This window comes from Pecten maximus, chromosome 6 (genome assembly GCF_902652985.1).
Source record: "Pecten maximus chromosome 6, xPecMax1.1, whole genome shotgun sequence".
NCBI classification, from domain to species: domain Eukaryota; kingdom Metazoa; phylum Mollusca; class Bivalvia; order Pectinida; family Pectinidae; genus Pecten; species Pecten maximus.
Genome location: NC_047020.1, coordinates 6424061 through 6496149, shown reverse-complemented (window position 1 = coordinate 6496149; position 72089 = coordinate 6424061). Strand labels below are relative to the sequence as shown.

At 36.8% G+C, this 72089-nt stretch overlaps 2 protein-coding genes across 2 annotated transcripts in view; one reads left to right on the top strand and one right to left on the bottom strand.

The window, feature by feature from the left end:
- Positions 1 to 18684, bottom strand: part of LOC117329967 (mucin-2-like) — a 44339-nt gene extending 25655 nt beyond the window's left edge. The window contains exon 1 of the mRNA XM_033888198.1: positions 18612 to 18684. Coding sequence (XP_033744089.1) covers positions 18612 to 18684 — 73 coding nt within the window. The remainder of the gene's footprint in view (positions 1 to 18611) is intronic.
- Positions 18685 to 26694: 8010 nt separating this feature from the next.
- LOC117328831 (protein inturned-like) lies at positions 26695 to 71262 on the top strand. The gene is given in 20 exon segments (XM_033886403.1): positions 26695 to 26869; positions 43134 to 43372; positions 52864 to 53594; positions 53932 to 54014; positions 54374 to 54613; positions 55766 to 55968; positions 56306 to 56383; positions 57014 to 57182; positions 57561 to 57614; positions 57834 to 57896; positions 58100 to 58318; positions 58503 to 58660; positions 59014 to 59129; positions 62479 to 62559; positions 64750 to 64841; positions 64843 to 64917; positions 65049 to 65149; positions 65395 to 65578; positions 65911 to 66056; positions 66283 to 71262. Coding segments are annotated over 19 exon segments (3015 nt in total). The 5' UTR covers positions 26695 to 26869; positions 43134 to 43250; the 3' UTR covers positions 66383 to 71262.
- Positions 71263 to 72089: the final 827 nt, after the last annotated feature.

The window sequence follows — 72089 nt, the reverse complement described above, 5'->3', positions numbered from 1 at the left end:
GAGGTATAAACAAGTTGTGATACAGGTTTGGTTCACAGACTAGGTATAAACAAGTTGTGATACAGACTTGGTTCACAGACTAGGTATACTGAAGTTATGATACAGGCCTGGTTCACAGACTAGGTATAAACAAGTTGTGATACAGGCCTGGTTCACAGACTAGGTATAAACAAGTTGTGATACAGACTTGGTTCACAGACTAGGTATAAACAAGTTGTGATACAGGTTTGGTTCACAGACGAGGTATAAACAAGTTGTGATACAGGTTTGGTTCACAGACGAGGTATAAACAAGTTGTGATACAGGTTTGGTTCACAGACTAGGTATAAACAAGTTGTGATACAGGTTTGGTTCACAGACTAGGTATAATGAAGTTATGATACAGGGTTGGTTCACAGACTAGGTATAAACAAGTTGTGATACAGGCCTGGTTCACAGACTAGGTATAAACAAGTTGTGATACAGACTTGGTTCACATACTAGGTGTAATGAAGTTATGATAATGGCTTGGTTCACAGACTTGGCCTGTGAGCAACAAAAGCCTGTTTATATAATTATAAAACGACGTTTAGGAAATTGCTATACACGAAGAATGTCCTCCTTGACACTCAGTGGTGACATGCAATATTACAATACTGAAGAATCACTGTCTCTCTGGTATTTCGTCTTTGGAAAACCTGGGTTTCTCAGGTATACAGGGTTCCCTCGTTATCAAGTACGGCTATCTATTGTTATAAGTAGGACAAATAATAGTAGAGGAAGTGACGTAGTCAAACACTAATGAGATGGTGGCACTAATAAACCTGGTCGGTTTTATCGTTTCCGATTCCTGACGCTAATATGATCTAATGTAAGAGTTTGATTTATTATAATCAGGACTAGGTGTTTAGATATGATTAATCATCTTCCGCACCTGGTCCAGGAATACCTGTAGAGTTATACAATCTAGCTGTTCTTTTTCAGCTCCAACTGGTAACGGTATATTTAATACCAAACAACTTAATCGGTATAATTTCATGTAAATGTATCTGTCTGGCTATAGCTTATTTATAAACTTTTGACAAATAGAAAGAAGCAATTACAATTCTTTAAACGTGATGCCTCATAATTGGTTAATTGAGATAATGAAGTGAAATATTTCGTGGAATGAAAAGTGTGTGAAATTGAAATCCGCGCTCGAGCTGAACCTCCTTGATCCGTTTTAACACGATATGGGGTACGATACAATACGGAGTGAGAAGTGTGGTAAGGGAGGAACGTAATCGGTTATAAACCATGTGCTACACAGTTCAGCAATTAATAAAATTGGTCCTAGTATAATATTATATCAGATTTCGTAATTCAGCTAACGATATTTAATTTTAGAAATGTTTAATGATTAGATAACTGATACGCGCTAACACCTGTGTTACTCTGGCGATTAAAGACATCAAACATTATCCCTCACACCTAACGTTCAGAAACCAAGTCATCGCCTATAGAGGTATAATTGATTTCGTAAGAAAATCGATTTTCGAGAGACTGATACCTTTTGTGACATTTTTTTTACAGTACAAATTAAGGTGTTGACTCGTCACAAGGATATTGTGTTGGCGATCTCACCTGATAGTATTAAGAGACCTACTGCATGGTATGCTCTAACATTTTGCGAGTAACTTGGACTAGTGAAATGTATTTATCAATACGAGTTCAAAGCATTGCTAACATAATGGTATCCTTCCTTTAATGGTTGGTTTGGAATACAGTACTGTTGTTTTGCATCATTTTGAATATCAAAGGCGAGCGAAATGTTTGATATACAAGGCTAACATCCGGGTGTTATGTATCAGGTTACGTCACACATCCAATCGTAGCGGAGGAGTGGTGCCATGTATTGCTAAACCATGAAACATGATTAAAGAACAATTTCTGTATCCAACTGATTCACTGATGAAATTGACACACTAGCAAGGTAAATATTTTATTATTGATATGCCTCATCTACAGATATTAACAAAACATACCACACTGTTGTCATATCATTTTATTCAAAGTTGTCACAAAAAGCTCCCAATATCGCGTTGTTGCTTGAAGCAGGTGCCCAAATTTTATTGCTTGCTTGGTCATCCCAATGCTTTGACATACTGAGACAAATTGTTTTCCAGTAGACTTTATTTAAGAATTGTTTTTCCTTCAAACGATTGTTTTGAAGACATAAATACGTTTGATTGTGCTTGTAGGACAGACAGATTGGAATGGCCATATTTACAATATGTTTATCAGATACATTATATATGTTCGGTTAATCTCTTAGACGCTATCTAACCTTCTCATCTCCACATATCACTCGGAATAGGACTACAGTTTATCATTGTCAAAGATATTAGGATGATACAGTAGACTTATATAAATGTTCAAAGGGACAATCAGGACTTAGAAATAATAAAACAGTGAAGCAACATAATTATGTTTCATCCGCAACATATTGGTAATATATGTCACATTCAAGCTTCAATTAACTGAAACCCTCATATCATCATATGATACAAGGGAAATATCTAAACATTTCACAAGTTGATCTTTATGTCGATCAGTTTTTATCAATTTGAATATCTCGAAACCGATCCTGCCATGAAATTGGTGCAAGCCTTTGTATATTGAATCAACTGCTACATTTCAACACCGTAGTCTGGGAGAGCGTGAATGCTACTATCGATAAATGGAGAGTTCACAATTCTGAATTACAAACATCGCACAACTTGGTGGAAGGCTGTCTCGGAAACGCAGTTTAAAACTGAACGTTGCTGGCTGACGGAGCAGATTCTTTATTGTCATTCTATTTTTTTTCTTTAATTAGACTTATTTTTTGTTTCTTAACAAACTAGAAATTAAAAAGAGTTCATCTTCATTCAATTTAAAAACAAAATGTAATACGGTGGCTGATTAGAGCACTTTTGGGTTTTCGCTTTTTTTGCGTCGAAAAGTGTTGTTAAACCTAGCTTTTTCGCCCCGATAAAGCGAAAATCGTCCTTTTATTTTCTTTGGCGGTGATTTTTGACCCGGAAAGGCGAAAAACAAATAGGCCATCACATTACGGAAGTATGACGTTCACGTATATTGTAAATATATCATTACAAAACTATAGGTAAATGTATATACAATGTACATATTTCTCAAAATAGCATGCAGTAATAAAACTCAATTCAAAGACTGAGTGACATCAACATGATACACTAAAACTTATTAGAGTGATCTGAGCATGTTTAATTACATTTTAGATATAACGTATCGTAATTAAACGGAAAACAATATTAAAGTCGTCTCTGTCAGATGCAATAGAGCATATATAATCCAAGGAAACACCTCAGTAAAAACGACATAAGTCTACAAGTTTATTACAAGTCGGTTAACACTGTGTATATATATCAGTCTATGTATGGTCACGTGATCAGAAAAAGTGAGCCGATAGACTAATTAAGTTGATATCGACTTAACATCGAGACAGAGACTGTCGTGTAACAAAAATAAGTCTTGACACGCGCTCCATGATTGTAATATTCGACCAGTGTGAACCTGTCTAACTTGTCTAGTATTTAATGATATACCAGTCGGCTGCATATAAACGTGTAGTGTACCTCTTTCTTTTTTCAAATTCCCTGGGCCTAATTTGACGTTTGTTGTTATTCTGAAATGAAAAAAAAACAATGTATGTAATACGGATATATTGTACACTCATCGACAGGTTGTTGGCAATCTAATTAAATACATGTTAATTAGCGACGGGAAGCAGAAAGAATTTTTAATACTAGAAGACTATAGTCAGTAAAGTGGATAGGTTTTTAATGTTTTACCCGTGTGAAATTCTAATTGGACAAGAGATGGCGCCTTTAAAAACTCCAGAAATATAGACATGGTGTAATATTGATATGAACGTTTAATATGAGGGACATATGCTCTAGTAATATCTCTATCAAAGGAAAGCCAAGATGTAGTCCTATGTGATGTAGGAGATAATCTGTTATCGTCTCACTTTATGTTCCAATGAAAGGTATCTTCTCAGGATAATGATATTATCGTGTATGATGAAGATGGATTGTGATCTGAATCTAAGTTATTACATTTGTAAAGCAGAATGACTTCTACCATACATATGACCGCCATTGTACTTATCTGGGGACGGCCCCATCATATAAGGACATTTAAGGATTAACTGGAATTTATTTTTGTTATGGAGCTTCATAAAAAAAAAACACGCTCTGATAATGAGAGTATAGTCCATTATGGCTCCATAACATAAATATATCCATGTTCATCCTTATAATTTACTTTGTACAATCCCTGTGATATCATCCACTTAGATTGACGAACTCTTTTCACTTATAAATCATTACGCCACTGTTTCAGCCAATCAAAAGCGACGTTACAAACGGCGGTCTCATTATTTGTATGTTATGGTCGGAACACATATTTTCTTAGCGAGCAAGACTGAATGCTTTTCATGAAACCCAAAACAAAGAAAGCAAAATTACAAAATATCAGAACAAGAAAATTACTAGCTTACCATACAGTTTACCCTGAATGTAACCCAGGTAATTACTAGAGATATTCTCTTTAGCTCAATCAGTTGAGCGTAAGGCTAGTAGCCAGAGGTCCGGGTTAGATCCCTAAAAGAAGCAGTGATTTAAATTTACTTAATCATGTGCTCCGTTACATGAACATGAGTCTATGTTACCGGCTACAGTTTATCCTGATCATGAGGTTAGATTATCCTACAATTTATCCTGAATATCTAGTTAGCTTACACAATAGTTTATCCTGAACATGCGGTTAACTTACACAATAGTTTATCCTGAATATCTAGTTAGCTTACACAATAGTTTATCCTGAACATGTGGTTAGCTTATCCTCCAGTTTATCCTGAATATCTAGTTAGCTTACACAATAGTTTATTCTGAACATGTGGTTAGCTTATCCTACAATTTATCCTGAATATCTAGTTAGCTTACACAATAGTTTATTCTGAACATGTGGTTAGCTTATCCTACAATTTATCCTGAATATCTAGTTAGCTTACACAATAGTTTATTCTGAACATGTGGTTAGCTTATCCTACAATTTATCCTGAATATCTAGTTAGCTTACACAATAGTTTATTCTGAACATGTGGTTAGCTTATCCTACAATTTATCCTGAATATCTAGTTAGCTTACACAATAGTTTATCCTGAACATGTGGTTAGCTTATCCTACAATTTATCCTGAATATCTAGTTAGCTTACACAATAGTTTATTCTGAACATGTGGTTAGCTTATCCTACAATTTATCCTGAATATCTAGTTAGCTTACACAATAGTTTATTCTGAACATGTGGTTAGCTTATCCTACAATTTATCCTGAATATCTAGTTAGCTTACACAATAGTTTATTCTGAACATGTGGTTAGCTTATCCTGCAGTTTATCCTGAATATCTAGTTAGCTTACACAATAGTTTATCCTGAATATCTAGTTAGCTTACACAATAGTTTATTCTGAACATGAGGTTAGCTTATCCTCCAGTTTATTCTGAATATCTAGTTAGCTTACACAATAGTTTATTCTGAATATCTAGTTAGCTTACACAATAGTTTATTCTGAATATCTAGTTAGCTTACACAATAGTTTATTCTGAATATCTAGTTAGCTTACACAATAGTTTATTCTGAATATCTAGTTAGCTTATCCTCCAGTTTATCCTGAATATCTAGTTAGCTTACACAATAGTTTATTCTGAACATGTGGTTAGCTTATCCTGCAGTTTATCCTGAATATCTAGTTAGCTTACACAATAGTTTATCCTGAACATGTGGTTAGCTTATCCTCCAGTTTATCCTGAATATCTAGTTAGCTTACACAATAGTTTATTCTGAACATGTGGTTAGCTTATCCTCCAGTTTATCCTGAATATCTAGTTAGCTTACACAATAGTTTATTCTGAACATGTGGTTAGCTTATCCTCCAGTTTATCCTGAATATCTAGTTAGCTTACACAATAGTTTATTCTGAACATGTGGTTAGCTTATCCTGCAATTTATCCTGAACATATGGTTAGCTTATGCTACAGTTTATCCTGAACATGTGGTTAGCTTATCCTACAATTTATCCTGAACATATGGTTAGCTTATCCTGCAGTTTATCCTGAACATGTGGTTAGCTTACACAATAGTTTATCCTGATCATGTGGTTAGCTTATCCTAGTTTATCCTGAACATGCGGTTAAATTACCCTTTAGTTTATCCTGAACATGCGGTTGAATTACCCTTTAGTTTACCCTGATCATGTGGTTAGCCGTGAGTTAATGTGAGCAGCATACGATAAAACGGATATGGTTATAACTATATATTGATTATAACATTATTAGTACGGTCATCAATCGCTTGTGTGACGCAATGCGGAAGTTCAAAGGTCACTTTCCATTCAATGACATCGTGTGCGCTACCATCTTGATTAGTTCTGTGGATTAATAAAACTTTGACATTCGCAAAATGTTATGTTTATGTCTTAATATCTCGCCATTTCAATAAATGTTATGACAACACATTTCAATGAAAGTTAAACAAAGAACAGAAAAGAAGTGGTGATTTCCCATCTCTTGCAGTTTTCTCAGTCTGACTTTGTCCTTTTGTCAGTCTGACATTATCCTTTTGTCAGTCTGACCTTGTCCTTTTGTCAGTCTGTCCTTGTCCTTTTGTCAGTCTGACCTTGTCCTTTTGTCAGTCTGACATTGTCCTTTTGTCAGTCTGCCCTTGTCCTTTTGTCAGTCTGCCCTTGCCCTTTTGACAGTCTGTCCTTGCCTTTTTGTCAGTCTGCCCTTGTCTTTTTGTCAGTCTGACCTTGTCCTTTTGTCAGTCTGACCTTGCCCTTTTGTCAGTCTGCCCTTGCCTTTTTGTCAGTCTGTCCTTGCCTTTTGACAGTCTGTCCTTGCCTTTTTGTCAGTCTGCCCCTGTCTTTTTGTCAGTCTGACCTTGTCCTTTTGTCAGTCTGCCCTTGCCCTTTTGTCAGTCTGCCCTTGCCTTTTTGTCAGTCGGACGTTGTCCTTTTGTCAGTCTGTCCTTGCCTTTTTGTCAGTCTTACCTTGTCCTTTTGTCAGTCTGTCCTTGCCCTTTTGTCAGTCTGCCCTTTCCTTTTTGTCAGTCTGACCTTGCCCTTGTCAATCTGACCTTGTCCTTTTTGTCAGTCTGACCTGGTCGATTTGTCAGTCTGACCTTGTCGATTTGTCAGTCTGACCTTGCATCTTTTAGTCTGTCCTATTCGTGCAGAACACGTTTGAGGATGTGCCTGGAGATAAGACATCTAGTAAGTATATCCTGGTCTATAAACACTATTACATTTTCTGTTTACAGAATTAACTAGACTTGCTTGACAACCAGGGTAACCATACCATATTGTGACTGTATTTTACCTAGATTTACACGTAAGGTGTTGTCGATGAAGCAGAAGACGCTTGTCCTTCCGAAGAACCTGGTCTTATTATTCTCCTCTTTCAGGAGTCTGAATGAAAATATATATTGTCGTTTATAAGTTTTCATCGTTTAATCGATTTCGACTTTGAAGTATGGTTTCGGTATTAAATTGGTAACACTGGTGTCCTAATGTCTGTGATTACGACTTTAGCACTAGTAAAATTAAATCTCTAAAGTTACATCTAACCGTGTACTCTTACAGCCATTCTACCCTACACGGCCCAGTTAAGTCCCGTTCTCAAATGTTCGCAAACGGCCCATGTAAGGGCTCACAATTGAGAAACACTGTATTAAAGAGGAACGTAATGAAGCAGAGCCGATCATTGAGTGAGATCTCGCTGTACTGAATACCCCTCTTACATTTCTATATAAATATTTAGCTACATATGGTGTATCGGAGAAAGCGGGTCGGCAGTGAAGAGCGAACATTTAACTCTGAGTGGAGCTGTTCACAACTAGAGCAGGTGTGTTAAATCTACTCACCATTTCACGTCGGTGACAGTGTACAACATGGTGTAACGTTCTGGCATATAGACACTTATACATCAATTCGAGTTTCAAGCGACGTATTTGAATATTGCTGTCCTTTTTCTGGATTAAAAGAAAGAAGAATATTTGCAACATTTATACACTACCGATAACCAATAACGAGCGGACACCTGTAGGTACCACGTGGAGTACCGATACCCCTTAGTGGAGGAGGATGTGATCACGGCGTCCAAACTCACTGGGTAAGTATATTGTCATAAAATACATCTGCATTGATAGTGAGTACTTTGACAACTTTGATAGCATAAGACGTATGGTCTGTGGATGTGGTAAGACGTTTAGCTCCCCTAAACATCGGAAGGGAACAGCTCATAATAGAGTTGTCAATTGACATCTATACGGGAACTTAAATCATATATATTTCTAAAAAAGATCATTATATTTTTAGGCAAAGAAAAGTATATTTGATTAAATTTCATTAAATGTGCACTTTTTGAATAAAGCTATGGAATTATAGGGACAATGAGAAACGTTCTATGGCCGCCCATATATCTGTAAACGCTGACAGCAATATAATGAGATTTGCTATTTTGAAATTTAATTACTGTTTAATATAGTGGTGAGCGGTGCTAGCTTGAGGTCACTGGTGTATACTTTATCGGGTGTGGAATCAAATCGGTCACATTATCTAATTATTATGTAGTTCTGTAGTTATACTTTATATTTTAAACTTAGGCAAAAATTACATATTGAGAAGAAATTTATTAAATTTTACCTCACGGCAGGGTAGGTAATAACAAACGACAATACAATCTATACATAACTGATCACGATATGGATTATTGTCCTCAGTTACTAAAACATAAACTGTATCTATACCCTTAGTGAGATTTCCAGGTATTTTATTACCACGATGATCTTCATCTATTTAACTACAATATCCGTGTATTGCATTTCCCCGAGACAAAATAAGAAAAGAAAACAATTAGTTACACAGGACAACAAACCTCTAGTATCACGTGTAAAGTCACAACGTCAATTATCACAGCGTATATTAAATGTAGACACTTAGAATTTTACAGCATTTGAAGTAGAGAAGGGGCTTAACTTAAGGTATTTACAGCAGAGACTGGTGAATTTACAGCATTTACAGCAGAGATTGGAGGAGTGTTACAGTATGTACAACAGGAACAAGGGACGTTTACAACGATAATACAAATGTAGTAGAAACTGGGGGAGTTTTACAGGATTTACGGTAGAAAATGGGTGAGAATTACAACATTTACAATATATAATGGGTGAGTTTTAAAGAATTTGCAGTAGAAACCAGGCGAGTTTAGGAACAATTACAGCAAGACTGAGTGAGTTTTACAAGAATTAAAGTAGAGACTAGGTGTGTTTTAGAACAATTACAGTAGAGACTAGGTGTGTTTTAGAACAATTACAGTAGAGACGGGGTGAGTTTTACAACAATAACATTAGAGAATGGACGATACTTACAGCATGTTATTTACAAGGGAGATTTTACGGTATTTATAGTAAAAGACTTGGAGATTCTTACAACATTTACAGCAGATACTGGTTGAGATTTACAAAATTTACAGTAGGAACTGGGGAGTCTTACAGCTTGTACAGTTGGACAATTAATAGATTAAATAGGGAATTTCTAATTGATCTTATAAGGACGTTTTCCTAATTTGGGGGAAAAAATAAGGTAAGGATTTCTCAGTGAAGTTTCATATCAGATACAAATGTTATATAATAGCACGTTACTTGAAACCCGTTTCCTCTATTTACTTGACATCAAAACTCGCCAATAATATAGATTACCGGATCTTATAATGTAAACACGCGTCACACCGGAATCCAAAACTAACCGATAAACACCCGCATTTCACCAGACTATAAAACTAACCGATAAACACCCGCATCTCACCAGACTATAAACCTAACCGATAAAACAGACACACATCTCACCTGACTATAAAAATAACCGATAAAACAGACACATATCTCACCAGACTATAAAACTAACCGATAAAACAGACACACACCTTACAGACTATAAAACTAACCGATAAAACAGACACACACCTTACCAGACTATAAAACTAACCGATAAAACAGACACATATCTCACCAGACTATAAAACTAACCGATAAAACAGACACACATATCACTAGACTATAAAACTAACCGATAAAACAGACACACACCTCATCATACTATAAAACTAACCAATAAAACAGACACACATCTCACCAGACTATAAAACTAACCGATAACACAGACACACACCTTACCAGACTATAAAACTAACCGATAAAACAGACACATATTTCACCAGACTATAAAACTAACCGATAAAACAGACACACATCTCACCAGACTATAAAACTAACCGATAAAATACACACACATTTTACCATACTATAAAACTAACCGATAACACAGACACACATCTCACCAGACTACAAAACTAACCGATAAAACAGACACACATCTCACCAGACTATAAAACTAACCGATAAAACAGACACACACCTCACCAGACTATAGTACTAACCGATAAAACAGACACACAACCCACCAGACTATAAAACTAACCGATAATCGGAAACACATCTCACCGGACTTCAAATTTAACCGATAATACAGACACACATCTCACCTGCTGAACTCACCAATAATACAAACACATATTACGATGTCTCATCACATATCAAATCTTACCAATAACACAAACATATTTCTTTTCTTTAAAAAAACCCGAGAGAAAACTCGTTGTGATTACAGTATGAAGGGTCTCCGTGTCACCACATTAGTATATACCCTGGTCTACCGTGTGTGGTATACTCAGACCCCAAAGTGCCAAACATCGTACTTATTTGTAGTAAAATGAAGTAGTACAAAGAAAGTAATGAGTTGATGGTACGGTTCATTAGCCTGTTAACGCAATACGTGAACTGATCCCTGACAATCAGACGTGTACGTTTACAAACAATATGGTCCTATATAAATATTTACCGAGTATCCTATACTTTATTACGGATATACTCCAACAAATGGTATCTGACATTAACAAAACCCAATTACGTTTCAATGTCTAATATTTATCTCCATTTATTGTCGTATTGAAGCTTATTTTCGCACATTTATTAAAGCCGGGGACATTCATAATCGTATAAATGACGTTCCAGAATTGGTCGAAAACTTTCATTATATGTACCTGTGTGTCAACTGAAAAATGTGGTGTCATGATATTGCGTTTCGCGATTAATACACTAATTTTATAGGTGAAATGAATGACTAAATAATGTTTATTTTCAATACTTGTTACATTCAAAAGAACGGCATTCTTTGTCTATTAAGAATAGATAGGTAGATTCAAGGAAACTTCCATTCTCATCGCAGATAAATAATCGCTAAAAAGTAAATTTTCAATAAAAATGCTCAATCCAATTCACAAAATTTGACTTGAATTTAAAATTCAAAACATTGTTGATTTATTAAGCGTTCCATGGCCCCTCATACTATCACTGAACTATTTATATGGCAAGCGAAGTGTTTCCCATGGTAGATCTACAGCTGTGCTTCATATAGCAAAAGAGAAACAATTTTCGAGCAAAGCTTGTGCACTTAGTGCACAAATGGTTCTTTAAATGTCAAAAAGTAAAATGATTTCCCCAACAAAATGAGAATTTACGACCATAAGTTATAAATGACGCTAGCATTGACGATTATTTGGCGATTCGGTCCGTACATGTATTATCCAGGGAGGATATATATACCGATGTAAAGGTCGCCTGACGTCTTTTTAATCATGCGTTTATATATTAACTCTGTATCAGGGGTCATTCGTCCAATAACACATTCCCACAGAATAATCACACATCTTTCGAAAGCAATCAACTTTTAATTCGCCGTCTGTCAGTTAGACTTCATGACTAGGTTTTCTGTGGTGTTTCCGGATAAGGTGTATAGAGCTTGGAATTCCCAATATAGCACTGAAATGTTTAATACTGGGTACCACATAAAGTGTAATACAGGGTTCCACATAAGGGTACCACATACTGTGTAATACAGGGTACCACATAATGTGTAATACAGAGTACCACATAGTGTATAATACAGGGTACCACATAATGTGTAATAAAGAGTACCACATAGTGTGTAATACAGGGTACCACATAGTGTGTAATACAGGGTACCACATAGTGTGTAATACAGGGTACCACATAGTGTGTAATACAGGGTACCACATAGTGTGTAATACAGGGTACCACATAAGGGTACCACATAATGTGTAATACAGGGTACCACATAATGTGTAATACAGAGTACCACATAAGGGTACCACATAATGTGTAATACAGAGTACCACATAGTGTGTAATACAGAGTACCACATAGTGTGTAATACAGGGTACCACATAGTGTGTAATACAGGGTACCACATAGTGTGTAATACAGGGTACCACATAGTGTGTAATACAAGGTACCACATAGTGTGTAATACAGGGTACCACATAGTGTGTAATACAGGGTACCACATAATGTGTTATACAGAGTACCACATAATGTGTAATACAGGGTATCACATAATGTGTAATACAGGGTACCACATAATGTGTAATACATACCACATAGTGTGTAATACAGGGTACCACATAAGGGTACCACATAATGTGTAATACAGGGTACCACATAATGTGTAATAATGGGTACCACATAGTGTGTAATACAGGGTACCACATAGTGTGTAATACAGGGTACCACATAGTGTGTAATACAGGGTACCACATAGTGTGTAATACAGGGTACCACATAAGGGTACCACATACTGTGTAATACAGGGTACCACATAAGGGTACCACATAATGTGTAATACAGAGTACCACATAGTGTGTAATACAGAGTACCACATAATGTGTAATAAAGAGTACCACATAGTGTGTGATACAGGGTACCACATAGTGTGTAATACAGGGTACCACATAGTGTGTAATACAGGGTACCACATAGTGTGTAATACATGGTACCACATAGTGTGTAATACAGAGTACCACATAGTGTGTAATACAGGGTACCACATATTGTGTAATACAGGGTACCACAATATGATGTACAAAGAGGAAGCTGGCCCTGCTTTTTAGCTCACCTGGTCCGAAGGACCAAGGTGAGCTTATGCCATACCGTGGCGTCCATCGTCCGTCCGTCCGGCCGTCCGTCCGTCCGTCAACAATTGACTTATTTGACATCTTCCTCATAACCTCTGATCGGAATTTCACCAAATTTAGTCAGAAGCATCCCTATGGGTAGGGGACTCAAAATTGTACAAATGATGAGGCTGACCCCCTGGGGGCCTATGGGGCGGGGCCAAAAGGGGTCAATTTAGCTATATTGATATAAACGACTTCTTCTCTGAAACCGAGCAATGGTTATTGCTCATATTTGCTTGGTAGCATCACATGGGGTGGGGATTCAAAATTGTACAAATGATGGGGCTGACCCCCCTGGGGACCTCTGGGGTGGGGCCAAATGAGGTAAATCGGGCTATATTGATTTAAACGACTTCTTCTCTGAAACCCAGCAATGGATATCGCTCATATTTGCCTGGTAGCATCACTATGGGGTGGAGACTCAAATATGTACAAATGGTGGGGCTAACGCCCTGGGGGTCTTAGGGTTAGATTATGCCTTAACGGCCGTCCTCGCACTCTCACTCCCTCGTGTAAGGAAGTCCGCTTATTTTCTGGAGGAGCATATATATAGGGATATGTAGTACGTTAGATATATATACGCGAGGGAGCGAGAGTGCGAGGACGGCCGTTAAAGCCTAATCTCGCGTTCTCGACCTTATGTGCCTTTGGTCGAAAGCGCGAGAACGCGACGGTGAGGGAGCGAAATCGCGACGGCAAAAGTTCGAGATGCGAGATAAATCTCGCGTTTTCGCCTTCGTGATTTCGTATTCTCGCCGTCGAGTTTTCGCATTCTCGCGTTTACGTACCCTCGTCGTCGCGTTTTCGCATTCTCGCATTTTCGACCTTAGGTCGAGAGAGCGAGAATGCAAAATTTGATATTTAGCCCTAACGAGCCACCATACTTTGAAGTTATTTTTTTCATTGTGTGTTTATATAACCCCGTAGTGGCCAGAATGGTGGAGTAGGTAGGGGGCTAGTTATTACCCTGACATCGACCTTAATACCCGGTCGGGCGACACCCGGTGAATCTCATTGATACTGATCATACGCCGAGTGTTGACATTACGTATTGGTAAGGACAAGTAGAGAGTCGGTCACCAACAGTTCCATAAGTGGCACCAATCACACTTAATATATCATACACATAAAGGTTTACTAGTTATGTGGTACAAATTAAATCAACATCCTGTGTGTCCGGGTGGTAAACAATGGGGGTAGGTACACAAATACCATGTTACCATATATAGACAGCAACTTCATACTTTTGTATAGGCATTTGTGAAAATAAACATATGACAGCTAACAATTGGTGTATATTGTAATGTGCGGTATTTATTTACCTGACACGTCTACTGAAGTTCCTTAAGAGCTAGTCGAGATATAGAAATAAATATCAAACCAATTGGATACAAAAAGGAGTTTCCGAATGGTCCAATGTGACCAGTGTGAAGTTCTTCACACGGCACTAAACACTGTGTACAAAACAACTTTATGATGAAAAGAAACAAAACGTGGAGTACATCAAGAACTTTTGTGGCATGTTGACCAGTAAATCGCAGGCGGACAATAAATATAAATCTGTTAAAAGAACTGTATCGTACAGAGGTCATGTCCTCACGTGACATTTATAAGTCGGTACTAGTGCATAGTTGAACATAATAATACAAACATGTTTTAATTTTAAAGATAAACATAACAAGCATGCATAAAATAAAACAGTTAGTTAGGACATAAAGTAAAACAGTTGGTTAGGACATAAAATAAAACAGTTAGTTAGTACATAAAGTAAAACAGCTGGTTAGGACATAAAATAAAACAGTTAGTTAGGACATAAAATAAAACAGTTGGTCAGTACATAAAATAAAACAGTTGGTTAGTACATAACAGGCGCGGATCCAGGATTTTCGAAAGGGAGGGGGGGGGGGGGGGGGGGGGGCGTCCAGTAATTTAGTGATAATGCGAGCGCCTTAGGCGCGAGGCGATTTTTTATGGCGAGGGGTCTGGGGGCCGCAGCGGGACCAGGGCAGCGCCCTGGTAGGAGATTCCAGGGGGACGAAGCCCCCCGGCGGAAAATGAATATAGCAAATTTGCAATCATTCGGGATCAGGCGCGGATCCAGGATTTTCGAAAGGGGGGTCCAGTAATTTGGTTATAATGCGATTTCATCATTTTGGCCCCTAGCATCACTGAAGAGTATAATAGTTAATATTCTATTTGTATTTTATGCACTAGCGGATCCAGGGGGTGGGGGTTGGGTCCTGACTCCCCAGGAACCCCACCCCCTTGATCCGCTAGTGCATAAAATACAAATAGAATATTAACTATTATACCCTTCAGTGATGCTAGGGGCCAAAATGTGGAAATCTAGAGGGGAGGTCGGATATCTCAATCTCTCCTCCAGTTAAAGGAATACTTCGTCCTCAGGGTAGGGTTTGTGTGTCCCTCCCGAGAGTATCTGTGTCACTCCCGAGAGTATACCCATAAACAGACGGTAGGGTTTGTGTGTCCCCCCGAGAGTATACCCATAAACAGACGGTAGGGTTTGTGTGGCCCCCGAGAGTATACCCATAAACAGACGGGTAGGGTTTGTGTGTCCCCCCCCCCCCCCCACCCCGAGAGTATACCCATAAACAGACGGTAGGGTTTGTGTGGCCCCCCGAGAGTATATATCCATAAACAGACGGTAGGGTTTGTGTGTCCCCCGAGAGTATACCCATAAACAGACGGTAGGGTTTGTGTGTCCCCCCGAGAGTATACCCATAAACAGACGGGTAGGGTTTGTGTGTCCCCCCCCCCCCCCCCCCCCGAGAGTATACCCATAAACAGACGGTAGGGTTTGTGTGTCACTCCCAAGCGTATACCCATAAACAGACGGTAGGGTTTGTGTGTCCCCCCGAGAGTATACCCATAAACAGACGGTAGGGTTTGTGTGTCCCCCCGAGAGTATACCCATAAACAGACGGGTAGGGTTTGTGTGTCCCCCCGAGAGTATACCCATAAACAGACGGTAGGGTTTGTGTGTCCCCCCGAGAGTATACCCATAAACAGACGGTAGGGTTTGTGTGTCCCCCCGAGAGTATACCCATAAACAGACGGTAGGGTTTGTGTGTCCCCCCGAGAGTATACCCATAAACAGACGGTAGGGTTTGTGTGTCCCCCCGAGAGTATACCCATAAACAGACGGTAGGGTTTGTGTGTCCCCCCGAGAGTATACCCATAAACAGACGGTAGGGTTTGTGTGTCCCCCCGAGAGTATACCCATAAACAGACGGTAGGGTTTGTGTGTCCCCCCGAGAGTATACCCATAAACAGACGGTAGGGTTTGTGTGTCCCCCCCGAGAGTATACCCATAAACAGACGGTAGGGTTTGTGTGTCACTCCCGAGAGTATACCCATAAACAGACGGGTAGGGTTTGTGTGTCACTCCCGAGAGTATCTGTGTCCCCCCGAGAGTATACCCATAAACAGAGACAAAAGAATGACATCTCTAAAACAACACGATATGTTTTTTTTAAAATTGAAGTTCTTGGTCTGGTGAAAATCATGATAAAATACCATACAATGCTGATAACTATAAGGTATTGGTAAAATGGATAAAACTAATACTCTTCTGTTGTGTGGTTACATCAGAGAAGTCTCAACGAGCTCGCAACTCGCATTTTGCAACTCGAATTTTGTAACTCGCAACTCATTTTGTAACTCGGAACTCGCACTTTGTAACTCCCAACTCGCATTTTGCAACTCGCAACTCGCATTTTGTAATTCGCAACTCGCAACTCGAAGAAAAGAAACCCTCAGTCTCAACACGGCCTGCGATTCTTGAATATCTACCCTCGGCTCGAAGTAATCCTTGTATTAGACCATAAAGACACTCCTATCGCTGGCGAAACTTTCTATATGTCCTCGCATCGTATTGGCAACTTAGGACCCTCCAAAGCTAAGACCCATCATTCTCACCCCAAAAAAAGGCGAAGGAGCCTCTGGTTTTGACTCGGTTGAGTTCGCCGTGTTGATTATTCTTCCTTATCGATATTTGACTTTGTTCACACTGATCTTCACTATTAAACTAACATCCATTTGTTGGTCATGAAATAACCGAGTGGGTTCTCTCGTGAAGGTATATTGAACCATCAATACAAACCTAGCAATAAATCGTTCACTGTACAAGTTTAATTAACTGACTTTAGATTCCGCGTGGTAAACATGATCCTTACCGTGATAAAACACAACATTTTCAATTCTAAACAAGTTACTTACAGCTGACCTCGATAAAATAAACATTAAACATAGTCTAACCTCCGGAGATAATGAAACCCTTTCATGTTGACTTCCAGCTTTAGTGTTTTAAATAACCTTCGATTGGTGTCTTCCTATATAGCCTGGTTTATGGATTGATATGCGTGTAGGCTGATAGTGGATATGTGTGAACATCCTTTTACCCACATTAAAACACTCATGATATATCGAATATGTTCATTGCCTGTCAAATCTAAAACAACAAACATTTTAACCCGATACCTGATCTAGAAAGCGTCGTAGAACGTTTGGAATGGATAGTAATTTCAACCTTGGACTGCACAAAAACGAGAGGTCACGGTTTAGTAGCTAGAAAACGTTAGGTATCGGATATCCCGCCAAACGTTGCGGGTACACCCATACCGAGGACTGTTGGTAAACGTTCCATTAGCTTTATCATTACATCAAAGAGGTTTGTTTGCCGAAGTCTTCCCCATAATCGCTAGATCAATGGTCCGAGTGTAGTGTGTTATTTATTTTTTCTTCACTCCGTTTCACATTTTATTATCTTGCAAACATTTAGCGAAAAATATATGAAAATGACCAAGGCTTTTATAGATCAAGCCAGGTGATCTATGGATGTGTGGATACCTGTTCTCCGTGTTATGTGAGTTACGGTACATCATTACCCTTCTCTAGGTACAATTCTTGTATTGTGTCCTAGGAATGCCGTACTTATTTTCAAATTTATATTTCACATTAGTCGTTATGATTATTACAAAAACATCGCATAATGAACACAAAGGGAAATCAGGCCATTTTCTCTGACATTACCCAATGGAATCATAAAATATGATAAATCGCATAATGAAAGAACGGAATTCTTTCTGAATGTTTTTTACTTCACGATACAGTGTGTTTATTTGTATTATTTGAACAATATCTAGGAGTCCGATTCATTGCCGAGATAAATCGTTGTTGATATGAGAATAATGATTGTTTATGATACAGCTATTGTTCACGCACCTGCTCATGACGAAACAACATTTATCATCGCTGTATATAAACTTTTTAACAATACATTAATGTTTATTGTCGGAAAGGGAACTGAGTTCGTGTAAGTGTTGAATAGATAGGTTTCACTTTCTCTGTCTAAATTTTAACAAAAATTAATGTGGTACAGTAAAGGATGAGCCTACTTACTCATACATATAAATTCTGAAGTCTCACGAGTGTCAGTCCTGTCCAAATAATTGTCACTGGTACATATAGACATGTCGTCAATATTGGGTGGTTAGGAGATAGTATCAAACGGTTGATCCAGGACAGAGGGGACGTTTTTAATTGGAACATATCGCATAGAAACAAGAATATCACATTGTATTGAGATGAAAGAGCGAATATGTGACATGCGCCTTTGATACTAATGTTTGCAAAACGTTAAATAAATGTTGACGTTTTGTATGCAGTGTTCTTGACTTTTTGCTTTTAAACAACTGTAAAGACCCCATGGAAGATCTTTATGAAAGTAAATTATATAGATTAGACAAAAAGTAAGAGTGTGTCTGAATCGGCAGCCCTGCCCTTCGGAACTTATCTAAAGGTTCCCCACAGAGTGAAGGCGTCCATGTTTGTTAGTAAATAAAACTCATATAAAATAATGTCACTTGTGCAAATAAAACGCCTTTGACTTCTACCGTTAGGCACAGCGAGTACGGGGAGCGACTGTAATAAACAGTACAGGTCGATGGAGAAGCTTTGTCCACAAAAACTCTCAATGTTATCACACAATGATACGTTCACTTCATTACCTCCAGTCTAATGACTTTGTAGCTAATTTTAACTTTCACCTCTTTTTAAAACCATTACCAGCAAATACGGGCGACGGCGTTAATCTTAGGAACGCTTACATTTGCTATAGGTACATCCTGTATGACAGGGCCTATGTATACACACCCTGACGCAACTCTGGCCTGAAATACATTTCATGGATTTTCATGGAATGGATTTCTTTTAAAATATGTAAATTATGATATTTAACGAGGGAAATTATCATTAGGGGTCATATCAGCCAGGAAGAGCTCACATCGTCGTGGTCAAGTGAACCACACCGTCGTGGTCAAGGTGAATCACACCGTCGTGGAGAGTAAACCACACCGTCCTGGTCAGAGTAAATCACACCGTCGTGGTCAGAGTGGATCACACCGTCGTGGTCAGAGTAAATCACACCGTCGTGGTCAGAGTAAATCACACCGTCGTGGTCAGTCAGAGTGAATCACACCGTCATGGTCAGAGTAAATCACACCGTCGTGGTCAGTCAGAGTGAATCACACCGTCGTGGTCAGAGTGAATGACACCGTCGTGGTCAGAGTGAATCACACCGTCATGGTCAGAGTAAATCACACCGTCGTGGTCAGAGTAAATCACACCGTCGTGGTCAGAGTGAATGACACCGTCGTGGTCAGAGTGAATGACACCGTCGTGGTCAGAGTGAATCACAACGTCGTGGTCAGAGTAAATCACACCGTCGTGGTCAGAGTGAAGCACACCGTCGTGGTCAGTCAGAGTGAATCACACCGTCATGGTCAGAGTAAATCACACCGTCGTGGTCAGAGTAAATCACACCGTCGTGGTCAGAGTAAATCACACCGTCGTGGTCAGAGTGAATGACACCGTCGTGGTCAGAGTGAATCACAACGTCGTGGTCAGAGTAAATCACAACGTCGTGGTCAGAGTAAATCACACCGTCGTGGTCAGAGTGAATCACACCGTCGTGGTCAGTCAGAGTGAATCACACCGTCATGGTCAGAGTGAATCACACCGTCGTGGTCAGAGTAAATCACACCGTCGTGGTCAGAGTAAATCACACCGTCGTGGTCAGAGTGAATCACACCGTCGTGGTCAGAGTGAATCACACCGTCGTGGTCAGAGTGGATCACACCGTCGTGGTCAGAGTGGATCACACCGTCGTGGTCAGAGTGAATCACACCGTCGTGGTCAGAGTAAATCACACCATCGTGGTCAGAGTGAATCACACCGTCGTGGTCAGAGTGAATCACACCGTCGTGGTCAGAGTGAATCACACCGTCGTGGTCAGAGTGAATCACACCGTCGTGGTCAGAGTGGATCACACCGTCGTGGTCAGAGTGAATCACACCGTCGTGGTCAGAGTGAATCACAACGTCGTGGTCAGAGTAAATCACACCGTCGTGGTCAGAGTGAATCACACCGTCGTGGTCAGAGTGAATCACACCATCGTGGTAAGAGTGGATCACACCGTCGTGGTCAGTAAATGTGATACTCGCGTGACATCTTATAAACAATCAATCTACCTCGATACGTGACAGTAAATGTGACAATCAATCTACCTCGATACGTGACAGTAAATGTGACAATCAATCTACCTCGATACGTGACAGTAAATGTGACAATACGCACGCGACATCGTGCCTATAAACAATCATTACGGAATCTTTGAAGCATTTCACAACAACGTAATTTTAGAAGCGTCGCTGGCTTTGACATCCGTGCCAATTACTGCCTTTATCTCGTTAATATTGCACACCTATGAAAGCTTCAGCAGTAAAACAAGAGTAGCTTTTCTCCCACTGACATGTCTTACGAGTCACACGTATGATAAACTATCAGTTTAAGTCTCCCTGTGGAATTATAGTGATATACTGGTTTATTAATTCTATGACAACCGTTTGATTGATACAGTGTCAATGCACTAGGCATCACTTTATTAATATAATACATCGATAAATCTGTCAAAGCATGTTGTTAATTATGTTTTAAACAGTTTATATCATATGAGACCTTTAGGCAGATCGCAGACATATGTAGTATGGCCGTACGTCTGTTATAATGTACAATATGTTGTACGTGAACAAGATTAGAGTTATACGCTCATCGCTTCCAACACGTGTTTCCTTTGATATTATCGTCACTTCCAACACGTGTTTCCTTTGATATTATCGTCACTGTTTCCTTTGATATTATCGTCACTTCCAACACGTGTTTCCTTTGATATTATCGTCACTTCCAACACGTGTTTCTTTTGATATTATCGTCACTTCCAACACGTGTTTCCTTTGATATTATCGTCACTTCCAACACGTGTTTCCTTTGATATTATCGTCACTTCCAACACGTGTTTCCTTTGATATTATCGTCACTTCCAACACGTGTTTCTTTTGATATTATCGTCACTTCCAACACGTGTTTCCTTTGATATTATCGTCACTTCCAACACGTGTTTCCTTTGATATTATCGTCACTTCCAACACGTGTTTCCTTTGATATTATCGTCACTTCCACCACGTGTTTCCTTTGATATTATCGTCACTTCCAACACGTGTTTCTTTTGATATTATCGAAGCTTGAAAATGTAAATGTTGGCCAATGAAAGCCGCTCCAGTAGACTTTGGCTGTGACATTATCAATCACTACACCGCCGAGACAGGCAGTAGAATTACCATTCGGAGCTGACCTTTTTTAATACGTATATAACTACATACCCTTTCTGTTGCATAACACAAAGAGAGGGGTTGTTGTATCAGAAATGTTCCTCCAAGGACAGATTTTCAGATAGCACAATCAACGTTTATCAATGACGAAGTCGTTCTTGTCAATGGATTACTGTTTGATAAGCTATTATGTCAAGTTTTTTTCACGCTGAGCATGTTAAAAGCTGTGTTCATATAGATAATATATTTTTGTCTTGGTGTCATAGATGTATAGAATGGCTTAATTATCTGTACTAGAGAATAGGCAAGTACATGGAAATTAAGTGGTAACCTTCGCCAAACAAGAGCCGATCGAGGTACAAATTAGAAAGGAAGAGTACATGGTATTTATATCAATCTTGCGTTAATCCACAGTATCATTGGTGTAGATTTCCATCGTATCTGATGACAGTAGCGACTTAAGTTCCGGATATGACGTAATTTCAGTGCCTACAACGTTATGTTCCGTTAGGTTATCGAAGGCACAGGCGCTTGCATAGAAAATATGACTTTCAATTTTTTTTTGATATGACAGTGGTATGTGTAATCTGTTAAGTACAAGTTCAGCTTAACAGATTACACATACCACTGTCAAAAAAAAAATGAAAATAACATTTTCTATGCAAGCGCCTGTGATCGAAGGTTCTTTGTCTCTCTTCACGTCCAATAGTTCACTGTCGAGGGCTTTCAATACAGCACTTGTACGACTATTTTTGTACCCACTTTAGATTCTATGTTGTAGTTTTTAAGACGTTAAGTAGTGTATTATTGTTGTATGTTAGTAACTGCCTGGTATCAGCCTGAAATTGATACATCTTTTTTCTGACCGTTTATAGGATTTTTAAAAAAATAAGCAAACGCATTTATTTCGGAAATAGCTCATAAACGACACGGCTTCGAAACCTTATGAGTGAAAAAGACTTTAGTCACACAACAAAAAAACTATATTGGAAAGTCGTGATTGGAGAAATGACATTTAAATGCGCTATAAACTACGTGTGACCACTGGACCTAGTCAATTACACAATGCCCTACTCTCTGTCGGCGTTGTTTTCGACATTTACTGACAAACGAGGCTGTTTACGCATTAAAATGCCATGTACCCCCTATGAATTTTCTACTATTGATTTCAATTCAAATGAAATGGGATCTAGTTTTTTGTGTGGATGTTATTTGGGGTATTCCTCGGTCTACTATATACCAGTTGTATCGATACAATGTAAGTAGTAGTAGTATTAAGTCCGAGTCTAATTACTCTTTGATGAGGTCTGTGAACCTATACCTGTAATCCGTGTCGCTGACGTGGTCATATAACGCATGTCCATTATAACACACATGACCGTGTATCCAACACACACCAGAATATCTTAGACAGCAGCAGACATGTGACATCATGGTATTCCGTATCACGACTGGGCAATTCATCATTATGCATCTCCCGCTTTTTTGACGCTGCACAGAAAAGATACAGTAGTTTTCTACACAGAAGTCCTTTCCAGCAAATACGGCTATAGTTACTCATATCTAATATCTATTTACTGTTTTGTATATAATTATAAAAAATTAAAATCATATTGATATAAACTTTGATAATGAATATTTCATATTAACTATATGTTACTAATGTAAAGTTTGATATTCCATCATTTGTCTCGCTATTGAATATAAACATAAGGTATAGATACATTTATATAGATAAGGAATTATCAAAAATCGCAGCGTTGGCCTTGACATAATAGAAAATAAATCTAGTTTCTATTTTTCTTCAACATAAAAGTATTGGTGTACTAAAGATCGGGTTAAAGTTTGTTCTGGGATTAAGGATACTTTCCGTGCACGTGGTGGTGTCCTTTACACAAACAATGAATTCCCTCTGTTCCAAAAAATACAGTTAATGTATAATGATGTACACACAGACAAACGACGTATAGTCGTGTTTTACTTTTAACTGGAATCTCTAGGGCTAGGTAGTGTAAACATATCACGGTCTGTCGTAATAAATGTTGTAATGTATCCTAACCCAAACGCCCTCTCGCGGATTCCTGCCGATTTCACCAGATTTATTGGGATCTCTTCGCTAAATTCAAGTGTTTTACCGGTCCCTATTAACATTGGAGACCACCTCTTCAGATAAACCGTGCTACAACGACAGATACTTAGTTATTTGCACGAAGTTGAGCGTCTCCATGTTGACATACACGAACCAATTATGTTATTTCAACAGTTTACAAGGGGTTTGACTTTTCAAAATATTATATTTCTGTAACATACTGAATTGATCAATAAATCAATATTTTCATTACCGACAATAAAGTTCACGACATCAATATAAGATGTATAGGTATCTACTGTACCTACTGTATCTGGTGGGACACATGAGATGTAGGAAGACGACGGAAGTCTCATTGTGTGTATACGACAGTAATACCGAAGGTATCTACTGTTATTCAATGTAGTAAGTGGTAATAAGTAATGCTATTCAATGTGGGAAGCGTTAGAAATTAATGTTATTTAATTAGTAAGCGGTAAAATGTGTTTAGTGTAGTAAGCGGTAGTAATTTATGTTATTCAATGTAGTAATTAGTCGTAATTTATGATTTTCAATGTAGTAAGTGGTATTAGTTAATGATTTTCAATGTCGAAAGCGATATTTATTTATGTTATTTAATGTAGTAAGCCGTAGTAATTTATTTCATTCAATGAAGTAAGCGGTAGTAATTTATGTTATTCAATGTACATGTAGCAAGCGGTGGTAATTATGTTATTCAATTAAGTAAGCGGTAGTGATTTATGTTATTCAATTAAGTAAGCGGTAGTTATTTGTTATTCAATGTAGTAAGCGGTAGTAATTTGTTATTCAATGTAATAATAAATATTGTTCAATGTGGTAAGCGAAAGTAATTGATATTTTAATTAGTAAGCGGTAATAATGTTTTTAGTGTAGTAAGCGGTAGTAGTTTATGTTATTCAATGTAGTTATTGATAGTTATTTATGATTTTCAATGTAGTAAGCGGTATTAGTTTATGATTTTCAATATCGTAAGCGGTATTAATTTATGTTATTCAATGTAGTAAGCGGTAGTAATTTATTTCATTCAATGTTGTAAGCGGAAGTAATTAATTTGATTCAATGTAGTAAGCGGTAGTAATTAGTGCTATTCAATGTTGTAAGCGGTAGTAATTAGTGCTATTCAATGTTGTGAGCGGTAGTAATTAGTTATTTTCAATGTAGTTAGTGGCAGTAAATAATGTTTTTCAATGTAGTAAGCGGTTTAGTTTATGCTATTCAAGGTAGTAAGCGGTAGTAATTTATGTTTCCCAATGTTGTAAGCGGTAGTAATTAATGTTATTCATTGTAATAAGCGGTGGTATTTAAGGTCGTTAAATAAGTTATACAACATATGTAACGATAATCAATGAAAATAAATGATATAAATTAAAACAATTTAATGAAAGTAAACGTTAGTAGATAATGCTATCAGTAAAACCATTACGAAAGACAATACTGTATCTAAAAGTTAGTACATATAAGTTAGTATCATACATGTAAGTAGCCGATGCTAGTTAATATTGATGAATGAAATATTCTGATATACAGATGTAGTATTATCTTATGGTGATACAGTACACATTGTGTACGACAGTTGTTCAATGAAGGGTGTGACGGAAACTAATACTGCATGTAAGAACACGAAGAAAAGCTAAAATAGAAAACAGGAACAAAACAGAAGCTTATATTGAATACAGGAACAAGACAGAAACTTTTATTGAATACAGGAACAAGACAGAAACTTTTATTGAATTCAGGTAAAGTTATAACAGGTGATATGGAGAGTAGGTTTATGGCAAAAATAGTATGAAAAATTTTGATTCTGAAAGTGTGAATACTGTACATTCTTATAATAACGAATAAAATATCATTCAATTTTGCAATTGGTGATAATAAGGCTTATAAAAACTATATTGGAAAATGTTTTGAATTGTATCGCTATTTTACGTTTCATACGAGCACAATGTATGTGGTAGGTTCCATTATTCAGTCATTCAATCGGCTATTACCTCGTCGTTACACTGATGTAAATTACAACATGTAGGTAAGGTGTTATCGACCATGCTATTTACATGGACACCCCTGTATATCATGTTCAGTGTCTGCCCCAACTCACACCTGTCTTATATACTCTCCTTCAAGTCGTCAACCTATTGGATTCGTCACGTCAAAACACGTGTGAATCTTTTTCTCGTTTTTCTGACTGTCGTTTTCACCGTCTGGCCCATATTTCTGATAAGGCACAAGATAGGGTAATCCACCTCACAAAAAACAACTTCACAAGTGTGGCCTTTTAAGTTTTCATTGGTTAAAATTACCGAAACTGTTAAAAAGTGAATCGTGGTATTTCCTTTAGAATTGTGGCCCAATTTCACTTACCGTAGAGAAACTAACGGGTGAACACTAGCGGGCGCTACACCAGATCGGATTAGTAGCTATACCCATGTGGGTTTGGATCCCCACCACAAATATTTGGATATTTGACCTACTCGGAGGCACTTTCAAACGTAGATATTGCGAGCAAAAATCTGAACCGTTGTTGACACATTGACAAGATATAGAAGTTAAGCTTCAATATTTACGATTAACGATTGTGCTATACACTTAGTGTGTGTTAAATAACAGCTAATTATTCCGATCATGTGGTGCTCTCGGTACCACGAACCCGTCTAACGCCACTCACCACCACCACACCAATACCTACACATGGTGAGGTACTGGTTTGATTTGTTTTAATTACTGTGTGGTATGTTACCTATTGTCCTTATGTAGCCTCATGTGACTTGTTCATTACCACGGCCACCAGCTGATACGTATTACACCTGTGGTTTACAATGATATGGAGACAAAGTGTCAGCAGAAAAGTGTGATTAAGACCTCTTCTCAAAACTCATTATCACTTGGTAAGTTATCATTGATTTTTCTAAACGTCTTTCTTTGACATTTGTTTGATGTCAAGTGTGGATATGGAATAGGTGGCGTAATGCATGTAGATATAAAAACCTGAATGTGATAGCCTACATTTTTATTTGCAGAAATGTTTTTTTCTTTATATATAGATTTACATATGATTGTTGTGTACATATTGTATATCACATTCCTTGCGAGGTTTACGGTATATTACAACTATAAAATGATATGTTTGGAGATAACTATACTCTCGGTAACAAATAGGGAAAACATTCATTGTCAACTATATCCCTACTGTTTTATGTAAATGTGCCGTTTATATGACAGATATTTTGTTTTACCTGCATTATTTATTTTACCTGAATCATTTATTTTTACCTGCATTGTTTATTCTACCCCTATTGTTTATTTATTTGTATTGTTATTCCTATAAGGTAGTAACTGTATTATAGACATTGGATTAGAAATGATAGATGATGCGTGTTATCGATAAATTAACACTAGTGATAGATTGAAGGATGACTAGGGATGTTAGCATCACATTTGTTTATTCGGTTATATTGGTGTCAGTGTCAGGTATTGAGATAATCTCCTCCATGTATTTATATTACTTAACACATAAGCAGGGTCGTGCCTCATAAATATTTCAAATGTGGCTGATCCCGGGGTGATAGCAGTAACCATTACCCTTATTGATATAGGTAGGATAGTGGAACGTTGATTCTATTTTAAATCCTTTATAATCGACTTTTTCAGGTTCTTTATCCCATTGTCATATCAGGACGTGATTTGAATGGGATTAGTTTTGATAAAGTGTATCACTATTTAAAATGTGTATATCAAAATAAGATTATCGGCATTTTGATTGATCCAGGTGAGTTACAAGCTCGCCAGCTCGGGTCTGACTAGGATTGTAAACACGATGAATCGGCTAGAAATGATAATGTACAGGAGGTAATGTTAACGTTATAAATATGTCGTCGGAGAAGTTTTAAGTAAACTTCTGTTATCGACACTTATTGTCAAAATTTAACAGGCTTTGATCTGTTGTTGATATAGCCCTGAATTGCTGGCATGGCGACTTCGGTTTTCTATTATTCTATTATAGACATCTCTTCTTCTTGTCTATAACAATAATGCTTCCAACATATCTTTGTCACTATTTTGAGGAAGATTATATCATTGTCACTATTTTGAGGAAGGTGGTATCTTTGTCACTATTTTGAGGAAGGTGGTATCTTTGTCACTATTTTGAGGAAGGTGGTATCTTTGTCACTATTTTGAGGAAAGTGGTATCTTTGTCACTATTTTGAGGAAGGTGGTATCTTTGTCATTATTTGGAGGAAGGTGGTATCTTTGTCACTGTTTTGAGGAAGGTGGTATCTTTGTCACTATTTTTTAATCAAAAGCGTACGACCAGTGAAATCGCTTTTATATTAATTCGTTTATATGTCTGTCGTCGATGAAACAGAAGACCTTATCCTTCCGGATCACATGGTCCTATTTTCGGAATGGGTGTTCGTGTAAATCCTCCCCATCTTATCAAGTTTGTGTTTCGGTATGCTCTTATTAAATAAGTTGTTTGAAAATAACCCTACACATCCTCTGCTCTTTTTCATTGATATCATTATTTAAAGGTTTCTTGAATATGATATTGATATTATGAAAGCAAAAATTGAAACTTGTTCCAAGCTCTAGATTATATGCAGTGAATGAAGTAAGACTTGTAACCAGAACAGCGATGGTCATACCTCAGACATAGGTATAGTCCGTAGCACGTTAGCGACGCGAGGGAGTGTCGGGTCTTTGTTTTCCATTAATTACCACGTGTCGATACGTGGATGATGTGTGGTATTAACCCATCACTTTGTCAGTACACTGTTGACCTCGCTGTCGATTCCAGATAATCCAGCCATTCTCCCCACTCACTTACCTCCATTAATCTTTTGTTGATGTCGGGAATTAATGTGTTGTATCAAACTATAATCTAGCGGTTTCAAAACTTTCGGTTTGATGGATAGACAAGTAAATAAGAATTGAGAAACCGAATCAGTCGTAACGCCCCTCTCGTTCCTACTGTACACAATCAGGCCCTATTGATCCGCCACCAACTCTGGGACGTGTGTAAATACTGACTTGTGACAGGTGATGGGGGCCATATCTCCTGTACTTCTCCCATCTACTGGACGTTAACGGACACCACGGACTGGTAAGTTGATGCTATTATAAATCATGTTATTAATGGATATTGGCATTCCTCTACGTTAATTAGACTCGTATTTCAAGACTTGTTACTCTGTTAGTGATAGTGAAAATATGTAGCTAAGATTATACGTTTTGCGATGTGAAAAGGGTTGTAATACTTCAATGCTCGACAAATCTGAATAATCTAGTAGAGTCTACTTCTGAAATTACAACTTTAATGAAATAAAATGTTTTAAAACGGATACGGTATCCTAGATGCGACATGATAACCCTTGTCTGGTCCATATGTTTGACGTGTTTATAGCAGTATACATCCTCACGTTCTCAGGCAGGTGATTGACTCCTGATTTAGCATAACTTTTCCTAATTCATACAAATTGTATACTACATACACTATCAGTCTTATTCAGGAATTTGGTACCAAATTATAAATCTTAGATTTCTTCTTCAGTTTTTCATTGTTCATGTAGTTTATGCTAATTTATTAAAATAAAGGGGAAAAGAAAAAAAGATAATACATTGCATATTAAAAATGCACGAATTTCCAATAACAATGTTTTCCATACTACGAATCCACATAAGAATCTCATTCAGAAAACGTGCTGGGATTGAAAACTACTTATACGTATGTTAATACAATTGGAAACGACATGTGTTTTCTTTGTCGATAGATATTAGTTTGTCCATATTTTATCTATAACACATGTGGTATTGGAATGTTTACAGCTATTTCCTTTCTTCGGTAGAAGTATTCCAACACTCCCTACTTATTCCCTACATCTCTTTCAAATGATCCTTCATTCCAATTTTCAGTTTCATAATGAGTCGTGTCAACTTCATAGGTAGACGGTGAACTCTTTCACTTCGATAACGGTTGATCTTGTTACGTGTAATTGTTGAGTCACATTTTAACGCCGGTGAAGTCTGTAGGTTTTTCGGTATTTTAACTTATCTTTTAATGTTGACCAGCAAATTAATGATGAATATGTTTTATCTGTTGGCAAATAATTTAAGTGGTTATGATGCTCTCCCTGTTGGCAAACAAATCAAGTGTTCGTGGTACTCTCCTGTTTACAAAGTAAGCAGTCAGGAATTTCTCCTTGCGTGGTTCGTTAAATGTTATAACAGGTTGTCAGCATGCCTAGTTTCAGAAGCTGAGATTACACTGGTATTTTTTTTTTACATAATTTAATCAGTAATCTTGATACTTTTTTTTACCTTTATAGTCTCGTTCGGTTGTTGTTTTCTGTTCGTTCTGTTTATCTTAGGGGTCGGATCTTTATAGATATTTGTAATAAATGTCTCTGTCTCGCATAAGCAATATACTAAATATAAATGTGAGTGTAATTATAGAAGAAATAGTGGCGGTTATGGCAATTGGCCGACCATTTTCCTGTCCGTGGTGTACGTATTTAGCAGATATGGTACTATTAAAGTACAGAAGATAAACAGAAGGTTACTTGTACTGCTTACTTTGGGTTGATGTTGCCTTCTTTAGTACGGACAAGAGTAACGACCCGGCATATCTTCCTTGCCTTCTTTATTACGGACAAGACTAACGATCGGGCATTGCTTCCTTACCATATTTGGTATGGTCAAGACTAATGACCAGACATAGCTTCCTGCCATATTTGGTATGGGCAAGAGTAACGACCCGGCATATCTTACTTGCCATGTTTGGTATAAACAAGACTAAAGATCAGGCATTGCTTCCTCGCCTTCTTTAATACGGACAAGACTAATGATCAGGCATTGCTTCCTTGCCTTCTTTAGTACGGACAAGACTTATGATCAGGCATTGCTTCCTCGCCTTCTTTAATACGGACAAGACTTATGATCAGGCATTGCTTCCTCGCCTTCTTTAATACGGACAAGACTTATGATCAGGCATTGCTTCCTCGCCTTCTTTAATACGGACAAGACTAATGATCAGGCATTGCTTCGTTGCAATAAAATAATTCATCAATCAAAATGGAAGCTTTACCTGAAAACCTTGTAGTTGAAATAATAATCAAAGCGTTACAATAGCCCGTATCAATGTGTATTATTATGACTGGTGTTTATAATTGTCTATTTGATGCTAAACTCGACTAATGTGTACTTTGTTACCCTATACATAGGTATCAATTTCTCTATGTATTCTAACTTATCGATACTTTTGTTTACCTTTACTTTGTCAAATTACTGATGTTGTGGATAGATATTGGTGGTTTGGTTCCTGAAACTACATCATGTTTGAGTTCATTAAACAGAAAACAATTTTACTATTTATATAGGTTTTGGTTATTTAAATAAGACAATTGCTATATAATGTTTACCGTTGTATAACGACAGGTAGAGTTTATAACGGTATAGGGTAGACTCTCTATATATTTGTGGTGTTATTAGATGTGACCATGGTATAACCCATTGTTGACAGGCGTAGGTGACCATCTATTAATGTCGGTATCGATCATTGTCATACAGATTTACGATCACGTGAGGGACAGTACAAACACTCAATGATCGATATACGGTGACAGCAACGGGCATTACTCCGACAGGTGTGGTAGTGATGTATATTGTATATGATGCGCGTCCACTAGGAATGGTAGTGATGTATATTGTATATGATGCGCGTCCACTAGGAATGGTAGTGATGTATATTGTATATAATGCGCGTCCACTAGGAATGGTAGTGATGTATATTGTATATAATGCGCGTCAACTAGGAATGGTAGTGATGTACATTGTATATGATGCGCGTCCACTAGGAATGGTAGTGATGTACATTGTATATGATGCGCGTCCACTAGGAATGGTAGTGATGTACATTGTATATGATGCGCGTCCACTAGGAATGGTAGTGATGTACATTGTATATGATGCGCGTCCACTAGGAATGGTAGTGATGTACATTGTATATGATGCGCGTCCACTAGGAATGGTAGTGATGTACATTGTATATGATGCGCGTCCACTAGGAATGGTAGTGATGTATATTGTATATGATGCGCGTCCACTAGGAATGGAAATGATGTATATTGTATATAATGCGCGTCCACTAGGAATGGTAGTGATGTATATTGTATATAATGCGCGTCCACTAGGAATGGTAGTGATGTATATTGTATATAATGCGCGTCCACTAGGAATGGTAGTGATGTAAATTTTATATGATGCGCGTCCACTAGGAATGGTAGTGATGTAAATTTTATATGATGCGCGTCCACTAGGAATGGTAGTGATGTATATTGTATATAATGCGCGTCCACTAGGAATGGTAGTGATGTAAATTTTTAGCCCACCATCATCAGATGGTGGGCTATTCAAATCGCCCTGCGTCCGTGGTCCGTCGTCCGTCCGTCCGTCCGTCCCTCCGTCCGTCCGTCCGTCCGTCCGTCCGTCCCTCCCTCCGTCCCTCCCTCCGTCCGTCCGTCCGTCCGTCCGTCCGTAAACAATTCTTGTTATCGCTAATCCTCAGAAAGTACTGAAGGGATCTTTCTCAAATTTCATATGTAGGTTCCCCTTGGTGCCTAGTTATGCATATTGCATTTTGGGACCGATCGGAAAACAATATGGCCGACAGGCAGCCATCTTGGATTTTGACCATTGAAGTTTGTTATCGCTATTTCTGAGAAAGAGCTGAAGGGATCTTTCTCAAATTTCATATGTTGGTTTCCCTTGGTGCCTAGTTATGCATATTGCATTTTGGGACCGATCGGAAAACAACATGGCTGACAGGCAGCCATCTTGGATTTTGACAATTGAAGTTTGTTATCGCTATTTCTAAGAAAGTACTGAAGGGATCTTTCTCAAATTTGATATGTGGGTTTCCCTTGGTGCCTAGTTATGCATATTGCATTTTGGGACCGATCGGAAAACAACATGGCCGACGGGCAGCCATCTTGGATTTTGACCATTGAAGTTTGTTATCGCTATTTCTAAGAAAGTACTGAAGGGATCTTTCTCAAATTTCATATGTAGGTTCCCCTTGGTGCCTAGTTATGCATATTGCATTTTGAGACCAATCGGAAAACAACATGGCCGACAGGCAGCCATCTTGGATTTTGACAATTGAAGATTGTTATCGCTATTTCTCAAAAAACACAGAAGGGATCTTTCTCAAATTTCATATGTAGGTTCCCCTTAGTGCTTAGTTATGCATATTGCATTTTGAGACCGATCTGAAAACAACATGGCCGACAGGCAGCCATCTTGGATTTTGACAATTGAAGTTTGTTTTCGCTATTTCTGTGAAAGTACTAAAGGGATCTTTTTCATAATTGTTATGTAGGTTCCCCTTGGTGCTTAGTTATGCATATAGCATTTTGAGACCATTCGGAAAACAACATGGCCGACAGGCAGCCATCTTAGATTTTGACCATTAAAGTTTGTTATTGCCATTTCTGAGAAAGTACTGAAGGGATCTTTTTCAAATTTCATATGTAGGTTCCCCTTGGTGCCTGGTAATGCATATCGCATTTTGGGACTGATGGGAAAACAACATGGCCGACAGGCAGCCATCTTGGATTTTGACCATAGAAGTTTGTTATCGCTATTTCTGAGAAAGTTCTGATTGGATCTTTCTCCAATTTCATATGTAGGTTCCCCTTGGTGCCTAGTTATGCATATTGCATTTTGAGACCAATCAGAAAACAACATGGCCGACAGGCAGCCATCTTGGATTTCGAAAATTGAAACTGGTTATCACTATTACTAAGAAACTAATGAAGGGATCTTCCTGAAATTTCATATGTAGGTTCCCCCAGGCGCCTAGTTATGCATATTGCATTTTGAGACCAATCGGAAAACAACATGGCCGACAAGCAGCCATCTTGGATTTTGACAATTGAAGTTTGTTATCACTATTTCTCAGAAAGCACTGAAGGAATCTTTCTCAAATTCCATATATATAGGTTCCCCTTGGTGCCTAAATCTTAAATTTTATATATAGGTTTCCCTTGTTTAAAAAGTACTAGAGGTTTCTTCTGAGTTTACACAGATTAGTAAGACTTAGAAGAAGAGAAAAGTAGAGAAAAGATCAATCTGACATGGAACCTATAAAGAACATTCAATGGTGGGCGCCAAGATCCCTCTGGGATCTCTTGTATATGATGCGCGTCCACTAGGAATGGTAGTGATGTATATTGTATATCAAGCGCGTCCACTAAGAATGGTAGTGATGTATATTGTATATGATGCGCGTCCACTAGGAATGGTAGTGATGTACATTGTATATCAAGCGCGTCCACTAGGAATGGTAGTGATGTACATTTTATGTGATGCGCGTCCACTAGGAATGGTAGTGATGTATATTGTATATGATGCGCGTCCACTTACTTCAACGGTTGTACTGCTAATAACTTTTTTTTTCGCTAGAATTTAAAACTAAAAAAGCGGAGCAAATTCAAGACATATGACATGTTTGATATTTGTGAATTAGATAACTCATTTATTTTGTCACTCAGCAATAAAACACAACACTGTTCTTACAAATGAAGTATGTCTATGTATTTGAATTATGAATATATGTATTTGCACGAGAGACAATTCCTAGAGATACTGAAGTGAGGAAATAAATGACACCCTTTTCTTTCTATAGTAAAACTTTAATACATTACCTGATGTTACGCTGAAGGTATGTAGATAGAATCAATCATTTTTATATTTCTCGAATAATCCTAAAAATGATGCAAAAACAAAGAACATCGACATAATAACGAAACGACAGTTCAAAGTCGAAATCAATAAAATGAAAAACGATATTAAATTGAGGCAAAGCTATAAATTTGCATAGAGATTCCTTAAAGGTGCAAAGAGGATACGACCAGGTACACCGATGGAGTAAGCGCCATCTGGTTCATCTATGACATCCGTCATAAATATCAAGGTCAAATCAAAGTCACAATCTCAACTGAGAGTTAGGGAGGTGACAACGGAACCACTAGACATGTCAACATACATCATACACGTCGACCATAAAGCCTTCTCGTGGTCTATATAAGGAAATTGATAGAATTTTCGTTTCGATTTTTTTACGGCATGTACGGAAAATCACATCGACACTTGATATATGATTCGTTGCTACATAATTTTTTAAAGTATTCTATCAATATATTTTGAAACACCTTAGATAATATTCAGTAATTATCACAGTTCGGAGAGTATCAGTCAATGACAAACTATATGAGTCTGTCCTGATTGTAATATATTTTGGTCACATACAAACAGGTGGTATCTATAGAATATCGAGAAAACTTAACACTCTCACAAAGCCAGATCACTTCTGTTGTTTAGCCAGATAACGAAACATGAATATTTCATATAAATAACTTACCAAATCCCCACAGCTGTATTTTGCCGACAGAGGATATGTCTGTAGGTAGATGAATGGTAATTATTTAACTTGTATGTCTATTGTCAACCGCCACTACTGCATATTAAAGGACATTTTTCCTGGTGAAAAATTGAATTTAACACTGGCTAGAATGGCCATACATTTTGTTTTGCAACATAAACAGATCAAATGCGAGAATCATATTCAAATAGGGTCGTTAACAAGTGAAACGTAACGGTTTAGTATAAATCCCATAGGGCAGTCAATGGTTTCCTACTGTATATACTGTCAATAAAACATGTTACTGATAAACTAGAATACTGATATCAATAAAATATGTTACTGGTAAACTAGAATACTGATATCAATAAAACATGTTACTGGTAACTAGAATACTGATATCAATAAAACATGTAACTGGTAAACTAGAATACTGATATCAATAAAACATGTTAATGGTAAACTAGAATACTGATATCAATAAAATATGTTACTGGTAAACTAGAATACTGATATCAATAAAACATGTTACTGATAAACTAGAATACTTATATCAATAAAATATGTTATTAGTAAACTAGAATACTGATATCAATAAAACATGTAACTGGTAACTAGAATACTGATATCAATAAAACATGTTACTGGTAAACTAGAATACTGATATCAATAAAACATGTTACTGGTAACTAGAATACTGTCAATAAAATATGTTACTTGTAAACTAGAATACTGATATCAATAAAACATGTTACTGATAAACTAGAATACTGATATCAATAACATATGTTACTGGTAAACTAGAATACTGATATCAATAAAACATGTTACTGGTAACTAGAATACTGATATCAATAAAACATGTAACTGGTAAACTAGAATACTGATATCAATAAAATATGTTACTGGTAAACCAGAACACTGACTAAAATACTGTTGTTTCAAACATGTTTGAGGATGAACCTTCTTAAAGTCTGAAAATTATTCGCTTATATTTGATAAAAACGTTCAGAATCTGGGTTTGACGTATATTTACATAGTTTAGGTCGTGGATAAACAAGATCTGCTTATCATTTCGGAACACATGGTCCTATTCAATCATATAATATTTTATTCCTATTTCTCCTCTTTTTTTTTCGATTTTAAGTTAGCGATACGATTTCATGTTTCTTTGATTTCGATTTGTATTCTTTGTTTGGTTTGCAATTGTCTAAATTAGTCTAGAAATTTAATCAAAAGAGGCATCTTATTCGTTTTATCCGCTTCATTTTCCTACGAACAGAAAATCAAAATCTTGATCAAATTGATAGAATCCAAGATCTCCATGTCAAAAATATGATAAATTATACCGAGTATACGGATGGCGTTCACTGATAACGTTGAAAAGTGTATCTTGTTACACATCAGATTCATATAGCATGTTTCTATCTACTTTTGTATTTAATCGTTTACAACCTAGGAATCAATAAACCCCGATTGTGACAATGACTAGATGAAAATGTCTTCTTTAGTCTATAATGACGCACATCTGTTGATCGACCCCCTGCAGTCCCCTTATCTAACATGCGTGTACACACGTCACAGGATAAAGGGCACTGCCAGCGATTGGTTTGATAGTTTACTTCATTAATACCTTGATTATCTATCATCATATGCTTCCTTAATCAAATCTGTAATTCTACTTCAAAGTTCCGTGTAATTTCGTTATCATATTTCCCTCAATTAATCAAGTGTCGTCTAAAAGCAGCTTATCAATGAATCGCATTTTTTGGGACATTTTGAAATAACAAGTAACGTTCTTTGTTTGATATATAAGTCAAGTGCTCCCAGTATTAATTTATACGCATATTGAACTTGATCGTAAGTCGAAAGTCTACAGTGTACAATAATGGTACTCAGGACTACTAAATGGCCGATGAATTCGGATATGGATTTAATTCTGTGCAAACGTAAGTTTAATACTGACTGAGTGCAAGTGAGAAATGTGATCTATATCGTAGAGTTGAATGTGTGTAGTATCATATCATTGTATATAGATATCAGAAGGTCAGCGTTACTTGGTGCATTGGAGTCATAAAGGGTGCATCACCGAGCAGTTCTAGTAAAAGTGCGATACCCGGTGCACTTAGTGCATATGAACATAAGTACATACCACTTACCGACATATCTAGTCACACAGATAAAGGGCGTGTAAGTAAACGAAGGAAGCTCTATATAATGTATTATACAACTTAAGGGCTTCAGAACATAACTGGCACTTCATTATACATAATTGCTAGCCAACGAGTGTCAACTTTATATATGAACAAGCATAAGATGACTGTCATCTCATATTGTACGTTTTGCACGTTGGCATGAGAACATTTTATTGCATATATAGTTTATATACATGGGTATAATAAAAGTGAATGCATTTCGGTGTGTTACATATATGTAATAAAAGTGAATTGCATGTCGGTGTTTACACATACGTAATAAAAATGTATTGCCAGTTCAGTGAATAAGTTATTGGACAAATTATTATTTTAAGATACAATAACCAATAAGTGTCAGTAAGGCAAAGCGGCAACATCTTTTTAAAATGTAATCATTTTCAGTTATACACTTTAAGAAAGCGAATTGAAATTTATATCTTCTGCATTCGGGAAATTGTTTAAAGTTATATATAGTGTTACTACTGGTGTGGGAAAAAAAGAAAACAGAAAAGAATACCGACATAGCAACGAAGTCATATTTCAAATTCAAAATCAACTACATGTATTTATAAATTTATAGATTTGTGTGGAGATCCTGAAAAACAGTACAAGGAGAAGTTTATACAGTTGTACTCTCATTTGTATTAAAGTCTAATTTGTTTTTACTGTTACAATATCTCAAAATAATTACATCATAAATTCAGTATCCTATCTTTTACTCCAATAAGTGCCAAATATTTTTCATGCTATGATAACATTCTTCAATGTATTTAACAACTTAATTAATAGTTAAATATAATCAGTTCCTTCTATTCATTAAGCACTTTATTAAAATAATTGCGAACATTTTAATTTCCCAATTACTTAATTTATTGTCTTTTTGTAATCTTATATTGCTTCTTTATTTTTGAAAATGATTGATATGTTGACATGTAATTGAATATTTGAGATATTTTGAAAAGCTTCGTTGTAGCTGCATATGATTTATATCAATTTAAGCTTTGATAGATACACCTAAAAATGTTAACAATTTTAATTGAATTTAAGCACTTTCTAACTTTGCAGTGATTAACATGGTATTGACATGTACCTCGGTGAGTTCAGGGGTGATATTATGAAGGCAATTAAATATATAAAGAGGGAATTGTTAACGTGTGTAGCTAGGTGAGTCTGACCTCGGAATGTTTGGAGGTACCCGTGGACGTATCGGGTCTCAGTAGGCCCCTTGGGGAGCGATGTTATCGAGCGATGTCGTGATACCCATCATTAGGTCTACTTATGAACTTATCACATGCATCGACCATTAATGTTTTCTACAATTACTTCACTTTTCTTACTAATACGTTATTATAACTTACACTTAATGTTATAAATATTACGGGGTTAGAGGACTTGCGACCACATTAGCACGTCTATATGATAGTTAATTGTTTCATTTCCCAATCCCGGTGAATTATGTATGTTGATCCATCTAACTATCACGTGTAACGATGTGTGCGGTGCGCTGTGATTGAATTATAACATGTCAAACATGTATATCCTAACGAGATTTACAAATGTGTCCCATAAAGAATGACGACAAGTGTGTAGAGTTTGATATAATATTATATATAGTATGTGTATTATATTTATAAATACATTACCCTTGTGATTTGACAGCTCACTTTTTGTTACGTACGACTATGATTGCAGAGCTAAATATATTGTTTAAATTTCACCATGAATATATCCAGTCCGCGATTATTGATCCAATTCTGGTTGTCATTGATTCCGTACACTGACTCAGACTGTCTATCATGACCTGTGATTAACGATGCTATCATTGCACTTTGATATAGACTCTACTGGGTTGTCATTTACAGAAACACCAATTTCCGTTACAAACTTTTGATTTGCATAGGTCCTTTGATGGCAGAAAAGTGTCATGTCCTTTTTATGTAGAAACGTAATGACTGGAAGATTGAACAACTGGGCATCAGCTTTCTCTGGCATTATCTTCTACGTCAAGCGTATCACATGGATTTCACCCGGCAGTAGGCTGGGCCAACAATAGTGTCAGCTGTATTCTGTTTTAGTAATGAGGAATTAAGATACAGAAGTAGTCATGATACTATTTGGATATTTCTCCTCTGTAGCTTACATCGCATGAAGTAGGATATCTTTCAGAGTTCGGATAATATTTCGTATTACACATGCAAAGTATCTAGTTTATTGAATATTCGTACTATAAAGACAGTTTAAATTATTTGTAAATATGACGATAAACAGTTTTCATATAATAAATTGCCAATGAAAACAGTCTTTAACTAAATCTAAATTGACATTCAAGCCATATTGTTGAGACCAACCATCATACAAGTACCTCATTCCATCCAGCATTGCATCATTGCATCGAGACACAGATTTGAAATTGTCATTAATATTATATAACCCTATCAAAGACAGTTTAATAACATCACATATAGAACAGTTCTCCTAAGCTGTTTTACTAATTGGATTTTACATATGCACGTAGGACAATTTGAATTCCGCCATACTTTGCACTCTCTCCCCTGCTAATCGCCTTATATCGTGCTAACTACACAACAAACGCCCTGGTGCAACACCTCACACTTTTGTTGAGAAATACCAGCTTTTCAACACTTACATATTAAGGTAACGATATGCATCGTTTCGAATTGATTTAAAGTAAAAACGAAAACAAATGCCGCAACTGTATATATGGTCAAAGGTTAGCTCCGCCCTGTTATTAACCTCGTGGTACACAATATTACCTGACGACAGGGAGTGAACATGCTGCACAATGTGCACCTATTTAGTGTTACCGACAGGCCAATAATAGTTACGCTACAAGGGGTCAATATCAACCAGGAAAATGTCAAAATTGAACTTTGGTCTCCATTGATATTATGTGATTTGTTTCTTTCCTTTTATGAAATAGTCATCGTTGATTGACATTCCTATTGTTGTAATAGACGTGATGGTTACACACTGGCTAACTCTATAGCATTTTGTTGACGTAAGAAATGTTCATTCTTCACGAATGGGTTGTTAAATGTTCTAATTTTGACTGGGTACAGTTATACGATGTACTATTAGTATCAATATATATGGCTTATATGTGCAGTGCATTTGTTTTCCGCAAACCTTCCAATCGTATTATCCCTTCCATTGTAACCAAGCGCACGTCTTTGTCCCGAATTATAATTACATATTACTGTTTGTTACTGTTGATGTCTAGACCTCTATTTTTGTTTTCAGTAGAACATACATTTTGATGACTGTATTGATACGGACATTATATCGCCGGAATTTGTAGAGTGTCCCTTCAGTCCCCGTGTACACATTCATTGTTGAAACTTCAGTAATCACTGCCACAACCCTGGTTTATTATTCATACGAAACACTTTCCTTTAAATATGTATTCTAAAGAAATCCTTTCTGCCAGTTGTGGCAATCGCTAAACTCCAGAAATACCAAAACAATCACAAGCTATACTTTCTGTAGTTAATTAGCGCGGACAAACATAACTCGGGAGTTATTTGTCAAAGGAAACCAAAACCCTGGCGGTTTTTACGATAATCAACTTGGTGATATTGGAGCGTGATAGGGTATTTATACGTTTGTTGTGAACACAAACAAACTCGTTCTTGCCTCCAACTATGTACAAATTATCTCCTTCAGACAAAGATTAGTGTCAAAACGGATCGGGCTTGTCGCAGCAATACACCTTAAAACGAAAAATAAACAAAGAGATTCTTTTATTTTATTGTCGTGCAAAGGAGAGAGAGTTTTTACCTAAGACAATTGACACTTTCAATTCCAAGGACTGCGTGAGACATCCGAATCTCATATTGCTCCCCCTTGGCATTGCTTTTTTGTATATCGGTATACATTGCATTGCCAACTTTTAAAGTGAAAGTTACAAACGGTTTACTCTGTGAATACAGTATCCGAGGTGTCAAACTGTCGAATACCATCCTGACAGTCACATGGATGTGTTAACTGCCATCAGCTATTGTAAATGGTTATTATGTTGTGTGATGTAACGCCAGGATACTCAGCTTAATAATGGTAAACTTTTTTTATTATCACTAATATGTTGCCAGTTATATGATAACTTAAAGTCTAACATAAAATGAATTCTATAATGTGTAAGCACTACCCTAATGACAGATTTAAGATAAATAACACGAACATACATATTCTGTTTGTAAACAGGCGATAGCCTAAGATAGCATATTAAGAATACAATGTATTTTCAAACATCAGAAACCTCCAAAACGGTTAAAGAATACTTATGTGTTACCGAAACTGTCATTTTAACTGAAAATGAAATTAACGAGAGAAAATTACGAGCAACAGAAAATACAGGGAAAACAAGACCAGGTCCTTCGAAGGATAAGCGTCCTCTGTTTCTTGTCTATTCTCGGCTAGAACTAGACTGTAATACCATAATTGTACCATACAATCTTATTATACTACCACCATTGTAGAGTAAAACCTTATTATTCATTTGTATACTGTCGTCATTTTTTTAATTAAACTTTATTTCAGCTGTGCAATATTTTGGACTTGAAAACTTATTTGAGGACACATCTAGGGAATGTTGCAAAGGGGGAAAGGGTCTTCAAATAAGTAAACCGTGAACATTATATCAAGGTTAACCTTCGGTAAATGACAAGTTGTCTACATTATATCATGATAATGATTTATAGTGTTAAATAGTATCTGGATATCTGAATAAAATCTACGATATAATCTCGACAGAATCACCAAACACAAATAGTCATCCATCATAACAAAATGTGTGTTTTATGAGCACGGCTTTCTACTGTGGCGTCCGTCTTTACTCCAAACATCGCCTCTGGTACAAGGCTCAGCATGACAGCCTTTCGTTTTTGTTGCAGCTGTTTAAAGGTCTTTGTTGGTTCCTGTTGATTCCCTAGTCCTTTCCAAATAACCGAGCCCTTATCATTGTGTAATTCATACAGTTACAAAAGGGGTATTATCACTGGTGTCACCTGGGTTAGATAGCCCCAACAATGTCGCATATTTGTCCAAACAGAAAATGATTCCATAACATAAATAACGTTGACAAATTTATGAATGAAACTTAATGCGACCTATCATATTTCACAAAAATAAACAAACGTGTATTCATAGTAGACGAAATCGCCCGTGTATCATTGGTTTGTGGTTTGAGGAAACATCGTCCTGTTCCGGAGCAGTGTAAGGGGATGGGAGTAGGAAGGGAACTGTGAAGTAGTCCTTTGTATTATAGTATACACGGCGATCCGGCCAGGCGTTAGTAAATCCAGACGATCATTGGCCTAGCGTAATTACCTGTTTGATAGTCGGGTAGGTAAGAGAAGCCACGAAACATCGCGTGCTGATAGTGTAGCAGTTCCACACACTACACATCTACCCAATCAGGAGATTTGACGGCCAAAATTACCCCCAAAGTGGCAAAACAAATTAGAAAAAAAGTAATGTGTCGTGTTTCGTATCAAAGAACAATATCTCTTTTCTTTTCAGAGGAAAATGTCACAATGGTATGAGGAAAGGTGTGTAATCGACGTCGTTATTAGATCAGCCACTGGTGGAACAAGCAGACGACTTCCCGTGTCTTCAGAGGACGGAATACACGTCTAGATGGCACCCAATAGGACTCCTTTCAGACGCAGCATGTTTGGTCTGAAAACCCCTATCTCCAGATACAGGAGACGGTCCAATTTGGATGATTTTGATGGAATTCGTAGCATTCTCTCTAGAAGGTAAGGAACTCTATATACTATATTTACTCCTTTGTGGTTAGTCTTACAACAATGGAGAGGCACAAAACAAGACAAATATTAGTATAGCATATTCTTGTCATGTTTATTCACATGAATAATTCATCAGGCTACTGCTACCAATGATAGTCAGGAAGTCCCACAGCTTGTTTACATTACATTATTACCTATACTGTAAGTTTGTAGACAGAACTTAGTTCCGTGTCTCAAACTACAATTGTTTACCTAGCATAGTCCACCACTTGGAGTAACAGAAGTTATTTATCTGACATTAAACCAGAAAATATAGGAAGTCTTACATCTGTTTCACGACTTGTTCTGCTTATCCCTTCCACATTCTCGAAGCAAGCGATATTTCCCGCTTAGTAGATGTTTTGTATATGATAGTTTCCACTAACCCCCACAAACTGTTCGGGGACACTGGGAAATAGCTGGTGTCATGTGATAGTAGAAAGCACCTTAAGTGATGCCCCTTTCAGAATTACGAGTTTTCTTTTTTACCTTCTCATTACGGACACATTATTGAAAAGATCAACATTGGTTCGTGTACAAATGGAGATATCATCAGCAGCACAATGAACAGTTTCTGAGTATACTCCTCATTAGTGGACACGCCATTATTACCACAGCATCATTGGTACTCGTGAAAACTTTACTGTTGTACTCTGCAATACCAGACAAAATAGCACCACTATTAAACAAGTTTATAGCAAACCTAGAAACATAAGGGAACCATTTGAAGACCACGAGGAAGGGTGAACGATCCAATGCCAGAACTATAGGTCTCGGTAAACGACGATGTTAGTGGGTGGTACATTTTCTGTAGTGTTGTAATGGAATGAGAAAAACGATGTATATACGATATGTGTTTTAGAAGCTTTACTGAAATTTAAATTATATTTGTAGACAGCGTTATATCATGTCTTAGTGTTAAAGTATGCTATATCCACTTAAATCGACGGTAGAGCGATTTTTCTTCCGTATAAGGAAGCCATTCCATCCAGGAAATTAGCATTGACGTCCTGGAGGCGCCATGTTGTATGGTTTGGAGTGATGTATTGTGTGACGATGACTAGGGTTTTAACCTTTGGTGATCATTTTAGGTATACTTTTCAAGCAACTTGATTGCAGTTGATTTCTTTCTATTACATCATTTAATTAATTTCCAAATACATGTATAGTCTGTGGCCTACCATTGACTATTTTGTTAAAACCAGTCTAATAGAAAATTGAGAATATAAAAACGGAATAGCTGGTGAGACCAGTCATTTGATGGTTAATGGAGAGCTTGGTGGTTAATGGAGAGTTTGATGGTTAATGGAGAGGTTGATGGTTAATGGAGAGTTTGGTGGTTGATGGAGAGTTTGATGGTTAATGGAGAGCTTGGTGGTTAATGGAGAGCTTGGTGGTTAATGGAGAGTTTGGTGGTTAATGGAGAGCTTGGTGGTTAATGGAGAGTGTGATGGTTAATGGAGAGTTTGGTGGTTAATGGAGAGGTTGATGGTTAATGGAGAGTTTGGTGGTTAATGGAGAGTTTGGTGGTTAATTGAGAGTTTGGTGGTTAATGGAGAGTTTGATGGTTAATGGAGAGCTTGGTGGTTAATGGAGAGCTTGGTGGTTAATGGAGAGTTTGGTGGTTGATGGAGAGTTTGATGGTTAATGGAGAGCTTGGTGGTTAATGGAGAGTTTGGTGGTTAATGGAGAGTTTTGTGGTTAATGGAGAGTTTGGTGGTTAATGGAGAGTTTGATGGTTAATGGAGAGTTTGGTGGTTAATGGGAAGCTTGGTGGTTAATGGAGAGTTTGGTGGTTAATGGAGAGCTTGATGGTTAATGGAGAGTTTGATGGTTAATGGAGAGCTTGATGGTTAATGGAGAGTTTGGTGGTTAATGGAGAGTTTGATGGTTAATGGAGAGCTTGGTGGTTAATGGAGAGTTTGATGGTTAATGGAGAGTTTGGTGGTTAATGGGAAGCTTGGTGGTTAATGGAGAGTTTGGTGGTTAATGGAGAGCTTCATGGTTAATGGAGAGTTTGATGGTTAATGGAGAGCTTGATGGTTAATGGAGAGTTTGATGGTTAATGGAGAGCTTGGTGGTTAATGGAGAGTTTGATGGTTAATGGAGAGCTTGGTGGTTAATGGAGAGTTTGATGGTTAATGGAGAGTTTGGTGGTTAATGGAGAGTTTGGTGGTTAATGGAGAGTTTGGTGGTTAATGGAGAGTTTGGTGGTTAATGGAGAGTTTGATGGTTAATGGAGAGTTTGATGGGCAGAAGGGTTCATTTCCAGAGTGATCCCCAATTATATATAATAGGTATTGTACATGGTTTGATTTCCCACTAGAAGGATTTCTACTTGATTTAGTTCCCCTCTCGAAGGATCTGTACATGGTTTAGTTTTCCCAAGAAGGATTTGTACATGTTTATTTTTCCCTCTCCCTAAAGGATTCATACATGGTTTACTTTCCCTCTCGAAGGATTTGTTCATGATCTTATTTCCCTCCAGAAGGATTTGTACATGTTTAGTTTCCCTCTAGAGGGATTTGTACATGGTTTAGTTTCCCTCTAGAGGGATTTGTACATGGTTTAGTTTCACCCAGAAGGTTTTGTACATGGTTTGGTTTCCCTCCAGAAGGATTTGTATATGATTTAGTTTCACCCAGAAGGTTTTGTACATGGTTTGGTTTCCCTCCAGAAGGATTTGTACATGGTTTGGTTTCCCTCCAGAAGGATTTGTATATGATTTAGTTTCACCCAGAAGGTTTTGTACATGGTTTGGTTTCCCTCCAGAAGGATTTGTACATGGTTTAGTTTCACCAAAGAGGATTTGCACATGGTTTAGTTTCCCTCCAGAAGGATTTGTATATGATTTAGTTTCCCTCCAGAAGAATTTGTACATGGTTTAGTTTCCCTCCAGAATGATCTGTACATGGTTTAGTTTCCCTCCAGAAGGATCTGTACATGGTTTGGTTTCCCTCCAGAAGGATTTGTACATGGTTTAATTTCCCTCTCGAAGGATTTGTACATGGTTTGGTTTCCCTCCAGAAGGATCTGTATATGGTGTGGTTTCCCTCCGGAAGGATTTGTACATGGTTTAATTTCCCTCTCGAAGGATCTGTACATGGTTTAGCTGAATCCTTTAGAAGTTACTGGGATAGATTACCTTGGATATGTACGCGGTGACTCGTCCATAGAATACACGTGAATGTTTATGATCTAACTGCAGGTGTGGACTGTGGGAAATGTCCCCTGTACAGTCAGCGTGCACTATATATGGACCAATTACAATGTACTCGTCCCATTCATTGATACTACGGATACGCCTGTCGGAGAAAGGAAGATCCATAATGAAAAGTGATAATTACTTATCTGTTAGATCGACAAATATGTTTTTGGTGTAATCAAGTGTCAGCTAACACGCAAGATCTGTTATAGATAGACGTCCTGCCTCTGTTAGGGCTAACTCTGCTCCTATCGGATTACGTTAGAAATAAGTCCGAGAAGAGTTGCCTCCCGTGATTCATTGGTAAGCCCCCCCACACCTGGAGCTCGTCCTACGTTATATGTAATTAAAACGAACACAGGACATGTGTACTTTTAACACACTGTTCATTCCTATCGATGTAATCGTCGATACGACTTATCCAATCAGATATCACTTTTGGTGATATTGTGCAATTGACACCTTTTTGTACCAGGAAAATTAATTAAACTATTTTGTTTGGTGACATATGCCCGCTGTCCATACAGTTCTCCCTCAAGCTCGGTGTCTTCCCGACCGATATATGCATATTAACACTAGAAATATGGGTATGGGTTCTTCACATGATGTGTGCACAAAGCCAGGTGATTAATCATCCCTTGGTGGCTTATCAAATTACGTTCGTGCACAATTGATTGTAAAATGACGAAAAAATAAATCGGCGGGAGAAACTATGCAAAGAAATAATACTCATAATTCCTTAATATCTCATTTGCTTATACCTTTCTATTTTTAACGTTTAAACTATAACATGAAATACACATTCTTTAATACGTCCAGTTAAATCCAGAACGTGAAATGGAAAATGTCGAGATCTCACAGGCTCCTAATGCACAGGAAGTGACGTCACTGGTTAGGTATTGTTTTACATACAGTCAACACAGTAATGTCATCAGCGGTAACGCGACTGAAAAACAAAGTGCTATTAAACTGTGATTTAAAAAAAAAACGTGGTCTTGCTTTAATGTTTAATGTAATACTTTAGTGTTTTGCGACATATTCATGCAAAAACTATCATTTTTTTGTGTGACACGTCACCTTAAAAAGGGTACCAGAATATGACGTGGAAGTATTCTATTTTACACTTGTTATGTACCAATGTCTACTGACACTGTGTCAATGGTGTACGATACCAATATTACCCTTTTGAAGATACTGTATTTGTGTTCACACAATTTACAAAACACACATAATAGCTAAGATAAATTCATAATGTATGATTTATAAAACACCCAGTCTGTACTGGCTTTAGAGACACTGAACATACACAGATATCAGAGAGCACGCGTTCCCATGCTTAATATTCGAGGCAATTGTCGTCGTGTTACATGTACTGCCAAATTTGGATGTATTCATGTACATGTGTAAGTTCGAAATACTTTGTGGCAGGTCAAGTTAATATTTATTCAGAGAACAATGTCGGCATGTGCTCCATTCGATTATGTAAGATAGTATAATAGCCTATATGTAAGGTGAATTTGATTGAATACTGGATCCAATCAAGACATTGAATACTGGATTGACGACATTGCTCTCTGATTTGACAACTTGGCCTGTCAAATATCTTGATTATTTTGTACTTGGTCTTCTTCTTTACGGTTGTATATTTTATTTCGTTAGTAATTTTCTTTGTCTTTATTTGATTTTGATCAGTATTTGTTTCATCTCTCCGTTCAAAAGTTTTACCATTTCACATTTTACAAACTATCACCATTGCATCACAATAGCAAACCAGGTGCATCAACATTCCTTAACGTAAAAGTTTCCTAGAAAGGCATTACCTTTCTTAATTAAGATGTTCCCTTAAATAGAATAATGCGTTTCTATAGAGAATTTCAAGTTAAAGGGGCATTTCTTCGTTTGAATGAAGTTTAGGTCGTCACCATTAAACTTACTGGAAAATGTGTATTTTTCCAAGTAGTAAAAGTTATAATCTTAAACATTAATACGGCAGTTTTTCTATCAGGATAAACCAAAGTTCTTCGAGTATTAAGTCCTGAAAAATCTTAATTCGACCCGAAGTATCACTTATTACCGCAAAGACATATGGTATTTGCATACGATACGCCCTTTTTCTGTACATTTCGGCGTTAATTTCTTTAAATGTTGGCACAAACACTCATATAATCATCGTTCGGACATAGATTTCATCAATAGAAACTGTGCATGTTTCTGATGTCCGAACGAAGGAATGGAATTCTGTTGGATATTGTAATACTGATGTCCGAACGAAGGAATGGAATTCTGTTGGATATTGTAATACTGATGTCCGAACGAAGGAATGGAATTCTGTTGGATATTGTAATACTGGTGGCCGTGGTGGCAGTACATGTACGCGAACGCACGTAGAATAAGAATACGTGTAATCCCCATATCAAATATTGTCAAACCTCCTTGTCAAAGTAAACATGTATACTACGATCTATTGTTCCGATATCATACAAAGGTGCGATGTTTTCTCGTGCCACTTCACGTGAGGGCGTGAGACCCTCGTGTGTACATATGAAGTGAGTCTCTATACCACACCCGTCGTATCGGAATGAGAGGGTCAATCAGCTGTCTCACAAAACAGAGATACGACTGACTAATTAATACTATATAAAGATCGAGTTACAGACAAACATTATGTTTTATGACAAAACAGTCAGTGTGTGTAAACAACAACGAACCGCAAAGTTTACATGGCAATTATAATTAATTATACAGAGAACGATCTCAAAATGGAATCCAACTACTGACATATAAGGACTATTTAATGTATGTTAGATATTTCACAGTTGTGTAGGTATATAAACTAGTTCCATTAAACATGGATAACGCAACTTTTTGGATGTGTTACCCAAATATGTGCAAACCGCTACATGGTACCCCAGAAAGTCGACAAAAGACAATGCATTATTGACGTACAACGCCAATACACATGTATAAAATGTCATACCCGCGATTTGTAAAGTTGTGTGGCTGTTTTATATAACCTATATGAGATACATATATAATTATATATATATATTCACTTATTATATACTGTTATTGTATTTTGTTATACATGACGTATATATATAATTTTATATGGGACATTTTAATAATACATGACGTATATATATAATTTTATATGGGACATTTCAATAATGCATGACGTATATATATAATTTTATATTGGACATTTCAATAATAAATGACGTATATACATGTATATAATTTTATATAGGACATTTCAATAATACATGACGTACATATATAATTTTATATGGGACATTTCAATAATACATGACGTATGTATATAATTTTATATAGGACATTTCAATAATACATGACGTATATATATAACTTTATATAGGACATTTCAATAATACATGACGTATATATATAATTTTATATTGGACATTCAATAACACATGACGTATATATATAATTTTATATTGGACATGACGTATATATATAATTTTATATTGGACATTTCAATAACACATGACGTATATATATAATTTTATATTGGACATTTCAATAACACATGACGTATATATATAATTTTATATAGGACATTTCAATAATGCATGATGTATATATAAAAATTTTTATTGGACATTCAATAACACATGACGTATATATATAATTTTATATTGGACATGACGTATATATATAATTTTATATGGGACATGACGTATATATATAATTTTATATTGGACACTTCAATAACACATGACGTATATATATAATTTTATATGGGACATTTAATAATACATGACGTATATATATAATTTTATATGGGACATTTCAATAACACATGACGTATATATATAATCTTATATGGTACATTTCCCCTAAAGTATTTCTTATAACACATCATGGAGGGAAAGTTATTTATGAGATATATGTATCGTGCTGGAGCAGTACGCCTTTTGGGTCAGCTTCTGTCCATGATGATGATGATGATGATGATGATGATGATTTATATTAGACGGTGATGAATACAGACATTTAGAGTGGCCAATTCGTAATAGACGTTGGTATTAGAAACACACGTTAGTGTATTTTCAGTGTTTCTTCTTTAATACCATACTCGTTTTGGAAGTAAGTTGGTACGGAATTTTAATATTTTCATTGTAGAATCGTGTCACGATATTTAAAAATTACCTTAATTTTCTTTCTGATGAAATGGCTTTCCTCCACCTCCAAAACCTGGCACGTCCTTAAATGACCCTGGCTGTTAATAGCACGTTAAACAAAAACAAACAAACAAGTATTTATAAGGGTTAAAAACCTCCGATTTAGAGAAATTAATATAACTTATAGCCATACATGACTTCGTTATTCCATTTACGAATTAGTGTATAGTCAAACTGAAATGAGTATTTTTTAAGAATTAGCATTTTTTCATTTACGCTTTCCTTTGCAATACGGTAGTGTTCACATATAATTTACAAATAACAGTATTTAGAGGAGGAACCATTCATAGAGGAAGGGAGGTAACTCGTTATAAAGAAAGATATAACTGATAGTAATTTTTACAATTACTCTGTTATAGTAGTCTTTATAATCAATTCAATTTGTTTAAGCCAAAATAAAACGTGTTTCATTAAAAGATTGTATTGACCGATTGTTTATGAAATAGATACTAGCTTAGAACGTTCTGTACAATCCTAACCGCATCTAAATGTTTGGAGTTTGGAGTTGCCTAAGGTTGCATATCTCATGTAAAAATTGTTAAGTAAACGTTAAGGTCAACTTCGAAACTTTTCTATAACTATCAATTCTTTAAAAGACTGCTAGATTGTATAGTTTACGTTAGCCTAGTTCACTGAAATGAATGGACTTTATAAAGTCTAATTGAATTAAATCAAAATAAGGTACATGTTAGTGTTGAGTTAATTTACTCATTGAAAGGCTATAATTCTGACCTTGGGGTCTTTTTCATTACGTTCGTCGTACAATCGCTACTATAAGCGTGTTAAATTAAATACTAAGAATTAACAGCCGCTTAAAAAAGTATTGTGTTGAAGTTTGATAGTGCGAATTGCGATTACTTCCCTTTGTCCTCTTCTTGACAAAGTGAGGCAAGTAACCCCCTTATCAAAATAAATCCCCGGATGTAAACAAAATGGAGGACAAGGAAAGGTGAATGAGTGAAAATCGAAGTTGTTTTAACTACATTTGATGTAGGAAACATCATAGTATGGCCCACAACACGCGGTTAGGGCCATTTTACGATCCCAAGTTGGAACAGGGTGTTTTAAGTCAAACACTCAGAGAAACTTCACCGCGAAAATGGGACCTCGGTACAGAAAGGGGTCACCAAACATGGAATCCAACAAGTTTTGACAGAACACTCACTACTTTTGGCAAGTCAGAGTAAGTGTTTATGGAGTAAATATTGTTTAAGTTAGAAGTTATATATCATTTTAATGTTAACCGTGTTTCGGTTGGAGAATATGTGCTCATTTTGATGATTACACGGTCTATAATCTCGGACTCGGTGGAGCGAATACTCGGATTTTATACAATAACAAAGCAGTGTATCAGATTACCTACCCTCACAAAGTAATGTACTGTCTGTGACAGCCTCTTGTTAATCATTATTTCATTTCGGGAAAACAAGTCAAGATTTTAAATTTAGCACAATCGACATGACATTGTTGTGAAACTTCTTTATTTTACGATACATCCGACACCATTATAAACCCCCCATCAGTGTTGTGACTGTGTGTGTCTTACGGGATTGTTTACACAAAAGAAAAAGTAAGACTTTTAAATACGCAAATTACCATAAGCTGTGAAATCCCACTTAAATTTGAATTGGATTTTAAGCTGCACCTGTTTAACTCAGGAAATACAAATGTAGATCAAATACAAAGATAATAAAAATTACGCAACAAACTAGTTATAAAGTTATACCATTTTGATTTTTATTGCCAAATCTGTTTGCATTGATCACATGTTTTTCAACGTGCATAAATAAGTAATTGTGATGTACATGTGTAACTGTTAAACTTTTGTTTTCAGAGTGGTATACTTTTAATGTGTTATATAGTTGTAAATATTGTTTTTTAATTTGTTAATTCACAAATGTCTACATTTTAATGTTTATAAGTACAAAAAAAAACACAAAAAAGTTTTTGAGTATATAAGTATTGATATAAGACTTAACTGTATGTGCTCGGAGTTTTAATGTAAGTTGTTGATGATAAGATTAACAGTACTGTCTATAATCTTGTTTCAGTAAAGTCCAAGAGAGTTGGACTTCCCATGTAAGGCAACAAGGTGACCTGTTCTATGTTGATGTGAATGGCAGTCAAGGCAGCGGACATATACAGCAGCAGTCACATCATAATAGTGGATCATTTCACCAGAGTAATGGGTCGTTACACGACAGCGATGGGTCGCTACACCACAACAATGGATCACAAAATCACAATGATGGTTCCAACCATTACTACAGCAACAGGCATGGGGAGCGACCCCAAAACAACTTTTATGATGGAAAACAAAATGGTTTTCAGACGAAAACGGGGCCACAGAGACAAAGGATCAATGGACATATACAGAGCAGTAGTGGTAATTTGGGTTCAAATGGTTATCTTAAAAACAAATCAAAGTACATTTCTCAAGACTTTGATGATGAATATGTTGAGTTAGATAGAAATGACTACAATTCGTGGATGTCTTCTCCGCAGATCAACAATAAATATCACAACACGAATCATGACGTGATTAACCAAGAACACGGTGACAAGATAAAGCATGTATACCTATCACCCAACTACAAAAACTGTAAAAATGGCCAAATGTCAGGAATTAAATTGTGCGAGAAGATGTTTGGAATTAAACTGTGCCAATATAATGACAAGACACGCGTCAACAACAACAATAATATTGTAAAGGACAGGAAAGTGATTGTACAAGCTGTAGTTCCCGGTAGTGCAGCAGAAAAATGTCGTCAGATACACAGAGGTAGGCAGTCATGCATGTCACATAAAAGTAATGGGGCAGCAAAGTGTCCTTAATTCTTACATTTTAAAAGTGTGAGTTGGGTGATCTGTTTACAAATAAAATGCTTGAAAACTTGAAATACAAGTAAAGAAATAGTTCTGTGCTTGATATCAGGAAAGCTTTCATATCTAAATAGAGATCAGCAACAATCTTTGTATGAATACATCCAGGTAGTCTGCTTGTTAATTGTTGAATATATAGCTTGACTTGATCACAAGTAAATCAAATTGGAGCTGGAGTATTGCACAGCTAGGAATTGTTCAGTTAGGCATCACTTGTCGTGTGTTTTTCTCTGCAGGTGATATGATGTTGGGTATTAATGACATGGAAGTTTCCTGGGTGAATCTTGATAAAACCTTCAATTCTATTACAAACAAAAAGGTAAGAAGCATGAATGACTTTGTGACATATTGGTATTTGGAATGACTTTGTGACATATTGGTATTTGTGTACATATTGTGTGTACATTGATGTTCCATATATGCCTATATTTAAATTTTTGATCAACCAAAAACAATCTGTCTTCATGTCTTTACACTGAGCTGATGTACATGTCTGTGGCTGCTCATTCTTAAATATGTCTTAACCATTGTATTGATTATCTTGCTAGATCGTTATCTTAAAGCTGCGCAGATAGTGATTGTGAACTGATCCATTGTGACCTTTAATGTAGCTCTACTTCAGAGTCAGTAGTATTCTAATATAATCCTTCATATCTAATTAAAAGCTTTTTGTTCTAGGTTAAGGTAACATTCCAGGTGCCAGTTGTGATTGGTCCACAGACACCTCCGCCAGTACCACTCCCCACATATAAACAATCCTTACCGCCTAAAGCCCCGCCCCGACAGGAAGGGGAGGACATCGTCCAGCTGGTGACGGGAACCACTACTGGAGTACTGTCAAGCAAGTTCAAGTCCTGTCTCTGCTCGTTCATGTACCTTACTCTGGAGGACTCTAGCAGTGAATCGGAAAACATACAAGTATGCCACATGATATACTCATGGACACTGTTCACTAAAAGTTCTTATCTTCAGTTGTTAGTTTTATCATTCATCATAGGAAGTTAGGCCAAACAAAATTAATGTCTTGTTTCTCAGGCACATTTTTCCAAAAAAGGATGAGGGAGGGAGGCTTTTTTTTTTTTTTTTACTACCTAAAAATGTGATGAGGGAGGGACTTTTTTATTTTTTTCTCTCAGTCACATAATGATACATATACATGAATCATGTGATTTGAAATTGTGTCAATTGTTAAATGCATAAAATGAATAAAGAAATCTTAATTTTAAACTATTGTCTTTATTTTCTGGTATTAAACTTGCAATCTAAATTGAAAAACAATTGAAATACAATTTTATGTTCAATGTTCACCAGATGTACACAAGTGATCAGGAACTCCCTATGTTTTAAGATTTGGTTCTTACATAATGTCCAAACAGTTTTGTTGCTTCGTTTACCTTCAAAGACATCGATCATTACTTTATCAAAAACATCAGCTTTCCGTTTGCCGATCGCGGCCGACACATCATGATCCGTGAATTTTGGCGGAAACGACCAGTCGTCGGGACCAAGCGATCCATCGCGCAGACCCTTGTAAAGTTCGCCAAACGAACAAGTGTCGCTATAATTCGATATGATTGTCCAGGGTAAAATAACACTGCCAGAAAAAGATATTTGAATGGAAATCATTGCTACCATGTGCAATCGAAAAATCAAGCTTCTAAAAGATAAACAAACGTTTCAATGATCTGATTTGGGAGATTCTAAAACACGGATCAGGCAAGTTCCGGAGATTGCGGCAACCAACGTCGGATTTTTTTCCGGAATTTATTTTTAGTTTTTATTTTTTTGTTTTCAATAAAAAGTGAGTGGTGCGGGGGGTTCATATTGGATGCGGGCGGGCCTGAGAAACAAGAAATTAATTTTATTTGGCCTTAGGTAGTATTTAATTACACAAAGAAAAGGGTATTAATGAAAAATTCCATTTTTTTTATCATTTGCATATCGTTATGTGCAGAAATCATATTTTGCAATTAAAGAATTCTTGATTATGTCATAAACAACATTAACATTTCTTTAATAGTATAAAGTACATTTATATAAATTTATTTGATTTTGATGATTTTTTCACAGGATGACATTCTGTATATGTTCCCACGGGATGACAACATTGCAACAGAAGTTAGGGGTATGTTCCTGACCCTGTGTGGGGTGCTTCCAGATATCACTGGGTCTGTAGCACAGACGTCCACGCTGATGTACAAGGGACAATATATCCACGTGGTGTACAGTCGATATGGGCAGGATTTACTAGCTATGGCCATGCCAGCTAACAGGTAGGTTTTGATTTGATATCTACTTCTTTTATCTTTTTGGTAGCAGTTTCAATAACTTTGTGTGGATAATAAAAATAGAGAAAAAAATTAAGAAATATTGCTCATGTTCTTATGATATACAATTATAATTACTTATTATTTACTTGACACTGATCAGTGATTTTATTCTATCGTTTTATAAGGAATTTAACTTTTCAAAACAAATAAGCTTAGACATTGGAATGTTTGCCTGAAAAAGATAGTTTTGTCTCTTAAAAACAGTAAACAAGTAGAATTGCTTTGCCTTCACTTTAATTTATGAGTCGTACAAATGTAATGAGTTAAATGGCCATTACAGGGTGCCGCTTCAGTACCTCCAATGTATCAAATGTGAGCTACAACAGGTGATGGATCTCCTCTTCAGCTCAACATCAAGGTAATATATTATACGCCTGTAATAGAATTTGTTACACCGGTACCCCTTCTTATGTTTATAATGACCAGTCACAATTAATTTTAATATGATTCATGAAACACATAGGATCTATGATATTTCCATACAAAAACATCAGTTTTAATTCCATTTTGATTAATATAATTAAATGATGTGTAAAGAAAAATACATGGACATTTTTCTTTTATGCAATTAAAGCATTGAGAAATGCATATTTGTGAGTTGAATCAAATATTGGTAATTATTATCGGTACAATAATAATAAGCTGGCAAAAAGCAATCATCAAATGGAAACAAACCCTTTTATGTTAAATGTTCATCTTTCAGCTGCTACGTGTCTGTTTCCATTTAGCTGTGTTTCTGTTTTAGAACACTTAAGAGATAGTATTACTTTAGTATTCTTTTGAATAGACAAGTCCTAAATAACAAAATGATCAAACATATTTCTTTTTACAGTTTTCATCAAAACATTATTTGTTTTTTTTATATGTATATATATATCTATCAACTTTTGAATACATGATTTCTTATTTCCTATTTCCTATTTCCATTGATTTGTTTTTACATTTACAACTTGAATTGTTTTTCATTTAAATTTATAATTATTTTCAGGGCATTCAGGAAACCGCGTCATAAAAGTCATCTTGATCAGCTGTTCAGTCTGACTCTCAACAAGATATTTGGTTCTGATAACTACAATAATACACCTAGTCCGTCCTGTAAAGCTCTGTGGGGCTCTATCCCTGGTACAAAGTCATTGGAACTGTCACAGGATAACAAGGTACAAACTGTGTATCATTGAAGGATTGTTGGTATTCAGATAAATGACCACATTTGTAATCATTTAATAAAAAAAGGATACATGTCACAGGGCACATGTACCCGTGGCCCCATAATAAAGCTACTAGTAAAGCATCATTCTATTGTTGGTGTCATAACAATAGATTCCAGTGTAGTCATTGGATTGTCCATTTGTTGAACATTTATTTAAAATCTCAAAACATTGCCAGATTTAACGCTTGCGAGTTGTAGAATTGTGGGTAGTTAAGAAATAGATAAGCATTATGCAGTATATGCATGTAAATAGGTTTTAATATTTTTTAATGAAAAAAGTTGAAAAAATGTGTAAATTTGTTTTTGATTTGTTATTTTGTTTCAGATTTTGTGTGATGAAATACTCAGTGAATTTGAAGCTGCAGATTTTGATGACTTGGTAAGAATTATGATTTTTTTACTAGTGCTCATAGTGTGTAAGACTGAAATAGTAATATTTTGTTGTTGCAAAGAAAATATTAAGCAGTGGGAGAAATAGGAAGATAAAACTCACTGTCTCCACAACTGCTGTATATAACCCAATAATTAATCTTTACAATTAGAATATTGCCTTTCAGTGTGTAAAATGAAATATTTCAGTGATTAATTTTCATTGCAGGAAGAAGACTTGCCATTTGATAGAAGGACATTCACAATACTGGGCACTTGCTTATTCTATAAGGTAATTATTGACTTAAGTGTGAACGAAATTTTAAAAACTGTTTTGTTCATTATTGTCATAAGAAGACTTAAAGTCGCAATTTATTTCCATATCCCTGCTTATAGGTTAAGTAGGTATATAGTCCATGTTTAACATAGAGGTTGAGTATTTAACTTGTTTTTGTGGTGACTAAAGCTATACCTACGATACAATGTTATTACCAGGAATACCTGCTCAGTAACCACCTGTCAGCGGAGGACCTTCGGGATGTCCACCTGTTTCTCAAGTACCACTGCCTGTTACACCTGGTGTCCAAACAGAATGTGGAGGAGCTTGTTATTTGGAGGGAGGTGTTCCCTTCCCGACTCTGTCGACCCACTCTGGCTTCTCCTGTGGGATATGATGAACCTTCCGGTCGCTGGTTCCTCCTTATTGTTGGAATGGTGAGTAAAGTTTTGGAACACATCAGTTTATTATTGTTAAAATTTCATTAATTTTGTAATTACTTGGACATTTGTTTTCAAGAATTAAGTAAAATCTGCTGTTTGATGTCATAAAGATTGTTCCTAGCTACACATTGTCCTTTGACTGCTTCAATTCCTGTTTCACTGCCCTTTCTATTAACAGAAAAGTTTCCTACTTGCAACCTTGCTTGAGGCTGGTGGATGTGCAAGGACAGTTGATGGGAACCCCCGTCCTGATCCATTCTATATCAGTCAGGCCAAGGCAACCTTACTACAGCTGGAGACTGATGATGTAGCTATGGCAGAGTGTTGTGAGAATAGGTAAATATCTCTCACATTTACAGAGGGACAGACTTTTCAATTGTCTTTTCTATGTGGATTTTTATATCTAGATAATTTATATTTAGCTGATTATATTTTGATTCAACAAATCAAAAGAATGACATAGGGTTTTTACAGAATATTCAGTCTATATTTTGAAGTTTGGATATACTTCAGCTACGTTTCACTGAAATTCTATTGGCTTAATTTATGTTGTATTTAAAATCAGCAAATCTGTTCGGGCAGATGTGTATGAAATCATCAGGAAATGTTGTAAATTGTAATATTTTAGTCTTTTTTTTAAGGTAGCAAATTGAATACAAATTCACTGTAAGGTTGACTTTTGTTTTAAGGTTAAGCTCAGAGAGGAGTGGCCCATCCCTTGCCAGTGCCGATGGTCTCATGCTCGGCACCAAACCAAAGAGAGAGGAATCAACACCATCTAAATCTCAAGGATCTCCAAAGTCTCGTAAGGATCACAACTTCTCTTTAGCCATTCCCAGCCTGTCTCTACTGCACATGACTGTATTTCCTGGACATCTGATTGATTGTGCTGTAGTTACACAACTAGTTGTTTTCTTTCCTATTGTATACATACATTATAATGACTTTGCTTTATGCATCATGTTGCAGTTTTGCAGTCACTTCATCCTTCATAACACAACTTGTCAATATATTCTTAAGTTTAATGTTATTTCTGAGAAAATTAAAATTAAAAGTAGAAATATGCGGAGGCTTTCATTATGGTGATTTTGATGACAAAATACCAGTTTCTAAGTTATCAATACCAATTGCTAGGTTATCAAATATGATGATGAAGGCTGTGTACAAAGACAGTGGATACATATGCATACCAATATAACAAAGCCAATTAGTTGTAGCAAACAAAATACCTACTTGTATACACCTTGTCTGTAGTCATCACACCTGTTGTATACACCTTGTCTGTAGTCATCACACCTGTTGTATACACCTTGTCTGTAATCATCACACCTGTTGTATACACCTTGTCTGTAGTCATCACACCTGTTGTATACACCTTGTCTGGTCTGTAGTCATCACACCTGTTGTATACACCTTGTCTGTAGTCATCACACCTGTTGTATACACCTTGTCTGTAGTCATCACACCTGTTGTATACACCGTGTCTGTAGTCATCACACCTGTTGTATACACCTTGTCTGTAGTCATCACACCTGTTGTATACACCTTGTCTGTAGTCATCACACCTGTTGTATACACCTTGTCTGTAGTCATCACACCTGTTGTATACACCGTGTCTGTAGTCATCACACCTGTTGTATACACCTTGTCTAGTCATCACACCTGTTGTATACACCTTGTCTGTAGTCATCACACCTGTTGTATACACCTTGTCTGTAGTCATCACACCTGTTGTATACACCTTGTCTGTAGTCATCACACCTGTTGTATACACCTTGTCTGTAGTCATCACACCTGTTGTATACACCTTGTCTGTAGTCATCACACCTGTTGTATACACCGTGTCTGTAGTCATCACACCTGTTGTATACACCTTGTCTGTAGTCATCACACCAGTTGTATACACCTTGTCTGTAGTCATCACACCTGTTGTATACACCTTGTCTGTAGTCATCACACCTGTTGTATACACCGTGTCTGTAGTCATCACACCTGTTGTATACACCTTGTCTGTAGTCGTCACACCAGTTGTATACACCTTGTCTGTAGTCATCACACCTGTTGTATACACCTTGTCTTGTCTGTAGTCATCACACCTGTTGTATACACCTTGTCTGTAGTCATCACACCTGTTGTATACACCTTGTCTGGTCTGTAGTCATCACACCTGTTGTATACACCGTGTCTGTAGTCATCACACCTGTTGTATACACCTTGTCTGTAGTCATCACACCTGTTGTATACACCTTGTCTGTAGTCATCACACCTGTTGTATACACCTTGTCTGTAGTCATCACACCTGTTGTATACACCGTGTCTGTAGTCATCACACCTGTTGTATACACCTTGTCTGTAGTCATCACACCTGTTGTATACACCTTGTCTGTAGTCATCACACCTGTTGTATACACCTTGTCTGTAGTCATCACACCTGTTGTATACACCTTGTCTGTAGTCATCACACCTGTTGTATACACCTTGTCTGTAGTCATCACACCTGTTGTATACACCTTGTCTGTAGTCATCACACCTGTTGTATACACCTTGTCTGTAGTCATCACACCTGTTGTATACACCGTGTCTGTAGTCATCACACCTGTTGTATACACCTTGTCTGTAGTCATCACACCAGTTGTATACACCGTGTCTGTAGTCATCACACCTGTTGTATACACCTTGTCTGTAGTCGTCACACCAGTTGTATACACCTTGTCTGTAGTCATCACACCTGTTGTATACACCTTGTCTTGTCTGTAGTCATCACACCTGTTGTATACACCTTGTCTGTAGTCATCACACCTGTTGTATACACCTTGTCTTGTCTGTAGTCATCACACCTGTTGTATACACCGTGTCTGTAGTCATCACACCTGTTGTATACACCTTGTCTTGTCTGTAGTCATCACACCTGTTGTATACACCGTGTCTGTAGTCATCACACCTGTTGTATACACCTTGTCTGTAGTCGTCACACCAGTTGTATACACCTTGTCTGTAGTCATCACACCTGTTGTATACACCTTGTCTGTAGTCATCACACCTGTTGTATACACCGTGTCTGTAGTCATCACACCTGTTGTATACACCTTGTCTGTAGTCGTCACACCAGTTGTATACACCTTGTCTGTAGTCATCACACCTGTTGTATACACCTTGTCTGTAGTCATCACACCTGTTGTATACACCGTGTCTGTAGTCATCACACCTGTTGTATACACCGTGTCTGTAGTCATCACACCTGTTGCATACACCTTGTCTGTAGTCGTCACACCAGTTGTATACACCTTGTCTGTAGTCATCACACCTGTTGTATACACCGTGTCTGTAGTCATCACACCTGTTGTATACACCTTGTCTGTAGTCGTCACACCAGTTGTATACACCTTGTCTGTAGTCATCACACCTGTTGTATACACCTTGTCTGTAGTCATCACACCTGTTGTATACACCGTGTCTGTAGTCATCACACCTGTTGTATACACCGTGTCTGTAGTCATCACACCTGTTGCATACACCTTGTCTGTAGTCGTCACACCAGTTGTATACACCTTGTCTGTAGTCATCACACCTGTTGTATACACCGTGTCTGTAGTCATCACACCTGTTGTATACACCTTGTCTGTAGTCATCACACCAGTTGTATACACCTTGTCTGTAGTCATCACACCTGTTGTATACACCTTGTCTGTAGTCATCACACCAGTTGTATACACCTTGTCTGTAGTCATCACACCTGTTGTATACACCTTGTCTGTAGTCATCACACCTGTTGTATACACCTTGTCTGTAGTCATCACACCTGTTGTATACACCTTGTCTGGTCTGTAGTCATCACACCTGTTGTATACACCTTGTCTGTAGTCATCACACCTGTTGTATACACCTTGTCTGTAGTCATCACACCTGTTGTATACACCTTGTCTGTAGTCATCACACCTGTTGTATACACCTTGTCTGTAGTCATCACACCAGTTGTATACACCGTGTCTGTAGTCATCACACCAGTTGTATACACCTTGTCTGTAGTCATCACACCTGTTGCATACACCTTGTCTACTCTGTAGCCTCATGCTTGCGGTGTTACATATATATACGCCTTGTCACCTGCCTATCACTGTTTGTCTGTTGCTAAGTCTGCCTCTTTGCCTCAACAGCTGCTGTAACACCTAGACTCGCACCTGAATCCTCATGGCCGCTAGGCTCATATTATGTCACTAATAGAACATACATCTATAGTGAGTATCATCCAATGTATGTCACAATTCTGTCCCAGAAAATCGTATATTAACCCGTGTTGTTATGTTCATCCTGCAACCACGAGAGATGCCAAACAACATGTCAATGTATGCACTTATCTGAATGTTAACTTTGTTATGTTACCTAAACAAAGCTTAACAGTAGGCTTGTAGGTTGTAGTTGTAAACCTATTTATATTTTAATGATCTTCAATGATGGATTGTTCGGAAAAAGATACATTTGTATCATTTTTCATACATTTGCATATGAAGTGTGTTTTGCAGTCATAAGAAATGTTAAACAAATTTTAATGCACCTTGATCAATTTGAATGGTGTGATTATATCTTCCCATGTTTAGATTGATGGGTATATATATATTTTCTTGTTAGAGATAACATACTTCAGTTAACACTCTGGTAAATAAATCCTGTTTTGATGTTAACATTGTATATACAAATGTAAATGGTTGCAGGATAGATAAAATACATGGTTAGTATCGAACAATACCAGCTTATTTTTGGTTCAGGCTAACATTACTCTCTATGACTGTCTCCCTTCACTAAACACAAACCTTTTGTAGTGTTATATTACAGTACAATTGCCTTTCTTTTCTTATTGAGTTATGTTGGATATCAACCACAGTGTATCTTTCTTTGTATATATATATGTTAACATCTTTATTAGGGCTGTAACGATACGATACGCATCTCGATACAGGACCCACGATACAATACGCATCTCGATACAGGACCCACGATACGATACGCATCTCGATACAGGACCCACGATACGATACGCATCTCGATACAGGACCCACGATACGATACGCATCTCGATACAGGACCCACGATACGATACGCATCTCGATACAGGACCCACGATACGATACGCATCTCGATACAGGACCCACGATACGATACGCATCTCGATACAGGACCCACGATACGATACGCATCTCGATACAGGACCCACGATACGATACGCATCTCGATACAGGACCCACGATACGATACGCATCTCGATACAGGACCCACGATACGATACGCATCTCGATACAGGACCCACGATACGATACGCATCTCGATACAGGACCCACGATACGATACGCATCTCGATACAGGACCCACGATACGATATGTATCTCGATACAGGACCCACGATACGATACACATCTCGATACAGGACCCACGATACGATACGCATCTCGATACAGGACCCACGATACGATACGCATCTCGATACAGGACCCAAGATACGATACGCATCTCGATACAGGACCCACAATACGATATGTATCTCGATACAGGACCCACGATACGATACGCATCTCAATACAGGACCCACGATACGATACGCATCTCGATACAGGACCCACGATACGCATCTCGATACAGGACCCACGATACGATATGCATCTCGATACAGGACCCACAATACGATACACATCTCGATACAGGACCCACGATACGATACGCATCTCGATACAGGACCCACGATACGATATGTATCTCGATTCATAAAATGATTTCACAAAATTACAAAACAATAAGATAATTTTTGCTTTCCAGAATTTAATGTTTAAATTTGTTTAGATTTTTAAACATGTTTGTTTACTGTTTCTTTCCCGTCAACTGTTTCGTATGGGAATCCAAATTGTCGCCAAACGGGCGACTTCAATGTTGCAGGTGGTGAGGCAAGTTTCCTCCTCGCGGCCATGTTGCTTTTTGTAGTAGGTTAAGAGAGCGCGCAAAGGGCGACAACTCGTTTATAGTTAGTAATTTAAGGTATCGCGATACTAAGTTTACGTATTGTGTATCGTATCGTGGTTATGTACGACGACATTTATCGTAGTATCGATATATCGTTACAGCCCTAATCTTTATCCTTTGTAAGGAAGCACAAGATCTAATGAAGAAATACCTAATGTATGTTCATATGCATGTATGAAGTATTTAACATTTGCTGAAAGTCTTAAGCTTACCATGTTTGAATAAAAAATGTGCAATTGTTTTATGTATTTATACATTTTTGTTATGTATGGTTTTAATTCAGTGATTATTACAGTTATGATACCGTGTGTATCTTGTAACAGTTATGATACTGTGTTTAGCTTGTAACGGTATGATACCGTGTTTAGTCTATAACGGTTATGATACATTGTTGTAATTGATATAACCTGGTTGTGTAGGTCATGAGGACCAGGAAGGGGACAGGATTTCCCATGGGAAGGGCACTGCTTATACAGGAAGTGAGACATCTACCCCAGTAATGAGACGACAAGGGCAGTAAACTATCGTACGGGTCCAATGACTCTGGAGGGAGTGGTAGCAGCACGGGGGTCAGTCGGGGAAACACAGTAAGTTACCCAAGTCAAGTACTGTTCAGTTTATTATTATTCCAGTAAAGATTAATCACATTTTGAAGAAAATATCATGTAACAAAGATAATTTTAAAATGATATTAATACATACATTTTGTTTGTGACAGAGCAAGACCCTAAGTAAAGCTGGGTCAGTGTTTGACATGGTCAGCATGAATCAGAGTCTCACCACAGTCTCTGATGAGAACAAGTCTGTCTACCCCATCAAGTGAGTAAGCTTCAGATAACTAGGTGTTTTTAGTCTCTGCTATAAGGTCTGTGTACTGGTGTGATGGATAACAAGAAGCTTTGTAACTAAAGGAGAGTGTAATTTAGAAGTGAACAGTAATCTTTAGAATTTACACAGATGTATGTGGTATATATTCTGTGAAGATATTCAATAGCTGTGCTTTGACACTATGGTACAAAAAAACTTTTATGTAAAAACTTCATTTTCTGTTTGTCCTGTTTCAGAGTGACAAAGGGAGTAGACAATGTGTTGTTTCACTATCTGAACTTTAATGGTATGGAGGGAGTATATGTGTGTCCCACTGCTCAGGAGATGAGTACATCTCAGGGGACATTACATGGTCAAGTCCTACACAACTTCAGCACCTCCTGTCTACAACTACGCAAGAAGTTTCAACGGTGTCGTATGGTATGTGAATGCTGTTCAACTCTTCATCAATGTATATCATTTGTATTTCTAAATCCTACTAATTTTACATGTTGAATTTAGTTAAATACTTTTTAATGTTAACATTCGAAAGATAATTTTCATTTTCTTAATATTGTCCTCTGTACAAGTTTCTGTGTCAAACTAATTGTCTGATTTAGGGTAACAGCACAAATTTCATTTGGAAGGTCTTTTTTTTTCGTTGTTGAACAAACGAATGTTTTATGACTCCAACAGTGCATTCAAGATTTAGGTAGGAATACGAATATCATGATAACAAGTGAAAATGTGTTTGTTTAATTCATTTTAATCAGAAACAAGAGACAACATGCAAGCACAGATTTGGTGAGGACAATACCTTCAGACAGGTCCAGGAACAGGGTATACTGTTCCAGTACAAACCCAGTGTAGCGCCAGATGCCAAGAAAGTCCCTCCAGCTCAATGTTACTGGGTTATCGGGTAGGTAGTCATGTTACCTGGGCTAAGGGTGACACAGCAAAATTAATGGAGTCGGGGGCGAGTGGTATATGTTCCCCACACTCCAGAAAATAATGCTGATATCTATCAATAAAAATATGATTTTTAACAGTAGTACACATTTTCAATGAGTCATGACAGAATTTCTTTTTAACAGTGCTGAAAGATGAATAAAGAATTAATGGAGAATGTTTTTTGTATATTATAGACGCCGTTACCCTGGCAACAGAGAACTATTTGTGTGTTTCCATGAAAGTGTTCCCCAGACTGCCATAGAACTAGCATTCCGTATGGACTTTGGCTCCTGACAAACCATAAAGATTCCAGAAAACATTCCTCAAAAGCTCCTGACAAACCATCAGTAAAGATTCCAGAAAACATTCCTCAAAAGCTTCTGACTGCCCAGAGTTGAAGTTTTATCTTGACAAAAATTTCAATCCATAAGTGATCAGACTTAGTGTCACCTTGAATGCAGAGGACAGTATGGCCATTGAAGCATTAATGTTTGCACATAGCCCCATATTATTATTGTAAGGATGTGTCATACTTACGGCCACCTACAGTGTATAGTGTGTGAGACTTGGTCAGATTGACCTCGTTGGACATTGTCAGGATTTGAGCCATACATATGGCCACCTACAGTGTATAGTGTGTAAGACTTGGTCAGATTGACCTCGTTGGACATTGTCAGGATTTGAGCCATACATATGGCCACCTACAGTGTATAGTGTGTAAGACTTGGTCAGATTGACCACTTTGTGCAAACAATGCATAATACAGAGGATATATATCCTACATCATAATAGCAGATTTGGTGCAATCATTCCTATTCAGTTGAATATTTCAGGTAAATCTAAATGACTGTATATATAAGCAATAGTTTATCATCTATATTTATTGTAGGAATGTTACAGGGTTGTAAACAGAACATTGTAGATAGTGATCTATAATTTATTTAACTCTATCAAATCGGTTATCAATGCTTTTGTGATCTTGCTATTTTACTGATTCACTACAGTATTGATATCATACTAGCATCAACATTCTAATGCAGACTTTCATGGTAGACTATATATACAAGGATGTACTGCTTCCGTCCATATTTACATTTATATACAATATTTTATATTTAGACTTGTGCTTTACATTATGACTGTATCTCATTGTTATTTTTAGACTGGTTCATGCTTGTCAGACTGTGTTTCATATCTAGAAAGAATAACAAAAAACAAAATTAGCAATAAAGGATCCACCCGGAGGATATGATGTATTTAAAAATTATATTTGATGACTAAATCTTGAGAGATTTTTATATGAAAAACAAAATTTGACTTGTTTTGCTTGTTAAAGTGTTTTTGGCCTTGGAAGGGTGTAGAAAAAAAGAAAGAAAAAAAAGTATCACGAAAAGAGAAAATGGAATGACAAGAGAACACCCTTATATATACATTGATATTTATCGCTTTGTAATTATTTAAAAGCATTAAGGTATAAAAATCAGATATCTGGTAAAAGTATTTACAAGGTTAATAAACCCATACCAGTATTTTATAGTGCAGGCTAGCTTTTTGGCTTTAAACAATGTTTATATCTTGAATTACTATTTTGAAACATAATTTGTACAGATTTATATGTCACCTTCATATTTGATATTATATATTGATATACATGATGTTGTAGTCAGTTCTAACATTATGTTGTGTTGTTTAGTGCTGATTGTTTCTCCGACTGATGTTTTGAAGTTTCAATGTTCGTACATGTGTGGTATTTATGTGTGTAGATTTTAGTGTTTGTACATGTGTGTTATCTATGTGTGGAGATTTTAGTGTTTGTACATGTGTGTTTATGTGTGGATATTTTAGTGTTTGTACATGTGTGTTATTTATATGTGGAGATTCATTGAGAAGTCCTACAGAATATGTAGCTATGTAAAGACTGTGATATGTGCCAAATTTTACATACCTGTGATATAGTATTTAAATCATCACATCATCATTTCATTACCTTTGATTTTTTATGTCGGTAAGTGTTTATTCTAACACTGTAGGGTTATTTTTGTTTGATACTTAGATATTAAATCATCAGATTAAAAAAACACCTAATTGGAGAGAAATTCAGTAGGAAAATCAATTCTGCGCAATATAATGTTTACATTGTTTATTTTCTAATTTATGAATTAATCTGAAATTATTTGAAATGATAGGAATCCTTATAAGTGAGAAATGAAGATATCCAGGGTATGGATTATGCATGAGTATGTCTTCAGCTGGACTCTAAATGGCTGTTAGAGATCTGGACTTCATATATAAACTCATCTTTAAAGTCTACTATCACCTTTTCTGACGTATACATTATTTGAATTTATGTCAGTTATTTATTATCATGATCAGCTGATTGTTTAAAAATGCATTCGGATGTATAATTGCTAATACTTACATCATTGTAAAAATTAAAAACTTGTAGACTTACAAATTTTAGTGGTAATCTTACTCTTGCATATACTATTTCTAATTGCAGTTGGTGTGGATGAGCTTATTCATTGTTGTGCTGATTTGTTTAGATGTGACAGTGCACTAAAATTTGGGTGTGCTAGAATAAGAATTGTTTTTTGCCACTGTCATCCCAACCTGTTGGCCAGTAAGTTAACTCTTCCTCAACTATAGTTCCACAATATGTTGTGGTAGTCCCTTCCCCACAATATGTTGTGGTAGTCTATTCCCCACAATATGTTGTGGTAGTCCATTCCCCACAATTTGTTGTGGTAGTCCATTCACCACAATATGTTGTGGTAGTCCACACACCAAAATCTTTTGTGGTAGTCCATGGTCACACACCAATATATTTTTCGGTAGTCACTATATCTATATGTTATTTAAGTCCATATTCAACAAAAGTTTGTGTCATCCACATTCCACAATGTTTTTAGGTAGTCAACACTCAACAATATTTTGGGGTAGTGACTGTCCACATTCCACAATATTTTATGGTAGTCAACACTTCAGAATAATTTGTGGTAGTCCATTCCCCACAATATGTTGTGGTAGTCCATTCACCACAATATGTTGTGGTAGTCCATTCCCCACAATATGTTGTGGTAGTCCATTCACCACAATATGTTGTGGTAGTCCATTCCCCACGATATGTTTGGGTAGTCCATTCCCCACAATAATTTGTGGTAGTCCATTCCCCACAATATGTTGTGGTAGTCCATTCCCCACAATAATTTGTGGTAGTCCATTCACCACAATATGTTGTGGTAGTCCATTCACCACAATATGTTGTGGTAGTCCATTCCCCACGATATGTTTGGGTAGTCCATTCCCCACAATAATTTGTGGTAATCCATTCCCCACAATATGTTGTGGTAGTCCATTCACCACAATATGTTGTGGTAGTCCATTCACCACAATATGTTGTGGTAGTCCATTCCCCACGATATGTTTGGGTAGTCCATTCCCCACAATAATTTGTGGTAATCCACAGTTGTAGCAGGAAGCGGACAGTTGTCAGGAAGGACTGTTTACCTATCATCCCATGTAGATGGTGCTTGGATAATGTGTTCATTCTATTGGTTCTCTATCTTCGAAATTTAAGGGATGGTATTCATTTATCTTCTCTACAAAGGAGATAACTTATGGAGAATGTAAACCTTGGATTTTGATGATACAGGTATATAATATGAAAAATGTAGAAATTCATTAATGAGTTAAGCATTCTGTATTCATTACAGAGTTGTCACTCTGCCATATAACTACTATGCATTACCTACCTATGTTATCCTATATTCTACGTTACCACAGATAAAATGTCACTAGTGTCTTTATTATTGTACACCTTGGTACCGGGTGATAATCATTTATACCTGTTTTGTGAACTTGTGCGCTTCATATAACATCAAATTACGTGTATCAAAAATATTATTATTGCAATTTATGTAATAAAATGTAATACATGTACATGTTGATATTTTAACAATATAAATGAAAACAATTCCATGACCCATTCTCAGTTTGGGCTGACAAAGCAGTGTTTATTGTAAATGTTGAATATGTTATACCTTTCTACCATAATAAGAAAATATCTCTACTACTGCTGCTGAATATTGGGGGAAAAAACAAGAAAGAAAACACTGATATATGCATTATTCACATAGCCATAGCGAACCGGGTACACCCACCCCATCATTTGTTTTTTGTTAGGTTTGGACTACAAAGTAACTTTGACTGTATTATGAATTCGTAGTTGTCACTTTACCATGGATTGGATTTTTTTTTTTTACAAAATTGTATTCCAAGTTTTTTTTATAAACATCAAACATTCATAACATAACATATGATCTACACTATACATCTACCTCTCCACTGTTTAGGGCAGTAATTTGTGAGGGCATCATCTATACTCACTAAATATTAACACTCCGTCACCAAAACATTATTTCGTTTATTTTGTTTATCAACTTAAGCAAAGATTGCAAAGAATCTGAATTTTCAATCTAGTTCATGAAATTGCCACTAATGTTGAGAAATTGTAGAATGGATTTATGAGTCATTATTCAAATTATAAACAATCAAAGTTGAAAAAATATTTCATTACTTTCTAAGATGTGAGGTCCATTGGGCAGGTCACTAGGAAATTATTGGTCCATGTGTTTAATTAATGTATGTATACCCAAATATCAATGTTTTCCTTATTTTGATATGTTGTGATGAAAGAAGTACATAACATTCATTTAAAAGGTTTTTAGACATCAGGTAATAAAAAAAAAGTATGAGATGGACTAAATAAAAAATATTTCCAATCATGAACAGGTTGTATGATTTGATGCCTGCATTGTAGGTTTGATTTTTTGGTATCATTGATGTGTATGGTGTTTGTAAATGGAATTATTTACGATAGTTATCACTAGTGTTCAGGAAAAGAACCATATTGTGATAATTTTCTGTTATATTGAAGTTCACCTCAATATTGACACCATCATGTCCAGTTCACCTTGTTACCTCAGCACCACTATGTAAGATCCTGTAACATATTAACCTCTAACCAGGGGCTGGTCACCCCACAATACTGTATTTCTTGGTATGCCTTCTACTGACACAATCTGTAGATTACATTTGTTGATGAAGTCATGTATGAAATCATTGTTATGAATAAAATTCAAGTCCGCAGGGATTTGAAAATTTATAAAACATAATTGGAGTTCAACTTTTCTTTATGTAAAGGATACAATTAGCCATATACATATAGAAGTATGCATTTAGACGTCTCTTCAGGATTGGCAGGTGTAGCAAAAATGATGATATAGATAACATTCGGGTTGGCTGGTGTAGCAGAAATTATCATTGCTGTCATTCAGGGTTGGCTGGTGTAACAAAAAGGACCATTGCTGTTATTCAGGGTTGGCTGGTGTAACAAAAATAACCATTGCTGTCATTCAGGGTTGGCTGGTGTAACAGAAAGGATCATTGCTGTCATTCAGGGTTGGCTGGTGCAGTAGAAATGATCATTGCTGTCATTCAGGGTTGGCTTGTGTAACAGAAAGGATCATTGCTTTCATTCAGGGTTGACTGGTGTAACAAAAATGATCATTGATGTCATTAAGGGTTGGCTGGTGTAGCAGAAATGATCATATGGGTGGCTCTTCTGGGTTGACTGGTGCAGTAGAAATGATCATTGATGTCATTTAGGGTTGGCTGGTGCAGTAGAAATGATCATTGCTGTCATTTAGGGTTGGCTGGTGCAGTAGAAATGATCATTGATGTCATTTATGGTTGGCTGGTGCAGTAGAAATGATCATTGATGTCATTTAGGGTTGGCTGGTGCAGTAGAAATGATCATTGATGTCATTTAGGGTTGGCTGGTGTAACAGAAATGATACAGATAACATTCGTGGTTGGTTAGTGTAGCAGAAATGATCATTGCTGTCATTTAGGGTTGGCTGGTGTAGCAGAAATGACCATGTAGATGGCTCTTCTAGGTTGGCTGGTGTTGCAGGAATGACAATGACCTCCTGGGTTGGTT